At 48.4% G+C, this 72089-nt stretch overlaps 2 protein-coding genes across 2 annotated transcripts; both read right to left on the bottom strand.

The window, feature by feature from the left end:
- Positions 1–12897: 12897 nt before the first annotated feature.
- rps18 (ribosomal protein S18) lies at positions 12898–33177 on the bottom strand. The gene is made up of 6 exons (XM_038815980.1): positions 32957–33177; positions 31152–31250; positions 28221–28307; positions 21574–21675; positions 15028–15119; positions 12898–13018 (listed from the first exon to the last, which is right to left on the bottom strand). The coding sequence occupies exons 1-6, from the start codon at positions 32957–32959 to the stop codon at positions 12943–12945; spliced, it is 459 nt and encodes a 152-aa protein (XP_038671908.1). The 5' UTR covers positions 32960–33177; the 3' UTR covers positions 12898–12942.
- A 5405-nt stretch (positions 33178–38582) lies between these two features.
- LOC119976493 (pyridoxal phosphate phosphatase-like) lies at positions 38583–44439 on the bottom strand. Its single transcript, XM_038817036.1, is given in 3 exon segments — positions 38583–39197; positions 43846–43884; positions 43887–44439. Coding segments are annotated over 3 exon segments (927 nt in total). The 3' UTR covers positions 38583–38862.
- Between the last annotated feature and the right edge of the window lie 27650 nt (positions 44440–72089).

Raw genomic sequence — 72089 nt, forward strand, 5'->3', positions numbered from 1 at the left:
CATATCCCTGCTTTCATTATATTGCAAGCTGTACACTTTATAATCTGAAATTGTGTTTGCAGTCTTATGATGGAGTTCATTTTTAAAAGTGAATTTTGACGTGGTCTTTTGTATTTACATTAAAATGGCTAAATCAATGACCCTTTTACCTATCAGAAATAGCTGGTTCCCTTCGCAGGTCAATTAAACTTCAAAAATGTAACAGCAGCAATAAAATAAAGGGAAAATAAGAGAATAAACAGAAAAAAACAGGAAGGACCTGTACACTGGCACTTGTGTGTTGTGAATGTTGCTTGCCACTTATCAGCCCAAGTCTGTACTGTCTAGGTCTTACTGCATTTATACTTGGACTGTATTGTACCCTGTTCAGTATTACAGCCTGTCCAGTATTACACCCTATCCAGTGTTAGACCCTAACCAGTATTACAGCCTGTCCAGTATTACACACCATCCAGTATTACAGATTGACCAGTATTACACCCAGTCCAGTATTACAGATTGTCCAGTATTACATCCCAGCCAGTATTACAGACTGTCCAGATGGCCGGCATGGTGGCACAGTGGTTAGCACTGTGGGTTCACAGTGCCAGGGTCCCAGGTTTGATTCCCGGCTTGGGTCACTGTCTGTGCGGAGTCGGTAACGTTCTCCCCGTGTCTGCGTGGGTTTCCTCCGGGTGCTCCGGTTTCCTCCCACAAGTCCCGAAAGACGTGCTTGTTAGGTGAATTGGACATTCTGAATTCTCCCTCTGTGTACCCGAACTGGTGCTAGAGAGTGACGACTGGGGGATTTTCACAGTAACTTCATTGCAGTGATAATGTCAGCCTACTTTTGACACTAATAAAAGTCATTATTATTATTGTATTATACCTTGCCCAGTATTACACACCATCCAGTATTACACCCAGTCAAGTAATACACCCTGTACAGTATTACACCCAGCCCAGTATTACATCCCATGCAGTATTAAAACCCTTCCAGTATTACACTCCATCTAGTATTAGGCCCCGCCCAATATTACATCCCATCTGGTATTACTGCCCAGTATCAGTGTTCCATTTTAAGGTATATAAGACCTGTTCGGACAGGTATTTGAGGTATTTTATGGGCAGCACGGTGGCACAGTGGGTTAGCCGTGCAGCCTCACGCCGCCGAGGTCCCAGGTTCGATCCGGCTCTGGGTCACAGTGTGGAATTTTCACATTCTCCCCGTATTTGCGTGGGTTTCGCCCCCACAACCCAAAGATGAGCAGGGTAGGTGGATTGGCCACGCTAAATTGCCCCTTAATTGCAAAATGAATTGGGTACTCTAAATTTTTTTTTAAAGGTATTTTATTACGTTGAAGTTGCTATATAAATGTAGGTTATTGTTGTATGCATTTCAGTGCAGTGACGCTACCCTATATTTTTGTATTATGTCTATATACACTTTTTTTTTACAAAATCAGCTTCTTCAAAGGAAATATTTATTTTCTATATATATTCAAAGTCTTTAATGAGACAATGGTTTGTGTGGATTGCGCATCCTCTCTGTGTCACAGATGTCATCGGTGACCCAGATATTTGACCAGTCTCCAGACTGATAGTCTGCAAGTTCGACTGGACACTCTGCAAACGTTACAACTGCACCCGTCCCAACACAGTGTGAAGCAGAGCCGGCGGAGGGAGAGTGAGGGCTGGGGGATGGTACAGGAATGTTTCCTGGGGCTATTTCCCCATCCATTTGCTTCCTCGCAGGGCTGTGGGGTGAGTTTAAGGTTTGACTCAATATACTTCCTGGAAATGTGTCTGTCAAAGCAGTGGACATACTTGAGTGTGAATGCGTTTGGCTATTGGCAACAAGGAGGTGGGGTGGGAGGGGGGTGGGGGGGACAATCTTCCCACCACATACCCTTGCAGAGTTCTGTATTCGTGTGGTAAATGTGTCATGTGAGAATACCTTTAAGAAATGGGTGTTTAAGAAATGTACCTTTAAGAAATGGGTGTTTACTACTGCAGTGATGTCAGAGAGTGGGTGGAGCTGGGCTGCCTGTCAGATTTTTACTTTCGTGTTAGGCTGTTTGCTGCAGGGTGTGTTTTAGTTTTGTTTTCAGTGTTGGAGCTGAAGCCAGACAGAGTAGGTCATAGATCATAGATCATAGAATTTACAGTGCAGAAGGAGGCCATTCGGTCCATCGAGTCTGCACCGGCTCCTGGAAAGAGCACCCTGCCCAAGGTAAACACCTCTACCCTATCCCCATAACCCAGTAACCCCACCCAACACTAAGGGCAATTTTGGACACTAAGGGCAATTTATCATGTCCAATCCACCTAACTTGCACATCTTTGGACTGTTGTATTGTTGATCTCTCTGCCATGAAAAGACTATCTCTTGATCATTTGGTGAATCCAGAATTATAAATGTTCTCAGTAGTGAATGTAAACCTAATGTGCTTCTGTTAAAATGTGTTTCAAGTCTTATGGATGGTAAAAGGAGAGCTTTAAGAATTACTTAGTGTTGTATTCTTTGGGGGTTGTGTTTGAATTAATGGTTGCTAAGATGTTCACTGTATGTTTTAAAAATGTTAACTTGAGTTCATAGAATAAACATTGTTTTGCTTTAAAAAATACTTTTCCCTTTCTGCTGTACCACACCTGTAGTGCGGGCCGTGTGCTCCCCATACCACAATCTATTCAAAGTTGTGGGTCAGGTGACCTCCATGATACACTTTGGGGCTCTCTAAACCCTGGCCCATAACAAATGCAAGATTATTACTTTAGGTTTAATAGTGTCGTGTACAGAGTATATTGTCAGAATACAGACCTCAAGTGAGGGGAAAGCGTTGCTGACAGTATTTACTGACAATTCCATCCCCCCGACTTGTACTGAACATGTTGATATTCAATGAGGAGGAGTTGGTCTGGTGGTGGTATTGTCACTGGGCTAGTTATCCAGAGACCCACGATCATGCTCTGGAAATGCGGGTTTCGAACCCCATCAACAGCCGATGCTGAAATTTAAATTCAATTTTTAAAAAATTAAGAGTCTAATGACGGCCAGGAAATGATTGTGGTGAAAACCCATCTGGTTGACTTGTGTCCCGTTTACCTCACTGGCCTCCATGTGATTCCCAGCTGACAGAAATGCCCTCTGAAGGGGCTGGTAAGTCTACATCCGAGAATAAAAAAACATGTAGGCAGTAAACTTTGAGAGTCGGGGGGCAGCATGGTGGTGCAGTGGACAGCACTGTTGCCTCACGGCGCCGAGGTCCCAGGTTCGATCCCGGCTCTGGGTCACTGTCCGTGTGGAGTTTGCACATTCTCCCCGTGTCTGCGTGGGTTTCACTCCCACAACCCAAAGATGTGCAGGATAGGGGGATTGGCCAAGCTAAATTGCCCCTTAATTGGAAAAAATGAATTGGGTACTGTAAATTTACTTTTAAAAAACTTTTGAGAGTCGGTTCAGCATTTTTAACAAATCTCTCCCTGCGTAATACTCAGACCATGAGTGACACATAGTGGTGGATTGTACAAGTCCAAAGGCACGATACAAATTATTTCAATTATTGGATTTTAGTTTGCTGCTCTTCTATCAATATGCAAATGTGCTGTTGGTCTGAAACTTTAATATTATTAATGCGGAAATCAGTCGTGTTTGTAGTTCCCTACTGCTTTGTTCAAAAAAAATTGTTCTTGGGATGTGGGCTTCGCTGGTTGGCCAGCATGTGTTACCACCTCGAACTGCCCTTGTGAAGGTGGTGGTCAGCTGCCTTCTCAAACCCCTGCAGTCCGTGTATTTAGGGGGAGAGTTCCAGGATTTTGACCGAGCGACAGTGACGGAACGGCTGATTAAATTTCCAAGACGGGGGTGGCACGGTGGCGCAGTCTTTAGCACTGCTGCCTCACAGCGCTGAGGACCCGAGTTCAATCCCGGCTCCGGGTCACTTTCCGTGTGGAGTTTGCACATTCTCCCCGTGTCTACCTGGGTCTCTCCCCCAGAACCCAAAGATGTGCAGCGTAGGTGGACTGGACTGGCCATGCTAAATTGCCCCTCAATTGGGGGAAAAAAAGAATTGGGTGCTCTAAATTTAAAAAAATATATATTTCCAAGTCTGGGTGGCGAGCAGCTTGGAGGGGAACCTGCAGATGGCTGGTTTAGCTCACAGGGCTAATCGCTGGCTTTTAAAGCAGACCAAGCAGGCCAGCAGCACGGTTCGATTCCCGTACCAGCCTCCCCAGACAGGAATGTGGTGACTAGGGGCTTTTCACAGTAACTTCATTGAAGCCTACTCGTGACAATAAGCGATTTTCATTTCATTTCACATGCGTCTGCTGCCCTTGTCCCCCTCGGTGGTAGGACGTTGCTGCAGAGCATCTTAGTCGGTCAACCTGCCAGTTCTGGGCAACACCTCACCTCACTTTACTTTGTTCTTTGCCTTTAATCACCGCAACTTTGCTGTGTTGACTGTGAAATGTAGAATCTGTGGGCTGTAAAACGATTTTTTTTAGTTGTGTACAGGTTGCCTGAGCTCAGTTGAACTGCTCGTGCATCGGAACCACGTTTTTCCCTGAAAACGCTTCCCTGCTTCTCCTGGATCTTCAGCTGAATGACACTGGCAACTACCGTGTGAAGGTCAAAGGGGATTCGGGGTCAACCATGGGTCAGATCAAACTAAAGGTGTTCCCAGGAACCGGTATGGTTTACTGCAGGGGTGGGCAAACTACGGCCCGCGGGCCGCATGCGGCCCGCCAAAGGTATTTCTGCGGCCCACCAAGTCATTAAAAAAAAAAAAAAAATTTATTTAAAAAAAAAAAATTTTTTTTTAAGGTTAATGGGGGGGGGGGGGGCTGTTGGGTTACTTACTGGTATAGGGTGGATACGTTGACTTGAGTAGGGTGATCATTGCTCGGCACAACGTCGAGGGCCGAAGGGCCTGTTCTGTGCTGTACTGTTCTATGTTCTATATGAGGCGCCCAGAATCATAACCGGGTGAAGTAATTATTTTACTTAATATACTATGCGGCCCTTTGTGAATTGTGAATTTCTGAATGTGGCCCTTGCACGGAAAAGTTTGCCCACCCCTGGTTTACTGCATGTATTTCCCCCGCATGGATTTAAAGCCCTAGTTTGGAGAATGTTTCATACTGCTCGAATAATACGAGGCAAATTAAAGAAAGCCTTGTATTTACAATGCATCTTTCACATGTTGATGGACTACTTTTAGAATTGTGACCATGTTGCTGTTTGGGGGATCTTGCTCTGTGGAAATTGGCTGCCGCCTTTCCTGTTGTCAGGGTTCTGTTCAGTGGGTCTCACAAACGGATTCAGAGGCTTTTAAGGTTGAACAATAACTGTTTGTACCTTTGCTGACTTCCGCATTGTCTGTCTCATGTCTATTGCCATGTGACTCTCTACAGCATACTGTGGGTGGTACTGTTCTCCAGTCTCACATTAACCTTTGTCTGTCTCCCTCATGTCTACTGCCATGTGACTCGCTGCAGCATACGGTAGGGTGATACTGTTCTCCAGTCCCACATTGACCGTTGCCATCCCGAACACCCTTATACTACACTTCCTACAGTAGGGATATACTTTACTGTCTGCAAATCGCTTTGCAATGCCCTGAGGGCATGAAAATTGTTACATAGCCGCAATAATATTTTTTGTTCTCCCTGTGGACAGAATAAGACATAGAAATATGACTTGTTTTTCCTCATTTTCCAGTCACCAAGGAAGAAGCAGATGGAATCCAGGAACTCTATCTGAATACTGGCACAGTCAATCCTACCAGAACAGTAAACATCATCAGGATTGCTCTGGCCTATCTCCTTGCGTGTCTCTGCTTCACCGCAGCGCTTGTTGACATTTTTCTGAAATAATGGCCGATTTGCATGCTTAAGGACATTTTAGAAAATCATGCAGTTAAATACATCTTCCTTCTGTACCTATCTGTACAGTAGTCATTAGACTAATTGTTAGAATTCATTGTCGCATGTGCACTAGGCGGCGGTGGGGCGACCTTGCGGGTGCCTGGTTAAGATTGGAGTATAATTGGAAGAATTGTAGTGTCCATGATTAATGGAGCATTTCTAACCTCAATCCCTTTATGGGAAACCAACATGATCAATGGGAAGGCTGAAATTATGCCCCACCCAACGTGTCTTCTATAAGGACACAAAGGAATCCACAACAAGTAATTTGAACTTACGTTTATTTTCAATAACCATTATATACAACACACGGTAGATCCCAACTGGGCCAGTCTTACCGGTGCATTATGGGCCGGCTCTACAGACCATACAGTTACACATTGTTTAGAAGTCCCCCGCCCCCTTAACAGGGGGGGAGATCATATTCTGCAGGGACCATGGGGAGGTTAATTGCACCCGCCCCGCGGTTTGCGGAATATAACATTGCTGGCTACAGTTTTAACCTCAGTACTTACAGAAGAATATCCTGGAGTGTGACAGAGCTTTACTAAACTGGTTCCCGGGCTGAGTTAATTGTCCCATTGAGGAGAGATCGAGTAGACTGGGCCTATGTTCACTGGAGTTCAGAAGAGCAAGAGGTGATCCAATAGAAGCTGACAAAATTGTCAAGGGACATGACAAGGTAGATGCCGAGAAAGTGTCTCCCCTGGTTGGGGAGTCTCGAATGCCCGCTCGCAGTCTTAGGATAAGGGGGTCTGCCATTTTTACGGATTATGAATCATTAGAAATCTTTGCCCCCAGAGAGCTGTGGATGTTCAATCATTCCATGTATTCAATACGGAGCACTGTAGCTTTTTTGGTTGCTAAGGGAATTTAAGTAGTATGGGGGGGGGGGGGGGGAGGGGGAGGTAGGAAAGTCGAGTTGAGATAGAAGCTCATTCACCATCTAGTTAAATGGCGGAGCAGGCTTGGAGGTCCAAAATGGCCGACTGCAGTCCCTATTGTTTATGTTCTTCTGCCCGTAGGGTTTATTCTCCACACAAATCAAGTGGCTGTGATTACAACCTCGCTCCTGATTCATCGTTTCCCAACTAAACATTACATGTGGTTACTGGGTTATGAGGGTAGGATGGATGGGGGGGGTTTAAGTAGGGTACCTTTCCAAGGGCCAGTGCAGACTTGATGGGCTGAATGGTCTCCTTCTGCTCTGTAAATTCTATGATCTATGAACATGGGAACAGACGGTCATTTTAACAAATGTAAAAAGGTGTTGCTGCTGGCAATCGCACCTTCCCGGAGTCCCTTCTACTTGTGAGATTCGTGTTTCAATACTTCAGGGCTCATTAGATGATTATCTGCTGCTGCAGTCCATCATGGGTGGCACGGTGCCACAGTGGTTAGCACTGTTGCTTCACAGCTCCAGATGTGCCTGTTAGGTGGATTGGCTATGCTAAATTGTCCCTTAGTGTCCAAAAAAGGTTAGATGGGGTTACTGGGAAAGGTTGGAGGTGTGGGGTGCTCTTTCCAAGGGTCGGCGCAGACTCGATGTGCCAAATGGCCTCCTTCTGCAGTGTAAATTCTATGTCTATGTCACTGCAGATACCAAGCCTCAGACACTCACTTCTGTCAACCTGTAGCCCCAAAGTAAGTCACTTCTTGTATTTGTGTAGCTATTTCAGAGAAGTGAACGTCAATGTTTTGCATATCAAGCATGCCGTGGAACAGAATTCTAAATCCAGGATTTGTCCTTTTCAATCTCTTTATTGGGTACATTCCTATCTCAGATATGGTGAGGGACCTTTGTCCATGTAGCATACCACGCCACCTTATGGGCAAGCAATAATTATTGAAATGTAGTTTAGTTATGGACATTAGTCAAGTAATCAAAGTATGTCAACCGAATAGGTTTTTCACCTTGGTCTCAGCATCTCGCTCACAGTTGACAAGGGAGAAATTAAAAGTGTGCCCTTATGCCAGTGATGGAAGATGTCAAGGCTGTATAATTGCTAGTGTGGATCTATCTACCTCCCTCACAACCAAAATGGTCAGCTCCGGTCTCTACATTCAAAATCCTATTGTGCAGAGAAAAGCAAGTGTTCAAACATTCAGCCTCGTGCATTGAATTAGTGAAGTTTAACTTGTGATGGTTAATGGAAGCCGCTTTATTTCAGTGTCACCGTCTTTGATCTTTGTAAGTTTAGAATGAAGTTCTGTGACTGTCGTTCTTTTAAAATGTTAGTTTTTTTTTTAAATTTAGAGTACCCAATTCATTTTTTCCCAATTAAGAGGCAATTTAGCGTGTTCAATCCACCTACTCTGCACATCTTTGGGCTGTGGGGGCGAAACCCACGCAAACACGGGAAGAATGTGCAAACTCCACACGGACAGTGACCCAGAGCCAGGATCGAACCTGAGACCTCGGCGCTGTGAGGCAGCAGTGCTACCACTACGCCACTGTGATGCCCTTTTAACATGTTAGTTGAATGTATTGTTATATTTAGCACACCAATCATTTCAAGCATTGATTTTGTGTGTATTTTAAATGGACATTTTGTAGTTGTTGTAAATTGTAAGTCCTGCAAAGCTAGCCTGTCTGTTTAATTGACTTATACCAAATACTGACAGATACAACAAAAAGACGCTACAGTAAAGCAGCTCACTCAGCAAAAACACATTGATCAGCGCCTGTTTTTATATTATGAACATACTACAGTAGTCCCCCGTTATAACGCGGGTTTTGGGGTCCAAGACAGCCACCCGCGTTACATCCGAGCCGCGGATATCCACGATGTGAAATGTCCAATCAGCCGGCAGTGTCAATTTCAGTGGCCGGCTCACTTTGATCCGGAGAGGGAAGCTGACAGCACCTGGCTGTACAGATTAACATGGTGTTGGTGTGAACAGCATTTGTTATAGTTTCCAGGTGACAAGAAAAATGCTTTTGCTTCTGCTTTTTGGTCAAACTCCCTCCACTTTATTGCAAGCTGCTCCCGTTTTCCAAATTGACGGTGGGAGCCAAGATTTAAAGGTAAGTTGGGAAAAGGTTTTACAAAGTCTACTTTAACGTCCAAAAGAAATTAAAAATACAGTATAGACATAGTTTAAAAGTGCAGTAAAATTAGATGAATAAAAATAGGTACTGCAGGGAAAGAGATTATAAAATATACAAAGTGTTTAAATATGTTATCACCTTATGTTGTACAATACAGGCAGCAAGAGTGCTCGCGCCTGTTTGGCCAAGGCAACTTGGGCTTCACGCCCACACTCCCGGGGTGCAAGGGCTCCACCTTGGCTCCGTGACACCACCCTCCCACCCCAGGCTACATCCACACATATTGGCAGCCTATTCCTCTGCGTTGCTGACGGTGCTAAGGATTCTGGTCTTGAGGAGCTAGATCGCTGCGCGGGACAATCCATGTGCGGGACGATCCAGGGGCTGCGTTTCCCATTCCCTCCTCCTCCCTTGCACTGCCCCACCGCCCGTCCCGGGTCAAGCTGGTGAATTGTTCCGGCAGAGGTGGCGAACTTCAGCGGCCGAGTGAGTTGGGGTCCATAAGTCCCCCCGCCGTATATCGCGAACCGCGGTATTGCGGAGCGCGGTATAACGGGGGACTACTGTATATCAATAGGTCAATTCGACATCTGGACCTACGAATCCATGTTCCCAGTAAGAAGTCTTACAACACCAGGTTAAAGTCCAACAGGTTTGTTTTGAATCACTAGCTTTCAAAGCACTGTTCCTTCCTCAGGTTGCAATCGGCATCTCCATTGGGTATTGCGACCCCGGCCCATTGACTGAGGGCTGAGAAACTTCTGGATGGGCGCAAAGCGGGGGATAAAAAGGAGACACCCAAGGATCCTCCCGAGCGAAGATTCGACATGGAGAAGGCTCAACGGTGAACCAGAGAACGGACAGAAAAGACGGGTGGGACTCACCTTCGCAGAAGAGGGCCCTTAGACGACTGAGACTCAGAGGATTGGACCTGCAGTTCGATCCAGTTCATCAGCACAGATACCATTCAAATCTTAGGCAGATAATATTTGGGAGAATAACTATTGTAATGTGTTTGTGAATAAATTTGGCTGGAATTGTGAATCTGTGTTTGTCTTGCAAAAATAAAAAGGCACCTGGGCAAAACGTTTCCCTAATAAACTGGTAAGTCCGATAATTGAGACAACAGTATTATTTGAACTTAAATTCTAACTGTGTTCAATTGAGACTTTAACCACATAGGCACCGGGAGAGTTTGGTGAAGTAACTCAGGAAATATTTCCAAAGTTGTAGATTAATACTTATTAGAGACAGGGCAGGAATTGACTAATGTGCTAATGCTCTTGCTCTTCGGTTCAGCCTTGGGCTTCGGTTGACATTCGATCTGTTCTCACTCCGTAACATCTGCTTCCCTCTGGACAGCAGTCTCTTGCCACACAACTTGGTCCGTGAAAACTCCTGCTTGCTTAAGCTCATCGTCTCTGACTTTGTTTAATTGGTATTAAATCAGACCCTTATTAGCGAGTATATTTTATGCAGGTTATTTGAAGTTTAGTGTTACTTCTGTCTGCGGTTAATTGCCAATAACGTAGCATTAGGTCACGAATGGTTGTAATCCTTTTGTTGCAGTGAAATCTTGCCCTTTCCACTTTTAACTGGAAGTTCAAATTTATTTTTAAAAGTTATTGGTCTCTAGATCAGAGATTGTATCAACATTTTAGGAGATTCTGGGTGGCGTATAAAAACATTTTGGCTGTTTACAACTTTTGACTATGTAAACTGAACAACAGGCTGCTTAATTGTTTCTAATATTCATAATGTCTGTTGCGCATTAAACGCTATTCCTGTATTACCTGCGGCTAACTTTAGGATACTGATTTATACCACAGAAATAGGCTCAGGGACACAGTTCAACATGCCCGGCCATAGAGGCTGCTCGAGTAGTTCTGCAGCAGCTATAACCAGAAGTTGAGACAGAAAAGACTGAACATTCATGTGCTGCTTGCTTCAAATGGAGCCGATGCAAGTGAAAGCTGTTGCTTTCTTTACTTTGGGGTGAACCACAAGCTGTTTCTTATATCGACCAAATGACCACACAACCAATCTGTTAGCTCAAAAAATACTTTATTAATAACACAAAAGACTCGTATCTCTATGCAACAACACACATGGCTCCATACTAAACTACACCTAACGACCCAGATGACCTTTATTTAACTTAGAGTGACCGGCACCGTGCGAGATAAGGCCTGTATCCGGGTCCACGTGGTCGGTTTGGAAGTTGTTGGGTTCGTCTCAGCTGGGCTCATCCTTCACGAATTATCACGAGTTCTTGAACTTGGTTGTTCTGCTGCAGTTGGTCGCACGCAGGCCAGTCCCAAGAGACAGATCTCTCGTGTGCAGGGCTTTTTATCCTTCATCTCTTTCGCACCCTTTTGGGCAGCCCAGTATATACAACTGCAGACCCCACAGCCCAGTATACAGGGCCGCAGACCCCACAGCCCAGTATACAGGACCGCAGTCTCCACAGCCCAGTATATACGACTGCAGACCCCACAGCCCAGTATACAGGGTTGCGGTCTCCACAGCCCAGTATACAGGGCCGGGGTCTCCACAACCCAGTATACAGGGCCGCGGTCTCCACAACCCAGTATACAGGGCCGCGGTCTCCACAGCCCAGTATACAGGGCCGCGGTCTCCACAGCCCAGTATACAGGGCCGCGGTCTCCACAGCCCAGTATACAGGACTGCAGACCCCACAGCCCAGTATACAGGGCCGCAGACCCCACAGCCCAGTATACAGGGCCGCAGTCTCCACAGCCCAGTATACAGGACCGCAGTCTCCACAGCCCAGTATACAGGGCTGCAGTCTCCACAGCCCAGTATACAGGGCCGCAGTCTCCACAGCCCAGTATACAGGGCCGCAGTCTCCACAGCCCAGTATACAGGACTGCAGACCCCACAGCCCAGTATACAGGGCCGCAGTCTCCACAGCTCAGTATACAGGGCCGCAGACCCCACAGCCCAGTATACAGGGCCGCAGTCTCCACAGCCCAGTATACAGGACTGCAGACCCCACAGCCCGATGAGAATGAAGTTGCTCTATTCATTGGTCTGCACAGAAATACAGAGGGAAGGAAAATCCCCAGCATCAAAGAACACTGGGAACCTTAAGTCCCTCCGTTTGGACAGTCCTTAGAAGTTAACAGGAGATGCCCACGAGAAATAAGTTTATTTAATTGGAAAGTGAAGAGGGGATAGAGTTGAGTTTTACAGGGCGTGAAGAATGGCCCACTTAGATGCAAACAGGCGGGGGACAAAATAAGGCAAGATGCCATCAGTCTCAGCAAAATCCTGCCAGTCAGACAATTTGGCCAGTCAGACAATTTAGAAAATTGTCCTGCCATCAGTAGAGGTTAAGTTGGAAAAAAAAAGAGGAAAATTAAACTAGGGGAAAAAAAAGTACCAATTCCCAAGATAACAAAAAAAGCTCCTGGAGATCGCAGCTATCCGAAATGTCAGTAGACACACTGTACACCCAAATGGCATGCTGCTTCCTCTCAAAGTGATGAATGGGATCCTCCTCTCGGGGTTTCCTCAAATTTGGACTGCACAAGGCAGGAAACGTCCTTTCCAGCAGTCAAAATTTTACCCCCCCACCCTTTCTCCAACAGCTTCGACTGTGACAAGACTTTCTGCCTTTAGCACATTGCGGGAACAAGCGATGATAAATTATGAATTCTCCGGCCCATGACCTTCAAGTAGGAAAATTATACTCCGGGGATCAATGGTCAGGACTGGAATAGAGCATAAACAACCAGCGCAAGTTACGCTGGCTTACCAAGTGGTCACCAGAGTCCCGGGGGGGGGGGGGGGGGGGGGGGGTAGAGAGAGAGAGAGAAAGAGAAAAAGAGAGACGCCAGTGAAATGCCTTACCGAGGACGTGCCTGACTGTAGCAAGCTCGCAAATTAACCAACTCACACACACACACCATGTGTCAGATTAATCGAACATTTATTGACACATTTGACAGTTGAAATATTTACTTCTTCTTGGACACACCAACTGTGCGTCCTCTCCTGCCTGTGGTCTTTGTGTGCTGGCCACGTACACGGAGACTGTAAGGGAAGAAAGAGAAACAAGAAAACAATTAAGAGGGAGGCTTCAGAAATATAGTTACAGGCTCACTAAAATCTGCTTGGAGTTCAGATTGTAGAGCTGATGTATCAAAGCCTGAAAGAACCATTAATTGCAGACTACATGTGCAGCAATTAATTAATTACTTTACAAAGCGTCTTTAATTTGAAAAACATTCAGAACACGTGATCATAAGGCCTCTCAAGCCTTTCCCACCGTTCAATAGATCATGGCTGATCTGAAATCCAACTCCACGTCCCTCTATATTTTTGGCCATGAGGAATCTACCAATGGCAGGTTTAAAATAGCCAGCTGACTGAGCATCAATTGCCACTTGCGAAAGAGTGTTCAGGACTGCCACAGCTCTATGCATGCATAAGTGATTCATTAGAAAAGCAAGGTGATTCCCTAGTAGCCCGGCGGAGGATCTTGCTCGCTCCAATGGAAGGATGCGAGGCCCCCAAGCGTGGAGTCCTGGATCAATGATATGGCGGGGTTCATTTAATTGGAGAGGGTGAAATTTGCCCTGAGGGGATCAGTACAAGGGTTTTTCAGGCGGTGGCAGCCTTTCCTGGACTTCCTGGCGGAACGGTAGGGAAATAGGCCGGCAGCAGCAGCAACCTGGGGTGGAGGGGGGGGGGGGCGGGAGAAGAGGGGGGTTTGGATTGGGGGGAGGAGGAACTGTGTACATTGGATGTGGCGGGTGCTATCTCTTTCCCTTTTGTTGTTTGGGTGCTCTTTTGTTTTTTCTTTCTTTTTCCTTTTGTTTCAAGTTGGGTGGGTATTGTTCTTGGGGTGTTACCGCAGTTGTTTGTTAATAGAGTTAAGATGTTTATATTTTGTAAAAATTTCAATAAAAATTATTTTTAAAAAAAAGCAAGGTGATCACAGGAGCTGCGGGTGAACAAAAGCCAGACCCCGAGCCACAGAAACACCAAGCTCCGCACGATCTCAGTGAGGGGAGGGCGGAGGATACGCAGGAGGGCGTCAAAATTACAGCAAGAATCGTCAACTTTGACAGCGCAGAGGGAAAGGGTCGGGAGAAAAGTTAAATTGTCCCTCTGCCAAGCCGCAACGCATTCAGTTGGTCTGAAGTATTAAATCTGGAAAACTAGCGATATTGAACAGACACCCACCCCCCTTTACTTCTTTCACGGTTAATCTCTTAAGGAAACAAGGTGGAAGACAGGGGGCTATGAATCAGCAGTCCACTCGGCCTCTCACGCCTGCTTCGCCATTCAATAAGGTGACGGCGATCTGACTGCGCCCTCAGCTCCACATTCGGCCTAACTCCCTGGTCAAGAATCTATCTGCCCCTGCAATAACAATAGTCACTGACCCATCCACCGCTCTCCAGGGAAGACAGTTCTAAAGGTTCACCACCCTCAGAAAATTTCTCCTCATCTGTCCGAAGGAGGAGGCCCTTTACTATTTTTAACCTGTGTCCCCTAGTATTACTTGTACGAATCTTCTTTGAAGCAAGAGTATGGTTTGCACATCAGATACTCCCATAGACAAAGACTCAAACATTGAGTCCTATGCTCACCCACCCCACAGACAATGAGGACAACCTTGGGAGCACATTTACTGGTCAACTTGTCAAGTGCACAGTTTAGACAGTATCGACAGGCCCAAACTTCCTCCCATCCAATACCTTTCAGCACTCAAAAGGTTCACCAGATTACAGAAAATCACCCAACTTCCACAAATTTTCCACCAAACAACTTTGAGCGAACGGAACTGAACAAAGTGGATCTGAGCTGCAAAGAAAAGGTGTGTCTGATAGGACCAACATTCCCGCTCCTATCTCATACAGCATTACCCAACCAGAGGGATCATAAAAGCTCAAGGATCAACATTCCCGTCCCAAACCTAAGACAGCACTACCCCACCAGAGGGATGGGTGATAAAACTCAGGAAACTCACACCCCATGAAATTATTTTTAAAAGTCTGGGAACAGTAACACTCCAAGAGCAGTGAGATTCTTACCCCCAGAAGTGCCGCAGACCCCTGTGTGCGCGGATCTTCTTCAATCGCTCCAGATCCTCACGCAGTTTGTTGTCCAGGCCGTTGGCCAAGACCTGAGATCACAGAACAATAAATAAAAAGATAAGTGCCCACGTAAAACCGAAGCTGGCCACAATCCAAGGAGCCTTGCAGAAGCACTGTTAAACAAGCATGGCAGCAAACCATCAGGATATTTAGTCAGTTGAGCAAAATTGCAGCAAAATCGTGAGCTGCTTAAAGGAGGAATGCGAGGGAGAGAGAGAGAAGCGGAGATGTATAGGGAGGGAATTCCAGAACATAGCCAACGGTGGAGGGATTACATCTGGGAATGCACTGTCGAGGCCTGAATTAGGAGGAGTGTAGACATCACAGGTCAGAGGAAGATACAGGGGATTGTGGCAGGTTACACAGAGAGAGGGAGAGATAAAGGGGGTTGTGAGAGGTTACACAGAGAGAGGGAGAGAGAGAGGGGTTGCAGGAGGTTAGAGAGAGAGAATGAGGGGGTTATGGGAGGTTACAGAGAGAGAATGAGGGGGTTATGGGAGGTTACAGAGGGAGATAGAGGGGGTTGTGAGAGGTTACAGAGAGAATGAGGGGGTTATGGGAGGTTACATAGAGGGGGTTGTGAGAGGTTACAGAGAGAATGAGGGGGTTATGGGAGGTTACAGAGGGAGATAGAGGGGGTTGTGAGAGGTTACACAGAGAGAGGGAGAGAGAGATAGAGGGGTTGCAGGAGGTTACAGAGAGAGAATGAGGGGGTTATGGGAGGTTACAGAGAGAGAATGAGGGGGTTATGGGAGGTTACAGAGAGAGAATGAGGGGGTTGTGAGAGGTTACACAGAGAGAGGGAGAGAGAGAGATAGAGGGGTTGCAGGAGGTTACAGAGAGAGAATGAGGGGGTTATGGGAGGTTACAGAGGGGGTTATGGGAGGTTACAGAGGGAGATAAAGGGGGTTGTGAGAGGTTACACAGAGAGAGGGAGAGAGAGATATAGAGGGGTTGCAGGAGGTTACAGAGGGAGATAGAGGGGGTTATGGGAGGTTACAGAGAGAGATAAAGGGGGTTGTGAGAGGTTACACAGAGAGGGAGAGAGATAGAGGGGTTGCAGGAGGTTACAGAGAGAGAATGAGGGGGTTGAGATTACAGAGGGAGATAGAGGAGGTTACAGAGAGAGAATGAGGGGGTTATGGGAGGTTACAGAGAGAGAATGAGGGGGTTATGGGATGTTACAGAGGGAGATAGAGGGGGTTATGGGAGGTTACAGAGGGAGATAGAGGGGTTATGGGAGGTTACAGAGGGAGATAGAGGGGGTTATGGGATGTTACAGAGGGAGATAGAGGGGGTTATGGGAGGTTACAGAGGGAGATAGAGGGGTTATGGGAGGTTACAGAGGGAGATAGAGGGGGTTATGGGAGGTTACAGAGGGAGATAGAGGGGGTTATGGGAGGTTACAGAGGGAGATAGAGGGGGTTATGGGAGGTTACAGAGGGAGATAGAGGGGGTTATGGGAGGTTACAGAGGGAGATAGAGGGGGTTATGGGAGGTTACAGAGGGAGATAGAGGGGGTTATGGGAGGTTACAGAGGGAAATAGAGGGGTTATGGGAGGTTACAGAGGGAGATAGAGGGGGTTATGGGAGGTTACAGAGGGAGATAGAGGGGGTTATGGGAGGTTACAGAGGGAGATAGTGGGGTTATGGGAGGTTACAGAGAGAGAATGAGGGGGTTATGGGAGGTTACAGAGGGGGTTATGGGAGGTTACAGAGGGAGATAAAGGGGGTTGTGAGAGGTTACAGAGAGAGAGGGAGAGAGAGAGGGGTTGCAGGAGGTTAGAGAGGGAGAATGAGGGGATTATGGGAGGTTACAGAGGGGGTAATGGGAGGTTCAGAGGGAGATAAAGGGGGTTGTGAGAGGTTACACAGAGAGAGAGGGAGAGAGAGATAGAGGGGTTGCAGGAGGTTACAGAGGGAGATAGAGGGGGTTATGGGAGGTTACAGAGAGAGAATGAGGGGTTTATGGGAGGTTACAGAGGGAGATAGAGGGGGTTATGGGAGGTTACAGAGGGAGATAGAGGGGGTTATGGGAGGTTACAGAGGGAGATAGAGGGGGTTATGGGAGGTTACAGAGAGATAAAGGGGGTTGTGAGAGGTTACACAGAGAGAGGGAGAGATAGAGGGGTTGCAGGAGGTTACAGAGAGAGAATGAGGGGGTTGAGATTACAGAGGGAGATAGAGGAGGTTACAGAGAGAGAATGAGGGGGTTATGGGAGGTTACAGAGGGAGATAGAGGGGTTATGGGAGGTTACAGAGGGAGATAGAGGGGGTTATGGGAGGTTACAGAGGGAGATAGAGGGGGTTATGGGAGGTTACAGAGGGAGATAGAGGGGGTAATGGGAGGTTACAGAGGGAGATAGAGGGGGTTATGGGAGGTTACAGAGGGAGATAGAGGGGGTTATGGGAGGTTACAGAGGGAGATAGAGGGGTTATGGGAGGTTACAGAGGGAGATAGAGGGGGTTATGGGAGGTTACAGAGGGAGATAGAGGGGGTTATGGGAGGTTACAGAGGGAGATAGAGGGGTTATGGGAGGTTACAGAGGGAGATAGAGGGGGTTATGGGAGGTTACAGAGAGAGAATGAGGGGGTTATGGGAGGTTACAGAGGGAGATAGAGGGGGTTGTGAGAGGTTACACAGAGAGGGAGATAGAGGGGTTGCAGGAGGTTAGAGAGAATGAGGGGGTTATGGGAGGTTACAGAGGGAGATAGAGGGGGTTGTGAGAGGTTACAGAGAGGGAGAGAGATAGAGGGGTTGCAGGAGGTTAGAGAGAGAGAATGAGGGGGTTGAGATTACAGAGGAAGATAGAGGGGGTTATGGGAGGTTACAGAGGGAGATAGAGGGGGTTATGGGAGGTTACAGAGGGAGATAGAGGGGGTTGTGAGAGGTTACCCAGAGAGGAAGAAAGATAGAGGGGTTGCAGGAGGTTACGGAGAGAGAATGAGGGGGTTATGGGAGGTTACAGAGGGAGATAGAGGGGGTTGTGAGAGGTTACAGAGAGAGAATGAGGGGGTTATGGGAGGTTACAGAGAGAGAATGAGGGGGTTATGGGAGGTTACAGAGGGAGATAGAGGGGGTTATGGGAGGTTACAGAGGGAGATAGAGGGGTTATGGGAGGTTACAGAGGGAGATAGAGGGGGTTATGGGAGGTTACAGAGGGAGATAGAGGGGGTTATGGGAGGTTACAGAGGGAGATAGAGGGGTTATGGGAGGTTACAGAGGGAGATAGAGGGGGTTATGGGAGGTTACAGAGAGAGAATGAGGGGGTTATGGGAGGTTACAGAGGGAGATAGAGGGGGTTGTGAGAGGTTACACAGAGAGGGAGATAGAGGGGTTGCAGGAGGTTAGAGAGAATGAGGGGGTTATGGGAGGTTACAGAGGGAGATAGAGGGGGTTGTGAGAGGTTACAGAGAGGGAGAGAGATAGAGAGGGAGAGAGATAGAGGGGTTGCAGGAGGTTAGAGAGAGAGAATGAGGGGGTTGAGATTACAGAGGAAGATAGAGGGGGTTATGGGAGGTTACAGAGAGGGAGAGAGATAGAGGGGTTGCAGGAGGTTAGAGAGAGAGAATGAGGGGGTTGAGATTACAGAGGAAGATAGAGGGGGTTATGGGAGGTTACAGAGGGAGATAGAGGGGGTTATGGGAGGTTACAGAGGGAGATAGAGGGGGTTATGGGAGGTTACAGAGGGAGATAGAGGGGGTTATGGGAGGTTACAGAGGGAGATAGAGGGGGTTATGGGAGGTTACAGAGGGAGATAGAGGGGGTTATGGGAGGTTACAGAGGGAGATAGAGGGGTTATGGGAGGTTACAGAGGGAGATAGAGGGGGTTATGGGAGGTTACAGAGGGAGATAGAGGGGGTTATGGGAGGTTACAGAGGGAGATAGAGGGGGTTATGGGAGGTTAGAGGGAGATAGAGGGGGTTATGGGAGGTTACAGAGGGAGATAGAGGGGGTAATGGGAGGTTACAGAGGGAGATAGAGGGGGTTATGGGAGGTTACAGAGGGAGATAGAGGGGGTTATGGGAGGTTACAGAGGGAGATAGAGGGGTTATGGGAGGTTACAGAGGGAGATAGAGGGGGTTATGGGAGGTTACAGAGGGAGATAGAGGGGGTTATGGGAGGTTACAGAGGGAGATAGAGGGGGTTATCGGAGGTTACAGAGAGAGAATGAGGGGGTTATGGGAGGTTACAGAGGGAGATAGAGGGGGTTGTGAGAGGTTACACAGAGAGGGAGATAGAGGGGTTGCAGGAGGTTAGAGAGAATGAGGGGGTTATGGGAGGTTACAGAGGGAGATAGAGGGGGTTGTGAGAGGTTACAGAGAGGGAGAGAGATAGAGGGGTTGCAGGAGGTTAGAGAGAGAGAATGAGGGGGTTGAGATTACAGAGGAAGATAGAGGGGGTTATGGGAGGTTACAGAGGGAGATAGAGGGGGTTATGGGAGGTTACAGAGGGAGATAGAGGGGGTTGTGAGAGGTTACCCAGAGAGGAAGAAAGATAGAGGGGTTGCAGGAGGTTACGGAGAGAGAATGAGGGGGTTATGGGAGGTTACAGAGGGAGATAGAGGGGGTTGTGAGAGGTTACAGAGAGAGAATGAGGGGGTTATGGGAGGTTACAGAGAGAGAATGAGGGGGTTATGGGAGGTTACAGAGGGAGATAGAGGGGGTTATGGGAGGTTACAGAGGGAGATAGAGGGGTTATGGGAGGTTACAGAGGGAGATAGAGGGGGTTATGGGAGGTTACAGAGGGAGATAGAGGGGGTTATGGGAGGTTACAGAGGGAGATAGAGGGGTTATGGGAGGTTACAGAGGGAGATAGAGGGGGTTATGGGAGGTTACAGAGAGAGAATGAGGGGGTTATGGGAGGTTACAGAGGGAGATAGAGGGGGTTGTGAGAGGTTACACAGAGAGGGAGATAGAGGGGTTGCAGGAGGTTAGAGAGAATGAGGGGGTTATGGGAGGTTACAGAGGGAGATAGAGGGGGTTGTGAGAGGTTACAGAGAGGGAGAGAGATAGAGGGGTTGCAGGAGGTTAGAGAGAGAGAATGAGGGGGTTGAGATTACAGAGGAAGATAGAGGGGGTTATGGGAAGTTACAGAGAGGGAGAGAGATAGAGGGGTTGCAGGAGGTTAGAGAGAGAGAATGAGGGGGTTGAGATTACAGAGGAAGATAGAGGGGGTTATGGGAGGTTACAGAGGGAGATAGAGGGGGTTATGGGAGGTTACAGAGGGAGATAGAGGGGGTTATGGGAGGTTACAGAGGGAGATAGAGGGGGTTGTGAGAGGTTACACAGAGAGGAAGAAAGATAGAGGGGTTGCAGGAGGTTACGGAGAGAGAATGAGGGGGTTATGGGAGGTTACAGAGGGAGATAGAGGGGGTTGTGAGAGGTTACAGAGAGAGAATGAGGGGGTTATGGGAGGTTACAGAGAGAGAATGAGGGGGTTATGGGAGGTTACAGAGAGAGATAGAGGGGGTTGCAGAGATAATGAGGGGTGAGGCTAGGCAGGGATTTGAAAATATGCATGAGAACTTTGAACCACAATGGTACAAATAATGCCACAACATTGCATACCTGGATGGAATTATATAGATATCTGCTTGAGCAGATGGTCAATTTGTGTTGGAGGCTCAGTACAGCATATTCCGGACCATTCCACCAGTGTTCATGGACTATCCGAGCCTCCCCCCACCCAAATACATCTCACCTCATCTGCAGATCTTTCATTCTGGCTAAATGAATTCTGCCCCCTCCCCCAACAGTAACCCCCAGTGGATATAGAGGCCGATCAATATGGACACGGGTGGCATTCATTTCCTTATGATAGACTGGTTGATAAAACAGATTCAGACAATGTAAGCAGAAGCCGCAGCCAGATCTGCAAGGATGCACAATGATCACAAGCTGTCTTTGTGTGAAATTCAGCCCCTGCAAACAATTAAACATTCCTCTGCAAATACTCTGAACATTAAACAGGTTTAGATGCAAAAGCTCCAATTACAATCGCGCCACTATTTGTTGGCAGGGCCACGATATAGACAATGTACTCCCCATCTATCTAGCGAACACCGCGGGGCGGCACGGTGGAGCAGCGGTTAGCACAGCTGCCTCACGGTGCTGAGCACCCGGGTTCGATCCCAGCTCAGGGTCACTGTCCGTGTGGAGTTTGCACATTCTCCCCATGTCTGCGTGGGTTTCACCCCCACAACCCAAAGATGTGCAGGGTAGGTGGATTGGCCATGCAACATTGCCCCTTAATTGGGGAAAAATTGGATATTCTAAATTGATTTTTAAAAATACAGACACATTATCTAATGACCACCTCCCCAAACCTCACCTCACTCAGAGACGTTAGTTGCACAACCAGCCTCCCATTACCACTGCCTAATGTCACATTAGACCAAGACAGATCACCGAGTAGCTCGGCTGGCGAACAGCAACCCCAGTGGGAAGCAACCTGGCTCCAAGTAACGATCTATCCAGTACCTGGCTGTATTTTCCATCCTTTACATCCTTCTGCCTGTTCAGAAACCAGTCGGGGATCTTGTACTGACGTGGGTTCTGCATGATCGTTATAATGCGCTCGACCTGGAGGGAAGGAGGAAGAGAGAGAAAGGAAAGTTATAACCTTGCTGCTCAACCCAACCCAGGCTGACTTTCTCCAAACCGACTCGGCACATTGACCCCCCAATGACTCTCTCCAACCCAATATCAACTCACCTAACTACACAAGCAGATATTAGGATCTGGCCAGCTGAAAGCACGGCCACCAACAGTGCAGCTATTGCCGAGTCTATGGGGCGCAGCAAGGGTGGAGGTGATGGAGAGGGCACGAGGCCATGGGAGGGATTGAAAACCTCGGACGTGGATTTTAAAAACAGGGCACTGATCGACCAGGAGTCAAAAGGATGAATTAGGACAGGTCTGAAAGTCGCATTACTTTTGTGGTTAGTTCAGTTATCTTTCAGCATAAATGAAGAACTCCCCAAACCCTTAGATGAATCAAAATGGACACAGTGATTGTGGTGTTCTGCGAACGTAAAGGGATAGTTAAAAGGTGCTAGTTAATACCATTAACTAGTTAAAAGGGCTAGTTAATACCATTAACACAGCTAAACATCTAAAACCGCTTCAAAGATGATTCCGTGTCAGTTGGGTAACAATTTAATTGCACAGAATTTACAGCAGAGAAACAGGCCAACAAGCCTGCTGCTTGCGTTTAGGCTTCACAGATCTCTGCCTATCAACAATCCCGCTGCCACCCCCATGTTTATCTAGCTGCCCCTCACAGGCATCGTACTATTCCTTGCGGAAGCCTCACAACTCTCTCGGCAGTGGTTTCACCTGGATTCCCCATTGGATTGATTAGAGGCTCCCACATATTCATGGCCCCCAACTTGGCGATGAAAAAAAAAAATCAACTTTACAACTCTATCCTATTGAAGCTCTTCATAATCCCTCAATCCTATCCCCACTAGAAATTATGCAACCCCCCTCCCCCCCTTCCAAATATCTAAATACAATGCTCACCATGACTGGACAGGGCAGAGAAACTATTTCAGAGCAAGCAAACCGAAGGGTAAACATGAAATCTACAATGGACTGGTGGTTGGGAGAGGAATGTAAAGGGTGAAAAAGATGCACCGACAAATATTCTCCTAAAATTTACCGTTTTTACCAAACAATTTCAGCAGCGGACAACTGAGGACATACATGGAGGAACGGGCTTGTTTTGAAGTGTAATAAAATACGATAAACCCGAGTCGCTCAGGGCAGCGTCCCATCTGGTGCACGTGATACCTGGGGCTGACGGACGCAGGAGGGGAAAAAAACAAAAAGCTGAAGTTCACTATTCTGGCGCACCAGCTCTCCCTGTACAGCACACAGTGCATGCTGTCTTGCCTGGTACGCAGCTTACTCCATTCATATTACCAGCTCTCCCTGTGCAGCACACAGTGCATGCTGTCTTGCCTGGTACGCAGCTTACTCCATTCATATTACCAGCTCTCCCTGTGCAGCACGCGGTGCATGCTGTCTTGCCTGGTACGCAGCTTACTCCATTCATATTACCCACAGCAAAGGCACTTTATCTGCTGGCTTTCCACTTGCACCCTCCGTCACAGATCCATGACAGTACAGGACAGTTTGGACCATCATGTCGGCAGTCTCTCCAAATGAGAAATTCACTCAGTGCCATCCGTCCATCTTCTCCCCGTAACCGTGTATATTCTTCTTTTCAGATTAGTCCAATTCCCTTTGGATGCCTCCTTTGAAGCGGCTTCCAGTACACACTCAGGCAGAGTATCCGAGCCACTCACCGTGTGAAAAAGCCCCCCTCCAAGTCGCTTTTGCCAATTACTGGTTATTTTAAACCTGTGTCCTCTCGTTCTCAATCCTTCCACGGGAAGGAAATCTACTCTGTCCAGCTCCCTCATGATTCTGAACCTCTCAAATCTCCTTTCAGGCTTCTTTTTGCCAAAGAAAACAGTCCTAACTTATCCAATTTATCTTTATAACTGAAGTTCCTCATCCCTGGAACTATTCTTGCAAATCTTTTCTGCGCTCGAATACCTCCACATTCTTCACTTGAGGATGCAATATTTCAACTGAGGCCGAACAAGTGTCTTATGTGGGTACTTGTGTCTTGGTGAGAATGAAAGTTGAGCGAGCTAAGTGAATTGGAATACAAGGCTAGAGGATAGATCAATAGACGAGCAGCAGCAGACATTTAAGGGGAGATATCAGAACACCAAGTATATTCCTGCTGTAAAGAAAATTCTACGGTGTAGACCCTCCCTCCATGGTTAACTTAAGCAGCGAAGGAAAGCTTCAAACTTGAGAAAAAAACATATAACTGAGCAAAGTCGAATGGCAGGTCAGATTAGTCAGAATGTAAACAGCAGAGCATGGCTAAAAGGGTTCATTAGGAACAAGAAATTAAGACCTTGAGCAGAAGCTAGCTAGAAACCATCAAACGGATAGTAAGAGCTGAGACAGGCATTTAAACAGGAAAAAAGTAACATGAATGTTGGCCCTCTGGAGAGTGACAATAGGGAGTTAAAGGCAGATGAAGCGAACAAATATTTTGCTTCTGACTGCACGGCAAGATATATTCCAGTAATAGTTGTGAATCAGGGAGAGAGAGGAACCTGGTGAAATTACAATCACGAGGGAAGTGGTACTGAGCAAACTGATTGAGCAGCAGGCCGACTACGTCACTGAGTCCTGCTGGACTTCACCCTACGGTCTGGAAAGAGGCTGACAAGGAGATCGCAGACATGTCAGTGTTAATTTTCCAAAATTTGTTAGCTTCTGCAACAGGTTCATCAGACTGGAAAGTAGCAGATGCAACATCTCTATTGAAGGGAGGGAGGCAGAAAACAGGAAATCATAAGCCAGCCAGTCTGTCATGGGGAAGGTGTTCGAATCAATCATTAAAGGTGGTGAGAACCGGGCGCTTAATCAGGAAGAGTCAGCATGGTCTTTTGAAAGGGAAACCATGAATTTTTTGAAGCAACATGTGCTGTGGATAGAGGGGAACCTGTTGATGTACTGTACTTGGATTTCTAGAAGGCATTTGATAAGGTACCACTTCAAAAGGTTATTGTGGAAAGTAAAAGCCTGGTAGTTAAATTTGCAGATGAAACAAAGTTGTATAGAAGAGTGTGTTGTGAAGAGGACACAAGGAGGTTGCAGATGGACGTGGATAGATTTTTCATGGGCAAAAATCTGGCAGGTAGAGAGTAATGTGGGAAGATGTGAAGTTGCTCACTTTGGCAGGAAGAATAAAAAGGTAGAGCATTACTTAAATGGAGAACGGCTGCCGAATTCAGAGGTGCAGATGGATCCGAGTGTTCTAATCCATGAATCACAAGTTAGTATGCAGGAAGGCTAATGGAATGCTATCCTTTATTACAAGAGGAACAGAATATAAAAGTACGGGTGCTATGATTTAGTTATACAGGACATTGATCAGACCACATCTTGAATACGGTGTGCAGTTTTGGTCCCTTTATCGAAGGAAGGACGTAAGGGCATTGGAGGTGGTTCAGCAATTTACTAGATTGATACCTGGCATGAGAAAAGGTTGGACAGACTGGGGTTGTTTCGACTGGAGTTTAGAAGAGTGAAGGGGTGTCTTGATTGAAGTATACAAGATCCTGAACAGTCTCAACAAGGTGGATGTGAAAAGGATGTTTCCTCTTGTGGTTGAGTACACAACTTAGAGGCACTGTGCTCAAATTAAGAGTTGTCCTCTTGAGGACAGAGATGAGGAGATTTTTTTCTCTTAGGGTTGTGAAACTTTGGAACTCTCCCCCTCAGAATGGGCTGGGGTGTCAGTGAATAGGAGGAGGTAGATGGGAAATGTGGAATCCGAGGCACAAACTGATTAGCCATGATCTGATTGAATGGCAGACCAGGCTCGAGGCTGAATCGCCTACTTCTGCTCCTATTTCTTATGTTATTTAAGCTCAACATAACCTCCTTGCCCTTGCACTCTCCATACCTCTTTTTTAAATTTGATTTGATTTATTATTGTCACATATATTAGTATACAGTGAAAAGTATTGTTTCTTGCATGCTGTACAAACAATGCATACCGTACATAGGGAAGGAAGGAGAGACTGCAGAATATAATGTTACAGTCATAGCAAGGATGTAGAGAAAAGATCAACTTAATACGAGGTAGGTCCATTCAAAAGTCTGTTGGCAGTAGGGAAGAAGCTGTTCTTGAGTCGGTTGAACGTGACCTCAAACTTTGGTATCTTTTTCCCGACAGAAGAAGGTGGAAGAGTGCATGTCCGGGGTGCGTGGGGTCCTTAATTATGCTGGCTGCCTTTCTGAGGCAGCAGGAATTATAGATAAGAGTCAATGGATGGGAGGCTGGTTTGCATGATGGACTGGGCTACATTCATGACCTTTTGTAGTTTCCTGCGGTCTTGGGCAGAGCAGGATCCATACCAAGCTGTGATACAACCAGAAAGAATGCTTTCTATGGTGCATCTGCAGAAGCTGGTGAGAGGCGTAGCTGACATGCCAAATTTCCTCAGTCTTCTGAGAAAGTAGAGTCGTTAGTGGGCTTTCTTAACTATAGTGTCGGCATGGGTGGACCAGGACAGGCTGTTGGTGATCTGTACACCTAAAAACCTGAAGCTCTCGACCCTTTCTACTTCGTTCCCATTGATGTCGACAGGGGGCATGTACTCCACTACGCTTCCTGAAGTCGATGACAGTCTCCTTCGTTTTGTTGACATTGACGGAGAATTATTGCCGTCACACCAGTTTCTCTTATCTCATTCCGGTACTCTGTCTCGTTATTGTTTGAAATTCGACCTACTACGGTAGTGTCATCGGCATATTTGAAAATAGAATTGGAGGGGAATTTGGCCAGTCATAGGTATAAGGAGTATAGTAGGGGGCTGAGGACACAGCCTTGTGGGGCACCGGTGTTGAGGATGATTGTGGAGGAGGTGTTGTTGCCTATCTTTACTGATTGTGGCCTGTGGGTTAGAAAATTCAGGATCCAGTCGCAGAGGGAGGAGCCACGGAGTTTGGAGATGGGTTTCGTAGGAATGATGGTGTTGAAGGCTGAGCTGTAGTCGATAAATAGGAGTCTGACATAGGTGTCTTTGTTATCTAGGTGTTCCAGGGTAGAGTGCAGGGCCATGGAGATGGTGTCTGCTGTGGACCTGTTCCAGCGGTAGGCGAACTGTAGTGGATCAAGGCAATCTGGGAGGCTGGAGTTGGTTTGTGCCATGACTAACCTTTCGAAGCACTTCATAATGATGGATGTTAGAGCCACTGGACGATAGTCATTAAGGCACGCTGCTTGACTTTTATTTGGTACAGGGATGATGGTCATCTGCTTGAAGCAGATAGGGACCACAGATTGTTGTAAAGAGATGTTGAAGATGTCTGCGAATACCCCCGCCAGCTGATCCAGCAAGACCTGAGTGCTCGTCTGGGTACCCCATCCGGGCCAGTGGCTTTCCGTGGGTTGACCTTCGAGAAGGCTGCTCTGACGTCAGCAGTGGTGATCTGATACACCCACTTCTTTGACATCTACCCCTTTCCCACTATGAACAATTCCTTCCTCCATCCAACATAACGAAGGAACTTTGATACTAACCGAAAATAACCTCTCTCAAAATGTTGGAAAGACTAAGGAACTGATCATCAACTTCAGGAAGTGTAGCACGACACACATTCTCGTCTGCATCAATGGCTCGGAAGTGGAGATGGCCAATAGCTCTAAGTTCCTGGGGGTCACCATCACCAACAGTCTGCCTTGGTCCACCACTCACGTTGATGCAACAGTCAGGAAAGCCCAACAACGTCTCTACTTCCTACGGAACCTTACAAGTAACAGATCAGTCCGAGGGAGAGTAGTTGAGGAGTCTTGTAGCTGTGGGGAAGAACCTATGGAACCTAAGGAAGTTTGGCAAGTCTGCATCGACTCTCACAAACATCTGCAGATGTGCGATAGAGAGCATCCTATCCGGCTGCATCACAACTTGGTATGGCAACTGCTCAGTCCAAGATCGCAAGAAACTGCAGAGTGTGGTAAACTCAGCTCAATGCATCATACAAGCTTGCCACCCCCACATCGATTCTGTCTACACCTCCCGCTGCCTCAGGAAGGCAGACAGCATTATCAGAGACCCCTCCCACCCAGGCATTGCCTTCTTCCAGACCCTTCCATCAGGCAACAGGTACAAGTCTGAAGATTCGCACATCCAGACATAGAAACAGCTTCTTCCCCACAGCTACAAGACCCCTCAACTACTCCCCCTCGGACTGATCTGTTACTTGTAAGAACACTATTCACGACGCGCTATGCTGCTTTTGCTCATGTATTTACTTTGTTTGGCCCCTTGTTCCACACTGTAAGCAATCACTTTGTTGATGTACCATTTGTCAATGTGCTCTGTTAATTAGTCTCTTTGTCTACTATGTACGTACTGTGTACGTTCCCTCGGCCGCAGAAAAATACTTTTCAGTGGTACTTCGGTAAATGTGACAATAAATCAAATATTCACTGCTGCATTACAGAAAAATAGATGGCAGTGCATCAATAGTCAAGGCCAGTGGAGAAGCCACAAATTAATTAGCAGAGTCTAGTCTGGCCTTACCTCATCCTCCGAGAGCTCCCCGGCTCTCTTGCTCAGGTCGATATCAGCTTTTCTCAGCACCACGTGAGCGTAGCGCCTCCCGACACCCTGACAACGGGAGCAGACAGTCAGAATCAACAGCAGTCTTCAGAGACCATTGCACATGAAATAAACATTCTCCTGTTACTAGGCTTTAAACTGACCAACACCAGTCCACCATCACATGCACACAGGGAATGGTACATAACCGCACCGGGGGGGGGGGGGGAGGGGGTTTAGGGAGGAGACGATTAATCTCACCAATAACATTTCATTGTCGAAATGAGAGAGGGCATCCAACTGAGCCCAGTGCTATCAGGAACACACTCAGTGGGGTTTTCCAGAGTCTGTTCCCTAATACCCCACAAGCCGGCCATTGGAACAGAGCATCTGTGATCTTATCAAACAGCTGAAGGGCTCATGCCGGGCACATAGCGGCGTGGATACCACAGCACAAGCTGGTAACAGCAGACTAGAACATAGAACAGTACAGCACAGAACAGGCCCTTCAGCCCTCGATGTTGTGCCGAGCATTGTCAGAAACCAAGATCAAAGTTATCTCACTCCCTGTATTCTGGTGTGCTCCATGTGCCTTTCCAATAACTGCTTGAAAGTTTCTAAAGTGTCCGACTCCACTATCACTGCAGGCAGTCCATTCCACACCCTAAACAGTCTCTCACTAAAGAACCTACGTCGGATATCCCTCCTATATCTCCCACCCTGAATCTTATAGTTATGCCCCATTGTAACAGCTACATCCGCCCGAGGAAATAGTCTCTGAACGTCCACTCTATCTATCCCCCTCATCATCTTATATATCTCTATTAAGTCGCCTCTCATCCTCCTCCACTCCAAAGAGAAAAGCCCGAGCACCCTCAACCTTTCCTCATAAGACCTATCCTGCAAACCGGGCAGCATCCTGGTAAATCTCCGTTGCACCCTTTCCAATGCTTCCACATCCTTCCTATAGTGAGGTGACCAGAACTGTACACAATACTCCAAATGTGGTCTCACCAGGGTCATGTATAGTTGCAGCATAACCCCGCGGCTCTTAAACTCAAGCCCCCTGTTAATAAACGCTAACACACTATAAGCCTTCTTCACGGCTCTATCCACTTGAGTGGCAACCTTCAGAGATCTGTGGACATGAACCCAAGATCTCTCTGTTGCTCTACATTCCTCAGAACCCCGCCGTGACCCTGTAATCCGCATTCAAATTTTTCCTCCCAAAATGAATCACCTCGCGCTTATCAGGACAGGGTGACCAAGTGTGCAGGGCACTGCTGAACAGGAATAATTTAAAGGTTTGATGACCTCGGGTGGGAATTTCCGCTCTCAGGGTGGGTGCAGCTGAAAGATCCCACCCATTAAGTCAACCACAAAATAATAGTGGGTGGAGCGTGGGCAGCTTTCACAACATCAGGAATCCCTGCATCGATACGGAAATGAATCAGTTACGACTGTCTGGGACGCGAGGAGTTTTTGCAGCCCTGCAGCATGGTAGAAAAACACAGGCAGTGGCGAGAAGTTTCCGACTGAGACCCACACACAACGATCCATCGATGCTTCAGCCCAGTAATCGAAGAGCAGTCTAGCGACGGGCAATAAATGCTGGGCCTAGCCAGCGACACCCACATCCCGTAAATGCCTTTAAATATTTCATGGGTTCAATCTTGGAGAGAGAGCTGGCTATTGCTGACAATGGCAGCAGTGAGAGCACAGAAAAAGGTATGACCATCCAGAGGAGTGAGAAACGAAGGCCAGTTTTCTCCCACCAGGCCACTCTTAAACTTAAACCCAGCAGTAACCACACTCCCAATACTTGGGGCAAAATGTGTGCTGGACAACCTCAACTGGAATAGATTATAAACCATGTCAGGGCCAAGGCACCAGTGGTTTCTATTTCCAACACCCTCTCAAAAATCAGGGGTGATTCCACAACGGGAAACTGCATGCAGCAGAACAGCGAAGAGTTAAACCACAGCGATCTGCCAGGTGACTCTCAGTATACATCAGCATGAGCACAGGCACTTTGATACAAACGCTCCCCACCACCACACCCCTGTCCAAAGCTGCCATTCTCCCCCCCCCCTTCCCTCAATAATACTTCTTTTGAAGGAAAACTTGGCTGTTGTTTATATTATTTAAACTACATTAGGGGAAACTTGAGGAGGCTATCATCCAGTTTCACAAAAAGAGTTATGGAAGGAAGCCTTGCTAGCAGCAAGGGTGGACAAATCAAATGTGACTTTTTCCAGTCTGTTAACCTGGCTGCCACACCAAGGACACTAAACCCAACTCAATCTGCAGCAGGAACACAAAACAGACCCACACACCACTACCCAACAGGGACTCGAATATCAAAACATCGAGCACCTCTCACAGCCGCCAGTTGCTCCCAAGTGCTCGACAGTCAATGGTGCTTCCGATATGTGGTCACCACTGTAATGCATTAAAGACAGCAGGCAATTTTCCCACAGCAAGCTTCCGCGGCAGCAATGTGGTCATCGCCACATAATTTGACTTCAGAGCTGTTGATCGAGGGAACAAATATTGCCTCGGGCGCTGGGGATAACTCTCCTGTTCCTCTTTTAAAGCAGAGCCATGGGACCTTACATAGCCACCCAAAAGGGCAGACGGGACCTCAGTTTAAGTCTCATCTGAAAAACATGACCTCCAACGGTGCAGCACTCCCTCAACGCTGCATCGGAGCGTCAGCCTGGGTTGCTGAGCTCAACTACTGGAGCGGGACACGACCCAGGAACTTCATAATGCTTAAAGCTCCCAAGCAAGCTGCAGCCAGCGCTCCAGGATAGGTGGAACCCGTTTAACAGTACAGAAGGCGACAATTGGCCAACATTCAGAACGACACCACGCTGAACACAATCGTAACGAGGGACTATTGATTCTCACCTTGATGGCGGTGATAGCAAACGCTATCTTCCTTCGCCCATCAATATTGGTGTTGAGGACTCGAAGAATGTGCTGGAACTTTTCTGGAATAACCAACGACTAAAGGGGGAAAGAAATAAGGGCAAGTTAGCAAAGAATCAGTCAAAGGAAAAAATATTAAATCTTACTGTGCAATAATCCACCAGATGTTCTACATATTCAACACACTTCCCCACAAAACTGCCAACACGTTAAAAGACAGGGCAGCAAAGCTTATTATTGATGCCCCAACATTGGAGAACTGGTCATGTTTTAAAACTGCAAGCCGGTCGTTCTGCACCTTTCAAGAGAATTCCAGTTAGTCCCACTTCCTGCGCTCTTTCCCTGCATATTTTCTCACTCCCAATTTGAAATGATGAAAATGCCGAGAGCTGGTATGCGTGGTATAGGCAGATTCGAATCGTAGCTTTCCAAAGATGGTTGGATAATGATTCCAAGGGCACAGGGAAAAAAGCCAGGGGAGCGGACCCAGGGAAATACCTCGTATAGCGAGCTAGCACAGGAAAAGACAGGCTGTAACCTATTCTATGATTCTTTCAAAGTATCAATCCAATTCCCCTTTGAAGGCTATTTCTGAATCTGCAGTCATTAACTGACCAGCGCAAATCCTAACTGCACATTGCGAGGAAAATCACCCTCCCTGGTTACTGACCCTGCAGCCAGTCACAACATTCATTTTAAACACCTCGATCATATCTTCCCCATCTCTGCTCCAAGGAGAACAATCCCAGCTCCTCCAGTTAATTCAAGCAACTGTAATCCCTCATCCTTAGAGCCATACTTCCACCAGCTAGGAAGAGCCAGTTTGGCATCCTTCACATCCTCAGACTGGTCCAAAGTGCTTCACAGTTGATCAAAGGCTTTCGAACCACAGGCACCTTTACCATCCAGGAAACAAGCCAGACAATTTGTGCACAGCAAGATTCCGCAAACAGCAAAGCCATAATGATGATCTTCAAGGAGAGATAAATATTCAGTAGCTACCAGAGATTACCTATTCCGGCCTTCTTTAAACAGCGAAACTCCCGACAGGACCGTGGGCACGTTTCCTCTGAAATTCAGCACACCTCCCCAACACTGCACCACTCCCATCTAACCCCACCTGAACGACATGCTTGTTATGTTCCATTCTCTGGAGGGGGCTTTAAGTCTTAAACCCACAACCTGCTGACCAACAAGTCAGAGTCTCCATCTACTGAGCCATGGTTGATGGCTTGGGGGTGGGGGGGGGGGGGGGGTGTTGCAAGTCATGTTTGTTTAAAGTTGACCAAAACCTCCAGGTTACATGGCTAGACTCACCACAAGACACAGGATGTTTCCGACACAGACCCTGCCCCGATGTGGAGAGCATGTTTTCTCTTGTGGAACATCTAGACCTTGGGGGTGAGGGGGGGTTAAACAGACAAATCCGAGTCACATTGATGTCTGTGGGATCTTGCTGTGCACGAGTCGGCTGCTAGGTTTTCTACGTTATATCAGTGACTGCATCTTAAAAGAAATAAAACCTTCCAACTGGCTGCAGAGTACTTTTTTACTCGGTAAGTTCAGCTATGCGAATGCGCGCCTCCTCCCCGGGTTCCCGGTTACTCCAGCCCGCTGAAGCCTGAGCCGGAGGCCGCTCCTCCCTCCCGCAAATCATCGTGGCAATGGCGCCCTCTCCCCACTCTCGGGGCCCCGCCGCGGCCAACGGCGCCGCCCCCGGCACCTCCCGCCCGCCCCGAGCCGCAGATGGCGACCGATTGGGCGGCGGGCCTACCTGGACTCACCATGATGGCAGCGGCAGTCGCTCGGCCGGGAAAGAGAAAGAGGAAGTAGGTCCCGCGGTTTTATTCGACCGGGCGGCCGACATCCGGGCGAGTGCCTGTCCTCCTCGTCAAACCGTCCCCGGAGAAGGGGAGGGAGCGAATAGAGTTCCGACTCTCAAAGTCTTCAGCAATCAAAAAAATGTCCAAATAAAAACCTTGGATCACGTTCCTGCCCCAATTGACCAAAAGTACTTTGAAAACCACTGAGCACTGGAGTTGATATGTACTCATAATTATTACGGTAAGAAGTCTTACAACACCAGTTTAAAGTCCAACAGGTTTGTTTCAAATCTAGTACTCAATGTCTCTGTTGGACTTTAACCTGGTGTTGTAAGACTTCTTACTGTGTCCATCCCAGTCCTGTGGTGTTATGCATCACTGTAAATACACAAGGGGTTAATGTAAAAACACTACAACTAAGTAAACACTTGAGGGAGCACTGAAGATGTGATGACATGCAGACATACAGCTAATGAACACTTAGAATAGGAGACAACGCATGAGTAGTCAAGACACCCAGAGGTGACACTACCACAAGGGGGCATTACACAACCCATATATAAAAGGACAGGGCACACATGCTCTGCCTCTTTCCACAGGCGACACTTAGAGAGTAGGACAGGGGCAGATCAGAAGCATCACGCCCACCACGTGGCTTAGAGCAAACTGAGTTACTATAGCAAGATTAGCAGGAGAGTCGAACTCATAGAGAACTGTGCTAATGGTTCAATAAATCACATTGAACTTACTTCAAAGTTTGGAATATCTTTTGGTCAAAGCTGCATCGAGTCGCTGCCTGTTACCCCAGAGTACATAACACAATAAGTCCAACGCCAGTATCTTCACATCATCACTTCAAATAATCATGATATCCTCTCAAACGCCTTGATTGAACCTGCCTCCGCCACATGCCCAGGCAGCACATTCCAGACCCCAACCACTCGCAGTGCGGAAAAGACTTTTCTTACATCACATTGGCATCTGCACCATCTAGTTCTTTTGAGAACGGGAACTGTTTCTCCCCATCTACCCTGTCCAGCAGCCTCATGGTTTTGATTTCAAATCTTCTCTCAGCCTTTTCCTCTCATAGATTATCATAGAATTTACAGTGCAGAAAGAGGCCATTCGGCCCATCGAGTCTGCACCGGCTCTTGGAAAGAGCACCCTACGCAAGGTCAACACCTCCACCCTATCCCCATAACCCAGTAACCCCAGCCAACACTAAGGGCAATTTTGGACACTAAGGGCAATTTATCATGGCCAATCCACCTAACCTGCACATCTTTGGACTGTGGGAGGAAACCGGAGCACCCGGAGGAAACCCACGCACACACGGGGAGGATGTGCAGACTTCGCACAGACAGTGAACCAAGCCGGAATCGAACCTGGGACCCTGGAGCTGTGAAGCATTTGTGCTATCCACAATGCTACCGTGCTGCTCTCCTCAGATCTATCCTCAGAACTGAAATTTCAGGGCAGCACGGTGGCCTAGTGGTTAGCACAGCTGCCTCATGGAACTGAGGTCCCAGGTTCGATCCCGGCTCTGGGTCACTGTCCGTGTGGAGTTTGCAAATTCTCCACGTGTCTGCGTGGGTTTCGCCCCCACAACCCAAAAATGTGCAGAGTAGGTGATTGGCCACGCTAAATTGCCCCTTAATTGGAAAAGATAATTGGGTAATCTAAATTTTTTTAAAAACTGAAATTTCTCATCCCTGAAACCATTCTTGTAAACCTCTTCTGCACTCCAATGTATTCCACCACTTCTTTCCTGTCGTATGGCACCCAATATTCCAGCCGAAGTCTAACTAATGCCTTGTATAAGTTCAGCATAACCTTTTTGCTCTTGTATTCTATACTCCTATTAATAAAGCTCTCTCCACCTGTCCTGCCACCTTCAATGATCTATGCTCATGTACACCCAGATCCCTCAGCTCCTGCAGCCCCTTGACAATTTTACCATTTAATTTATATCATCTCTTCATGTTCCTCCTACCAAAATTCTAAACCTGCAGATTGTTAGTATGGACCAGGTATGCTTCAGCAATTGCCCCATTCATATTTCTTGTTCTCAAGGGAATATTGCAGATTCTGACATACACACCACAACTTGCATTGTCCTTCAATGTGGTTAAACATGCCAAAGAGCTTTAGAGGATCAATTATCCAACAACATTTGACACTGATTTCATTGATGGCACAGCAGCCTCGATGGGCTGAATGGCCTACTTTTGCTCCGATGACCTATGGTCCGATGGACCGCATATTAGGTCAGGTGACCAATAGCTCAAAGGAGTTAGTATTCGATGAGCATTGTCAAGGAAAGGATTACAATAATAACTTGTATTGACATAGTGCTTTTAACATAGTAAAACATCCCCAGCTGCATTCTTCAAGGGGGATTTTTTAACTGAGACACGTCACTGAGCCACACAAGATAACCATAGCAGGTGATCAAAGAGATAGTTTTGTAGGTGGCACCTTACAGAATATAGAAGCTACAGCACAAAAAGGAGGCCATTCAGCCCACGTTGTTTGTGCTGGCTCTCTGTAAGAATAATCCAAATAGCCTCACTCCTCTCTCTGCCTTTTCCCCTGAGCTCTACAATTTATTTTCCAGGTGCTTATCCTCTTAAAGGTTCAATTGAACTTTTCTCCACCACACACTCAGGCAGTGCATTCCAGTTCAAAACCACACACTACGCAAACAACTTTCCCCCATAACGCTATTGCTTTTTTACCATTCATCTTAAATCAGTGTCCTCTGGTTCTAGTGACTGTTCTGCCAGTGGGAGCAATTTCTTGCTATCTACTCAGTCTAGACCTCCCCCCCCCCCCCCCCAAATTATTTTGCGCATCTCTATCACATGTCCCAAGGAGAATAACCCCAGCTTCTCCTATCAATTTGAACTGAAATTGCTGTGGTCTGGAATCAATCTTTTCTGCACCCCCTTTGAGGGTGTCACATCCTTCCTAAAGTGCATAGTCCAGAATCGGACACAGTAGTGGCCGAACAAGTGCTTCATAAAGGTTCATCATAACTTGATTCTATGAACTTCCTTGCTTTAGTACTCATGCCTCTATTCCTAAAGCCCAGAATTCCATTTGCCTTCTTAACCACTTTCTTGATCTGCTCTGCTACCTTGATTGATTTGTTCCTGGGCATCGCATGGCAAGGTCTCAATAGGCTGAATGGCCTCCGGCAGTGCTGAGATGACTCTATATAACATTATGATATATACCCTTGGTCTCTTGTGTTCTTACAACCTCTTTCGAGCTGTAAAATGTTTTAAAAGAGAAAAGGGAAGCAGCCAAGCGGAGAGGAAGTTCTGGAGCTTCGGTATCTTTTAAAACATGAAAATGCAAGTCATCAGATCCAGATTTGTGACCCAGTAGTCCATTTAATTTCTCCACTTGCACTGCGTGCTTTCTTTAAATTCTTTTTTTCTAGCTAGTTCCCTATTATATCTGAAATGTATTTCATCGCACCATCAGAGACACATCCAAAATACCTTTCAACAATTTCTTTGTTCAGCCATTATAATTTCACCTGTCTATGCCTTTAGTGGGGCCAAGGTTAGTTTCACTTATCTCTCCTGATTTACATACCTGTAGAAACATTTAAAATGTTTTTCTGTCTCTCATTAACCTCCACTCCTGTTTTCTTGATTAATTTGTTTGGTCCTTCTTGGTTGAATTTGAAAATCCTCGAGAGTGGCTGATTCAGCTGACCAGCCTGTATTGTGTGCAGCAAGTGCAGCTTGTGTGCTCTGCAAATGTTTGACTTGGCTTTGGCAAGTGCTTTACGGAACCAGGAAGGCCAAAGACAGCGAAGCAGAGGGCCTGAATCGGGACTAATTTGCAAGGGACCCTTCTCAGGCCGTAAGGAATCAGAGACAGCGAGAGTGCGCCGACTAGAACCCGTCAAGCTTTCCTGCATCAAAGGGGCTGATAAAGGTTGCTTATCTAAGCAGAGGAGAAATAGGGTAACACTGTTCATTTTACTATTTAATTGAAAAAAAGTTAGAGGGAAAATTATCCTTAGAACATCAAGGCAGAAGGAGGCCACCTCTCCCCTCAGACCTCTTCTTCCATTCAATGAAATCAGGGTCCAGATGTGAACTAATTCCATTCATCCTCCTTCGCCCAAAATCCCTTCAAATGTTTTAACCTGCGATTGAAATACAATCAACTGCTGATGGCGGAAGAGAAGTCCACACTTGTTGATTGATTGATTGGTCACATGTACCAAAGTACAGTAAAATGTATTTTTCTGCGGCCAAGGAACGTACAGTACGTACATAGACACAAGAATAATCAACAGAGAACATTGGAAAATGGTACATCGACAAAACTGTGATTTGTTACAGTGCGGAACAAGGGGCCAAGCAAAGCAAATACATGGAGCAAGAGCAGCATAGGGCGTCGTGAATAGTGTTCTTACAGGGAACAGATCAGTCCGAGGGGGAGTCGTTGAGGAGACTTGTAGCTGTGAGGAAGAAACTGTTCCTATGTCTGGATGTGCAAATCTTCAGGCTTGTACCTTCTGCCTGATGGAAGGGTCTGGAAGTAGGCAATGCCTGGGTGGGAGGAGTCTCTGATAATGCTGTCTGCCTTCTTGAGGCAGTGGGAGGTGTAGACAGAATCAATGTGGGGGTGGCAAACTTGTGTAATGCATTGAGCTGAGTTTACCACACACTGCAGTTTCTTGTGATCTTGGACCAAGCAGTTGCCATCAGGCTATGATGCAGCCGGATAGGATACTCTCTATCGCACATCTGTAGAAGTTTGAGAGTCGATGCCGCTATGTAGAATTTCTTTAGCTTTACAATTTTTGCGTGTAGAAATGTTTCCCGACTTTGTTTCCGAGACATCTGCCTCTGATATTTCAACTGCATTCTCCAGTCCTAAGGGACAGCAGAAAGAGTTTCTCCCTCTATCTCATTTCACTGAGAATTGCGAGTCAAAAACTTTGTTGAGACGCAATAAAGGGGATTGAGTTGCAAACCACATTTGGGTTCAGAATAGGATTCTCTTATACTGGCCAGAGTTAAAATCCCCCTGCCCCCAGTGCTGCTAATTGCTGGAAGTGATGGCTGACACTGGTGCAGAAAGGCCAACATGGTATTGAGGAGGTAATTCCAGAGCTTAGAGCCCAGGTGGCTGAAGGCATGGGTGCCAATGGTGGAGCACTTAAAATTGAGGGTGCACAAAGGTTGAATTGGAGGAGCACCCCTCCCCCTTCATGGTGGCACAGTGGTTGGCATTGCTCCCTCAGAGCGCCAGAGACCCAAGTTAAATTCTGTATTTGGATGACTGTGTGGAGTTTGAAAGTTCTCCTGTGTCTGGGTGGGTTTCCTCCAGTTGCTCGTTTCCTCCCACAATCTAACGATGTGCAGGTTAGGTGGATTGGCCACAATAAATTGCCTTTTACTGTCTGGGGATGTACGGTGAGATGGGGCTGCAGGGATAGGGCAGGAGCCTGGGTGGAACCCTCTTTCATAGGCTCGGTGCAGACTCAATGGGCCGAATGGCCTCCTTCTGCACTGCAGTGATTCTATGGTTCTAAGATATAAAGTCGGGATTGCAATGAGTCACCAAAGCGATGTTTCGCAGTTTTATTAGATCCGGCATTGATTAGTAAACAGCAGCAGAAAGGAAATACTTGATTATTTTTGGACCTCCTCCTGGTCCTCCATTAGCCGGCCAAAACCTGACTTTTTGATTAACTTCATGGCATTTTCACAGCCTCCGCTAGGGAGGGTTGCGAGGGATGCCAGTCTGTCAGAAGCAGCTCTCAGGTGCTTTAGTAAAACCCCAGGCCTGACTGTAGTCCTGTGAGGGCCGTGGGCACCAAGCCATCTCTTCAGTCAGTCCTCCAGCAGGGGAAGGAAATCAGCAATGCTGTCCACATAGAAATCAGGCACCATCTTTCTGTCGTGCAGGAGGTCGCTGGCCATCTTAGCTTCTACCTCCTGCAGGCTGGAGACGCCGGTCAGGGTCAGCACCGTCCGCATGCCGCAGTTGGCGCCGAAAAGGATGTCCGTATCCAGGCGGTCGCCAATCATCAGTGCCCAGGCGGGATCAATGGCACCGTCGCCTCCTTCACTGGCGATGCAGTCGAACATGAACTGGCTGGGTTTTCCGATCACCACGGCCTTGCGGCAGGATGCCACCTCGAGTGCTGCGGTCAGGCTGCCAGTGCCTGTAAAGGAAAGGATGCACGCTTTGATTCCAGCTGTTTAAATCCTGGCGTTGCACCCCTCCCTAGTGTCCATCTCACTCCTTCTCCCAAGACTATTGCCACAGGCGGTAAGATATGAATTTTGAGCCGCAGTAGGCCCTTCAATCATGCTCCCCAATTGAACAAGATCATGGGCTCATCTTCCAGATCATCTCCACCTTTCCGCACTATCCTCATATCCCTTAATACCCAAAAATCTATTATATACTTGAATATATTTAATGCCTGGGTATCTTTGGGGTACATAGGAAACATGGGCAGTAGTCGTCCATTTGACTGGAGCCTGCTGACATTCAGTCAGAGATAAAGGTGGTGGCACAGTGGTATTATCACTGAACTAATAACCCAAGTTCAAATCCCACAATGGCATTTGAAATTTGAATTCAATAAGCTTCTGGAATTAAAATTCCAATGACGTCAATGAATCCATTGTCGATTGTTGTAAAAACCCATCTTGTATACCAATGTCCCTTCAGGGAAGGTCTGCCATCCTTACCTGGTCTGGCCTACATGTGACTCCAGATCCACAACAAAGAGTAGCTGCATGGGGTGATGAGGCGCATTAAAGGAGCAGTAAACAAAGCCATAGGGTTCATTTCTTGAGGGATGGTGAATATATGCCCAATTTACTCAACCTCTACTCGCAGGGACCAACTTCGTGAACATTCGCTGTGCTGATTCAAGTTAGCTCCTTTCATTAACGAGGCATTGGAGATTATACCAGATGTTACCAGAGTTGAAGGGTTGTAACGCTCAGAAAAGGCACAGGTTGGGATTTATTCTAGAAAGAGATGGGTGGCCTGATACAGCACTTCCAAGATTTTGAAAGGATTTGATCAGTGAAATATTGAGACGTTTCAACTTGTGGGTATGTCTGGAACTGGTGGGTATGTCTGGAACTGGTGGGGGGGGGGGGGGGGGAGAGAGAGAGAGAGAGAGAGGGGGAAAACAAATATAAAATAATCACTAGTAAATTCACATGGTAAGAGGAACTTTGTTACCCAGAGAGCGCTGAGAATACGGAACTGCCTGACACATGGGGCGGTCGACAGGAGTAGAGTGACATTTAATGGGAAGCCAATAAGCATGAGGGAGAAAGGAATAGGATATACAGATGGGGTAGATGAAGATGGGTGTAATTATCTGCAGATGCTGATCCAAGGTCAGCAGGCAGGCACATTTCCAGAAGGATTAGGTTATGTATCTCCCTCTCGGAAGATGTTTGAATTCTTACATTACCATTCCACTTAATTGATCTAAAAAACATTAACGTCATAAATGATAGATGTAACCTTAAATTAGTTAAAAGCAGGAAAAAAATTAACTTTTGCCCATTTCAGCAAACCTGACCATCAACTTTTGATCTGTACAATCGTTTCCCCCCCGTCCCACCCAAACACCAACTGCCAGTTCACAATCTCTCTCTCCCTTCAGAGTGCCCCACTGAACTGAAGCAGTTCAAAGAGGAAACAAATGCCACTTGTATGGAGTCTTTCACAACCTCAGGATGTCCAGGATTACTGAAAATGAGCTAGAATCGCCCCTTAAGAGTCCAAAGATGTGCAGGTTAGGTGGAGTTACGGGGTTAAGGGATGGGGTGGGGGTTGAAAGAGATTGGATCGCTAAAGACCCGATGGACCAAATGGCTTCCTTCTGAACGGCAGTGATTCTAGGAAGCAGTTACTGTTGTCACATATGGAACATTATTTGCGCACAGCAAGCCCTCACAGAGATATAATAATGATCTTTTTATTGTCACAAGTAGGCTTGCAATGAAGTTACTGTGAAAAGCCCCTCGTCGCCACATTCTGGCACCTGTTCGGGTACACTGAGAATTCAGAGGGTCCAATTCACCTCACGGCATGTCTTTCTGGACTTGTGGGAAGAAACCGGAGCACCCGGAGGAAACCCTCGCAGACACGGGGAGGACGTGCAGACTCTGCACAGACAGTGACCCGAGCCGGGATTCGTACCTGGGACACTGGCGCTGGGAAGCATAAGTGCTTCCCACTATGCTGTAATGGCCAGATCATCTGTTTGTGTTATATTAGCCGAGGGATAACTACTGGCCAGGCTGCTGGGGACAATTCCCCTGCCCGGTCCGTTGCAGCAGCGCAATGGGATCTTGGACTTCTAACACACAGGGCCTCGGTCTGACGCTTCACCTGAAGGATAGCAATTCCAGCATTGCAGCACTCCCTCAGTACTGCACTGGGAATTTTAATCTAGATGGCTCAAGTCTCTGGAGTAGGGACCAAACCCACAACCTCCTGACCCACAAACATACGGTGCCACCGAATAAGGTTGACGGTCCGTGGGCCATCAAGGCGGCACTTGGCTGGGAACCGAGACGGATAAAGAAATGGAATTGAAAACCTGGGATTAGCCTGGTTAAAGTTATGAACAGCAAACGAAGAATAACTGCATCAAAACAGCAATGAAGCAAAGGCCCAGGCCCCTCACTCGTAATTGAATACGTTGTCTGTAACTTGCTGTACTTTTCAAGGGCAACTACAGACAAAGCAGAAAATAACATGCAGCTGCTTTGCGGGACTCTGCGAATGAAAGAAAGAAACTCATTTGCCTCACCAGCATGCTTAGAAAATACCCAACACCTCCGCGCCGGACAAGGAATCTGCTATCGTTTCTTAAACTGAAGGCTCCTGACAGCCGGAGATGGGGATACAACCCTCTTGTGCATCTCATGTGGTGCTGCCACCCCTCCCGCCAAATTGGGAGATATATTGCGCCCACACCTACTCCACCCCGCCGCCGCACGATGTGGCATTCTCTCCCCATACATTTCCACCAGCTCTCCCTTAAGTCATTCTTCAAAACACGGTCCGAAGCCACCGTGAGCCCAGCTGCTATTTCAGAGGCCAGCACTGGATTGACATGTAGGCCCGACACACATCCTTCCCTAAAGGACACTTGTGAAGCAGGTGGGCCATGGCAACCTTCAGAGATGCTTTCAGATTTATGAGTCAATTGAATTTAAATTCCACCAGCTGTCGCGGTGGGGATTTGAGCATTCGCCAGGGCCTCGTGATTTCCAGTCTAGTGGCGTTACCGCTTCACCACCGCCGCAAGCTGCCAATTATTTGTTTCACGATATTTTTCTGAGATGTACATGCCTTGGAAACGTTTTTACTCATTTGAAAGGAACTATTTGAGCAACAAGTTGTTGCTGTTCTATATTCAAAGAGTCCGGGATGATTTTAAGATGATTGAAGGCCATTTGGGAAATTAATTGGGCAGAGCGAACCAATCGTTAATTAAACACTGGCCTCTCTGCGACAGCCCCACGGCAGCACCCACTCCTGAATTAGAAACTTCAATCCAGAGACTATGACTGCACTGGCAGAGGTCCCCTCTTTTGGATGAGTTGTTCAATGATGGCTCCAAACTGCTTTCCAGGCGGGATGTAAAATCCCTGTAACACTATCTCATGCAAAAGCAGGAAAGCTCTCACAGGGCAGTACCGGCTGAGGGTAAGGGAGGAAAGAGGGCGGTCCGGCAAAGGGGGTGGGGGGGGGGAGGAGAAAGAGACATAATGGGGGCAGTCCCTGCAACAGGGGGGTAGGAAGAAGGGTGGTCCCAGCAAAGGGGGTTGGGGGTGGGGAAGAAGAGGGCAATCCCGGCAAGGAGGGCGAGGACGGCCCTGGCAAGTGGGGGGGGAAGAGAGGATGGTCCTGGCAGGGGGGGGGGGGGGGGGAGAAAGAGTGGGCGGTCCTGGCAAAGGGGGGGGGGGGGAAAGAGAAGAGGGCGGTCCTGGCAAGGGGAGGGGGGGGAAAGAGGGCGGTCCTGGCAAGGGGAGGGGGGGAAAGAGGGCGGTCCTGGCAAGGGGAGGGGGGGGAAAGAGGGCAGTCCTGGCAAGGTGGGGGGGGGGGGGGGGAAGAGAGAGGAGAGAAAGAGGGCAGTCCTGGCAAAGGGGAGGGGGGAAAGAGGGCAGTCCTGGCCAGGGGGCTGGGGAAAGAGAGGAGGGCGGTCCTGGCCGGGGGGGGGGGGGGGAAGAGGGCGGTCCTGGCCGGGGGTGGGGGGGGAAGAGGGCGGGTCCTGGCCGGGGGTGGGGGGAGAAATAGGGTGGTCCTGGCCGGGGGGGGGGGGGGGGGGGGGGGGGGAGGGAAGAGAGGGCGGTCCTGGCCGGGGGGGGGAGGGGGGGTTTGGAAAGTGGGTGGTGCTGGCAAGGGTGGGTGGGGGGTGGAAAGAGGGCAGTCCTGGCCAGGGGGTGGTTGGAAAGTGGGTGGCCCTGGCGGGGGGAGGAGGAGGAGGAGAAGAGAAGACGGTCCTGTCCGGGGGGGGGGGGGAGAAGACGGTCCTGTCCGGGGGGGGGGGGGGGGGGAGAAGGCGGTCCTGTCCCGGGGGGCGGGGGGGTGGGGAAAGAGAGAAGGCGGTCCTGGGGTGGGGGGGGGGGGGTGGTTGGAAAGTGGGTGGTCCTGGCAGGGGGGGGGGGGGGGGAGGGGAAGGAGAGGGTGGTCCTGTCGCCGGGGGGGGGGGGGGGGGGAGGAGAGAAGAGGGCGGTCCTGGCCGGGGGGGGGGGGGGGGAGGAGAGAAGAGGGCGGTCCTGGCAAAGGGGACAACAGCCATCCCGACAGGCGGTGGCTCTCACCTGGAACCACCCTCCCTCCTGGCCGACGGTGCCAGGGTCAGGGTCAGTGGCCAGCAAGAGGCAGCGGGGGTCCCGCAAGTAGCCGCAGGCCCGGGACAGGCGGCTGAAGCTGAATTGCTCGTCGTAGCCGACCAGGACGGCCTGGACACTGGTGGGTGGCTCCTCGTCCGTCTCCTCCTCCTCCCCGCCGCCCAGCACCCGCAGGCCTTCCGCCTGCAGCTCGCCGCACAGGCCCGGGCCGCCCAGCACGTAGACCGGGCCGCAGGCAGGCGGAGGAGGCAGGGCCCGGCGCAGGTAGAGGGCCGAGCAGCGGGCCGCGCCCAGCAGCTGCCGGGCTCCGACGGGCAGGCCCAGGCCGCGGCACTTGTCCAGCAGGCCGCCGGCTGAGCGGCTGCCGTTGTTGCTCAGCAGGTAGACCCGTTTGCCCAGCGCCCGCAGCCGGCTCAGCAGCTGAGGCCCGCCGCCCAGCGCCCGGGCCCCGTCCCACAGCACGCCGTCACAGTCCAGCACGAAGGTGTCCACGGCGGCCAGCAGCTCCCGGGCCCCGCTCTCACCCAGCAGGCGCCGGCAGCCGCCACTCCCGGCCGCCGCCATCATGCCCGAGGAGGAGGAGGAGGCTCCAGCATCCGATTGGTCCGCCCGGCAGGCGGGAAACGCCCCCAACGCCGATCGACAAGCCCACTCAGCCAATCGGAAGTGGCGGCAGTGAGGTCGCGGCGGCTGACAGGCATTCGATTGGCTGAGTGAATTCCCCGCCCCTGAATCGTCAGCCAATTAGATCGGGTCCCGGGCGGGCTTTAGTTTCCAAGCCGTCAATCGGCCCGTCGCCTTTTCGCCTCAGCCAATCAGAGAGTGCTTCCTCCTTCAGAACAGCGTATGATTGGACAGCCAACAATGGGAGGCGTCTATCCCTCCGCCTCCTTGAATCCTGATTGACAGCGCTGTCGGCCAATCGGTAATAACCACAGCTTCCCCTGGATGGGGGCGGGTACGAAGGGGCTCCAATCCTGGCGCAGCAGGAAGCCGTTCGGCCCGTAAAGCCTGTTCTACCCTCCCACTAAGGAAGCGGTTAACCCGCCCTTCCCCCCCCCCTTCCTAGCCTGTGCACATATTTCTTTTCAGACTGTATCTAGAATGTGGCAGCAAGGTGGCACAGTGGTTAACATTGGTGTCTCAGGGCGCCTAGGACCCGGGTTCGATCCTGGCTCTGGGTCACTGCCCGTGTGGAGTTTGCACATTTCTCTCCGTGTCTGCGTGGGTTTCACTGTCTGTATGAAGTTTGCATATTCTACCCGTGTCTGGGTGGGTCTCACGCCCACAACCCAAAGATGTGCATGGCAGGTGGATTGGCCACGCTAAATTGCCCCTTAATTGGAAAAAAATAATTGGTTACTTAAAATTTATTTTAAAAAGAATAAATCTAGAATTTGAAAGCTGGCTTTAGCCATGGTGACAATGAGACTATCATCATTCACCCAAACCTTTTTACTAATCTCCTTCAGGAAAGGACGTCTTTCATCCTTACCCAGTACAGCCTAAGTGTTATGGAGTCGTAGAATATCATAGAACACCTACAGTGCAGATGGAGGCTGTTCGGTCCATCAAGTCTGCACTGACTCTCTGAAATAGCACCCCACTCAGGACTACTGCTCCATCCTATCCCCGTAGCCACACGTAACCTTCGGACACTAAGGGGTAATTTACCACGGCCAATCCACCTCTTTGGACTGTGGAAGGAAACCAGAGCACCCGGAGTAAAATCATGCAGACACGCGGAGAACGTGCAAACTCCACACAGGCAGTGACTCAATGTCAGAATCATACCCGGGTCCCTGGCGCTTGTGAAGGGCGAGGGGAGTAGTCCTAGGTAGGATTCTCTTTCTGAGGATCGGTGCAGACTCAATGGGCCAAATGGCCTCCTTCTGCACTGTTGGGATTCTGTGGATATGGGTGAGGGGAGCAATGGGTTGGGCGGAGATGGAAATCGGTAGGCAAAGAGGCTGATTTTTTGGGGGGGTTATAGGAAAGAGGAAGGGGCCGAACAGCATACCCCTGCTCCTAATCCCTATGTTCTTGTGAGTGGGAGAGGGAAGGGGAAAAGAGAGAATGGAGAGGGGGAAGGGACAACGGGTGAATGCTTCATAGGATGGGGGGGCGCTTGTGGGGTTAGGTCAGCAACTGGTGGCTCTGTGCCCAGGAGGCAGAAAGTTTGGTAGGACTTTGACCATACCTGTCTCCACCCCCTTTCCTGTAAGTATGTTCCCCGCTATCTGAACTGCACCACAGTCCACTGCATTCTGGCCCGTGATACAAAACACTGTAGAGTGACTATATATATGGATTTTGTAAGGAAAGGATTAAATGGGCTAGCAACAGATCAAGCTGAAGCCATTTAAGGTTGTTATTTTGCTATTAACTGCCCATTTATTGCAGTCATGTGGACTTCAACTTCTGTTCAAGCAGATTCTTCCATTTCTAATATGTTTCAGTAACTCATTAATGCTGCAATTACAGAGTTATGCAACAATTAAAAGATAGCAATGAATGAAGAGAGTTGTTCCTTGCGACACCGCCAGGGTAAGAAACTGGAGTCATCTGATAAACTAAGTGGAAAGACGCCAGGGCTCCCGACCTTGAAGGGGCTGGCACTGGGTGTTTAGGTCTGTAGAGGAGAGAGAAAAAAAACTATGAAAATAAAAACAATGAGGGTACTCACCAAAGAACTTGTTGATACTCTTTTTTTATAATTCAGTGGTCTGGAATGCACTGCCTGAGAATATGGTGGAGGCAGATTCCACTGGGGCACTCAAAAGGAAGTGGAACATAATAGCAAGAATAATCTTTATTATTGTCACAAGTTGGCTTACATTGACACTGCAATGAAGTCACTGTGAAAAGCCCTTAGTCGCCACACTCTGGCCCCTGTTCGGGTACACTGAGGGAGAATTCAGAATGTCCCATTCACCTAACAAGCACGTCTTTCGGGACTTATGGGAGAAAACCGGAGCACCCCGAGGAAACCCACGCAGACATGGGGAGAATGTACAGACTCCGCGCAGACAGTGACCCAAGCGGGGATCAAACCTGGGACCCTGGTACTGTGAAGCAACAGTGCTAACCACTGTGCTCTTGTACTGTGAAAATATCGCAGAGGCTGGGGGGGGGGGGCGGTGGAGACGGGCTAACTGAGTTGCTCTTGCAGAGAGCTAGCAAGAAAACGATGGTCTGAATAGTCCCTTTCTGTGATGCAATCTTTCCAAGCTTCTGAATGCAAGGGCAGGTTTAATTGTGCCTCCAATCGTGGACTGCACAGTTTGCTGTTGCCGGGGACGCAGAACCAAAGTAATATATTGCGTAGTATTAGACATTTGAATTTCAGCTAAATCCAAGGGTATACGTTGGTAAACATTAAAAATAAGGTATAAGTTTTAGTGGGTTTCATTTAGTGTTTCTGCTGGACAAAGATGTTCAGTTCCAACTGTGTTTCTATTGTGCTTAGAGAGGGATATGACATGTAGAATAAATAAGTCAGCAGAGGTATGCGGGCATTGCTTAGCAACTGGAAGTCTTGGTAAAATTAACAAAAAGCTTTTAAGTTTTAGTTTTAGCTCAATATATTGCAGTTCAAGACAGGGCATCGGGGAGTGAACTTCTCTCAAATCTGCCAGGAGAAGTTGAACAGTACAAGGGAGCTAGAAAAGATGCAAGCTTCCTAAGGAACAAAATACAGTCCAGATAACCAGGGAATTGGAACAGTGAGAATATGTAAGATGACTGAAGTGAACAGAGACCAAGGTCTTGTTCAAAATAATTCAATGAAGAGTAAACAAAATGTTCTGAGTTAAACAGACAGTTGCATTAACTAAATTTAAAGTGGGACAGCAGACTTCAGAGGTGCATGAAATGTTTGATAGTATTTTAATGCAGCACGGTATGGGCAGCACGGTAGCACTGTGGATTCACAGCGCCATGTTCCCAAGTTCGATTCCCCGCTGGGTCACTGCCTGTGAGGAGTCTGCACGTTCTCCCCGTGTCTGCGTGGGTTGCCTCTGGGTGCTCCGGTTTCCTCCCACAGTTCAAAGATTGCCCTTTAATTGGGAAAAAAACAACTGGGTACTCTAAATTGAAAAAAAGTTTGGCTTCTTTAGGGATATTCTGAGGACGCCCGTGGTCTTCCTGGGAGTCTCCCGCCACATCCAAGTTCTGGAGTGAGCAGTTACTTTCATTTTAAAAAAATTTAAAAGTATCCAATTTTTCTTTTCCAATTTAGGGGCAATTTAGCGTGGCCAATCCACCTAACCTGCACATCTTTGGGTTGTGGGGTGAGACCCACGCAGGCACGGGGAGAATGTGCAAACTCCACACGGACAGTGACCCAGGGCCGGGATTCGAACCCGGATCCTCAACACCGTAGGCAGCAGTGCTAACCATTGCACCACCGTGCCGCCCCAACGAGGCCAAATGTACCCTCTGACGCACAAGGACACCACAATGGTCAACATGGCTGCCTCACAGAGCCAGAGACCAGGTTTGATTCCGGCCTGGGGTGACTGTCTGTCTGAAGTTTGCACCCGAAAGCAATTACTTTCATAAACTATTTGGTTAGGACTCAGCTGGAGGACCTTTTCTGGGCACCGCACCTCAGGATGGATGGCAAGATCTAGGAGAGGATGCAGAGAATTACCCTTATGGAATCAGGGTTACAGGATTCCGGTTATGTGGAGAGACCTAAAGAATCTGGGATTGTTCCCCTTCGGTGATGGGTAGATTTAACTGGGGTGTTCAAAATTATGAAGTGTTCGATAAAGGTTCCCACCAGCACGAGGGTCATGAACCAGAGGCCAAGAGTTTAAGATTAGCGACAAAAGATTCAGAGGTTGTTGAGAAGTTTTACTTTTCCGCAGTGAGTTGTTGTGATCAGTAACATGCCGCTGTAGCCAGCTGGGATGGCCACTTACACAGGAAACATGGACACTTGCAAAGCCTCAAGGGAAATATGGCCAATAGAGGATTCAGGCAAATTCAGAGCCTAAATGTATATTTGCCAACAGAGAACCAGACAGTATCGAAACCCCAAACCGATTTGCATTCTAATGACCCATGTTCCAGGACAGAGGACTGGTACTCAGGGATCAGATACAATTCCAGATACATCGGCGCCACTCCCTTCACCCAGGAAGCCAAAACAGCCAAGGTCAATGCCCGATCAGGACACGCCCAGCCATCAAGGCACCCCCCCCCCCCCATTTTATTGGCTCAAATTGAATGCAGTGATCGAAGCCTGCCAAATTATTGAGTCCCAAGCTAAGGACTGCCCAAAAGAGCGCAAAACCCCAAAGGTTAAAGAGAGACAATGCCATGTGTCCAATCTCTTTTGGCCCTGGCACACCTGGCAGTCTTCGGCCCGGCCTAAGAAGCAACTGCAGCACCACGACCGGAAGCATGTTGAAGATCAACGATCACTACCAGATGGATGAGCCCAGCAGAACCGAAGTTACTTCTCCAGACCCAGCCACTCCAGATCCGAACAAAGGCCTTGTTCCTCTGCCAAAGCCGGGTGCCTGAAGTTAAGTACCGGTTGTTGTCGTGTTAGGTATAATTTAGCTTGTAGTGTTTTTATGTTGCATATGTGAATTAACCTTGTGTGTAAATAAACTAAGAAGTCTTACAACACCAGGTTAAAGTCCAACACGTTTGTAAATAAACTATTATTGAACTTGAACTAACTGACTGGTTGTTGGGTCTTTGATCGATATCTGGTTGAATCTGTGGTGGTATCATCTGATACCTGGCGACTCTGAAAAACGACATCACTCAATATTAATAGGGGCAACATTATTGGCGTCTCCACTCCAAATGGATCCCCAGGCTAGGTGACCCTTAATCTGCTGTGTTGGCCTCAAACAGGCAATCACCACAGGGGGAGAAAATGGCAGGAAGGTGGGGAGAGTGAGACATTGCATGAACGACGAACAGGATGAAGCAGAACTGAGTCAGAGAATGGCACGGAGGAAAAAAGAATAAAGGGAGAGAGGGTTTAAAGTCGAGCAAGAAAAAAAAAGGAGCAGAAAGGAAGAGAGTGGACGTTGGACAGATATGTAAAGGGGTTAGAAAGTTGATGGGGCATATCGAACGCACAGGAGGAAGGAGGAGGGATAAATGAGTTGAAGGAGAAGAGGAGAGAGAGTGAGTGAAGCAGGTGTGAGAAGAGGAGGAAGGGGAGGCAGAGGAGCTGTCAGGCAAGGGTGAAAAGAATGAGAGGGGACCAGAGGGAATGAGAGATGAAGGGAGAAGCGAAAAGGAAAGCAGACAACCCAGAGAATGGAAAACGAGATGGCAAGGACCAACTGCTTCAGGAAGTATCCGGCTCACTGGCAAAGGGAAAACCAGTATTCTGCATGATCTGCTCCTGATTGGCGGCACAGATTATCCATTGGTTCAGCCTGTACAAGAGCAACAATGTTAGGTGATTGTCGCTTCTATTGTAGGGAACGAACAGGCAACAGGTCTGTTTCCCTGATGGAACTGCCATTCTTGTCCCAATTCTGGACTTCGATTAGCGGTTAATTCTGGGATTGCCCGGTGTCGGCAGTGTGCTGTTCATGAGTGGCTTCTTAACAGGAATAATTCACTTATTTCAGAGACTGGCTCCACAGTGAGCAAGGGAAAGTAACTCAGTGCTGATTCTCAGCACCGAAAGTGGTACAAGTGATTGAGTTTGCATCTGAATGGGTCAAAAACTGATCAATGTTCGATTTAAGCTTAAGAGTTGATACCTGATCAATGGTTAATTTCAAGTCTGAGACTGATAAGATTTTTCATTGTTCAAAAGTATTCTGGGATTTTGAGTCAACGGCAGATATATGGGGCGAAATTCTCCCAAAACGGGAGAAATCGTAAAACTGCCGTAAAACCCGGGCGGGTTTTACGGCAGCGCGCCCCTTCCCAACGGGGGACCGATTCTGGGGCGAAATTCTCCCCCCCCCACGACGGGTGGGAGAATAGCGGGAGGGCCTTCCCGACTTTTTTGACACCCTCCCGCTATTCTCCCCCCCCCCCCCCCCCCCCCGCCGAAATCCCGACAAGAATCGCTGCCGCCGTTTTTTTACGGCCGGCAGCGATTCTCAGCTGTTAGAAGGGCCGAAGTCCCAGCCCTTTACGACCTTTTTACGAACGGCAAACACACCTGGTCCTGCCATTCGTAAAAACGTCGTGACAAACTCGCAAAAAATAACCATGGCATCGATTGGCACGGCAGTACCACGGCCGTGCCAAGGGTGCCATGGGCCCGCGATCGGTGGGCACCGATCGCGGGCAGCGGGCCCGATGCCCGCGCACTATTTGTCCTTCCGCCGCCCCGCAGTATCAATACGCGGGGCGGCTGAGGGGCAACCCGGCCCGCGCATGCGCGGGTTTCGCGCAAAAACGCGATGACGTCGGGAAGGCCCTCCCCCTATTCTCCCACCCGTCGTGGGGGGGGGAGAATTTCGCCCCAGGGGTGAGGTTGCAGGTCAACAATGACCTCATTGAAGGGCGGAATAGAGTCATAGAATCATAGGATCCCTACAGTGCAGACGGAGACCATTTGGCCCATCGGTTCTGCACCAAGCCTCCGAAAGAGCCATCTATCCAGGTCTTCTGCCCCATCCACCCCGCCCTATCCCCGTAACCTAACCACATTCCTGGACAGTTACGGGGCAATTTTAGCATGTCATTTTAACCCGCATTTAGCCTGCGTGTAATTTTAACCCTCACATATTTGGACTGCGGGAGGAAACCGGAGCAACCGGAGGAAACCCACGCAAACACGGGGACAACGTGCAAACTCCACACAGACTGTCACCTGAGGCCGGAATTGAACCCATGTCCCTGGTGCTGTGAGGCAGCCGTGCTAATCACTGGACCACTGTGCCACCCCGAGTCTAGGGGGCGAATGGCCTTCTCCTGGCCCTTTGTTCCTGGAGCAGTCAATTGTCATAATATACACTAGTATATCATAGTGCAGACACACACTGATGGACACACACAGGGACCAATCAACATGTACAAACACCGCAGCCAATCACCAGTTAGAATACACACACTATAAAGGCAGAGGGCACCACGGTTCCCGCTCATTCTGGGTGCTGCCTCTGAGCGTAACAAGAACTCATCCAGCCCAGCACAGACTCACAACATGTGCTGAGAGAATCAACTGGTTCGGACAAGGCTTGGGTCTCTAGTTTAAGTTAGAATCGTTTAGACCCACAGTCATCGTGTGTCATTGAGTTGAATCTTCATCAGTGTTGGAAGTGTCTGTTCATCTCTCAAGTATACACTAGCCAACACTTCATAATACCAGGAGTTGAGGGATGCTTGCACTTCTGAGACCTACCTTTCAGTGACCTTCCACCAGTCTCGCGCCATCCTACAGAATGGACTCCGTTCGCCCGCCACTGCCTCTCCGCATTGCAGGGAATCTGGGCTCAAACTGGAAACTTTTCAAACAGCGCTTCCAGCTGTACCTCGAAGCCAGGGACCTGGAACCTGCCTCGGATGCACGGAAGATTGCTCTCTTCCTCTTCACAGCCGGTGACCACGTTCTGCACATTTACAACTCGCTCACCTTCGATGAGGGGGAGGATAAATCGAAGTTCAAGACCATAATTCTGAAGTTCGACAACCACGGCGCGGTCGAGGTCAACGAGAGCTTCGAGAGATACATGTTTCAGCAGCAAATTCAGGATAAGGACGAGCCTTTCCAGTCCTTCATTACCCACCTCCGCGTCCTTGCGCAGTCCTGCAACTACGGGTCCACCTCTGACTCCATGCTCCGTGACCAGATTGTTTTTGGAACGATTTGGAACAATGGAACGGGCGGATCATAGCCTGTGTTCACTTTATTGGGCAGCCGGTTTTCCTGTAATAAAATATGAAAATGCAATTGTTTCTCCATCTCCTGTTGGACTGCTTTCCTGTTTACTTTGTTTACTCTAAGCACAAGGCACCAGTTGCAACTGCCATGGAATCAGATCATTGCATTCGATGAGCTTGTGTTACACGATTCAGGACAAGCACTCGGTCAAATCATACGACACGTTGTTGGCTGGCCTTTGATTTGAGTATGGCCTCAGGGTCCAGGTTTTCCTGTCATGGGCCTTCGTGTGAGGGAACAGGCCAACTCTTGACCCAGTCAAGGAAGAAGTCAGAGAAAATAGGTGTGCCTCAAAATGTTTTTATAGTACAGAGGTGTGCCATGACGTATAAAACTGCATTTGAGGAATTTTTGACTGAATGCCTGTGGGGTTGGCTTCAAGGAGGACACAAGAATTTGTTCGATGGTCCTCCCATTAGATCTGGGGGATGCGGCAGAGGCATCGCTGATGGAATTTCTCTAACACTCTTATGTGACACACTGGGGGATTGCCGCATTTAGCTAGAGGTCCAAGCTAATGTTCTGGGCTCGTGGGATCAAATCCGACAACGGCAATTGATGGGATTTAAATTCAATTAACAAATCTGAAATATAAAGCAAGTCTCAATAATGGTGACCAAGACAACTATCATCGATTGTTGTGAAAACCCATCTGGTGCACTGCTGTGAAGGAAATCTGTTGTCCTTACTAGGTCGGGCCTACATGGGACTCTAGACCCACAGCAATGTGGTTGATTTTCATTGCCCCCTAAAATGGCCCAGCAAGAGGCTCAGTTCAAGGGCCATTAGGAAGGGGCAACACATGTTGTCCTTGTCCCTGATGCCCAAATCACACAAAAGAATAACAAATAAAATTCAGATCTAGCCAGAGTTCAGGAGGCATGGTGATGAAAACTGCTCCTCACACTAGGAGTTTAGTCGACTTACGAAGGTGTTTGTTGTGTTACAGAACAGAACCCAACACTATTTATTTTAAAGGCAAGAGAATTCACCTCTCAGTTTCAGAGATGTCATAGCTCGTTATGTCTGAGGAGCTTCTAACAGACCACCTGGAAATGCACGCACCGACTTCAAAGGGGGCTACGTGAAGGCCATTCGCATTTGACAAACTAAACCTGTTCACAGAGTCAGCAAGTCTATGGAGACAGTGACTTCCCAAACACCAGGCCCTCAACTAGTGACTCCTTTCGTCAACCCATAATGGCTGAGACATTATCAGTCCTGGACACATAGCCAAATTCCAGACACTGGATAAACACGAAAGAATAACAAATAATTCAAACAGTCAAATGTTATGAGACTCTGGCACGCTGCACAGATCAATATTACTCTCTGAGCTGCATACCCCAGTCTACTGCTTAACGTCCGACTGGCAGGCCACATGGAAGCCAGCTGTGGTCAGGTTGGACAATGTCGTCGTTGCCCCCAATCTAACATGACTCTGCTTGTGAAGATTTTGGACTATCGCCGACAGAAGTGATACATTCTCTCCATGTCTACTTCATGTTGTGACATCAACACCACCAGAAAAACAAATCTGACATCATTGGTCACCGACCTCTGAAAGAGAATCCCTCATTGACCTTTGGTCCTGGCCTCTGGAAATCACACAAACCAATGTTCAATTTATCTGTGGCCCTGGTACAATCTAACCTCCTTTTCTCTCCCCCTCCGTTTACTGCGCGAATACAGAGTGGGAAGTTGTGGGCCCTCCTTTTCACAGGTCTGGATGTATGCAATAAACTAACCTTCTGAGTTAACCCTAACTGGCACTTCCTGTGGGATTATTATAGTAGAAACCAGAACTCACACAAACTGAGGGGTAGGGAAATAGGCCACTGATTATTCTAAAAGACAACAATTCAAAACACCTTCTGTGTATGGATAGATGGCAAAAAGAGTACTCAATGCTGTTTAAACTGTCCTAGTTTGCAGAAAGCCGGACTCAACAAGGCACATGATCCGGTGCTGGATCTCCCTGTCAATGGAGGTCTTTTGAGAGAGGTACCAAGACGTTGGAAGTAATCAACATATTGCAGGAGGCCTTGTGGCGCTGTGCATACCGTCCCTAATGCTGGACCAGAAGCCATGGGTTTGAGTCCAACGCCAGAACCTGTCGGTCATGGAGGGAGCATTCAACGTGGTTCAATGGGCTCACAATCAGCTGGGAAAACCTTCCACCACTGCTCCAGTTTGCTCCCACAGTCCAAGGATATGCAAGTTAAATGGATTGGCCATGTCAAATTGCCCCTTCGTGTTCAAATAGGTTACATGGGTTTGCAGGGATAGAGTTGGGGTAGGGTACTCTTTCAGAGGGTCGGTGAAGACTCGATGGGCTGACTGGCCTCCTTCTGCACTGTCGGGATTCTATGATTGTATGAAGAGATAGGTGATCTGGTGGAGGAGGGTGAGGAGAGAGGGTTTTTGCATTGAGGCAAAAAAATGAACGGGATTTGTTTTTAAAAAGTGAGTAAGATGGAGGAGAAGGCCACAGTCTAAAGTCGCTGAACTCGATGTTGAGTCCTGAGGGCCTGATCGGAAGATGAGATGGTTCTCCTCCAGCTTGCGTTGGGCTTCACTGGAACTGTGCAGCTGGCCAAGGATGGGCATGTGGGCAATGAGAGCAAGGTGCTAAGTGAAAATGGCGAGCAATGGGAAGGTTGGGGGGGGGGTTCATGCTTGTGGGCTGGACGAAGGGGTTCTCGCAAAGCGGTCACTCGATCTGCATTCAAGTGAAATAAAGCTGGACGAGTGGATATTAGTTCCCACACAGCCCCAGCTGCAGCATTTAAACAAGAGCCTGGGAAAACCCCAAACACACCATTGCCACGCGATTGAGAACCTGTAATGCCTGCTTGAAAGAGTTACTGTAAGATTGTGAAACATCAACCAGCTGTAAAGGCTGGGTCAGGAAAATCTGGACTTTTGACTGTAAGACTGAAAATATGTTTTGTATCTGTAGTATCTTAGGATTTGATCCAGTTTTATTTAATTTACGGTTGCTGGTTGTTGTTGAGACATTGCTGAAACTCAGTAGAAATTCAAGTTTAAAAACTTGTCAGGTGCAAATAAGAATTGTTTTATTGAAGTTCATTGGTTACAACTTGAAAATGATTTAAAAGGTAGTTTGTAGACAATTTGATTTTCTTCAAAGAATCACAGGAATTATCTTCTGAGACAATAGCCTGAACACAACTTTAAAAGTCAAAGGCTGAAGTTAAAGTATGAAAATGAAATAGGAATACAGAACTCTTTCCTAATTCTCTTCCTTTACTCTCTCTCTCTTTCTGTCTTGTTCTCTTTGTCTCTTTCCTGTCTCTTTCTCTCTGTGTCTTTCTGTCTGTCTTTCTGACTTTCTGTCTTGTTGTCTTTTCTCTTGTCTCTCTGACTTGTCTGTCTTCTTGCCTCTCGTTTTTTTTTTTCTCTTGTCTTTCTGACTTTCTGTCTTGTTGTCTTTTCTCTTGTCTCTCTGACTTGTCTGTCTTCTTGCCTCTAGTCTTCTTGCCTAAAATGGTGGCCAAATTATCCATGGATATACTCTTTGATATCTGTCTTAAGCGATCCGATCACACCCCAATATAATCCTAATTGGTTTAAGCTATATTCAAAACACATTTGATTTGATAAAAAGCCGTCCATCCTCCCAATGCAACGCCACTTCCAATTGTTGCTTATCTGCAACAATTGAGACGTTAGTCATCTCATCATGCTATTATTTCGAAAATATAAATGAAACTGTATTTTGACACAGTTTAAAATGTTTCAGCTTGCATACGTTATGGAATGTGGTTCAGGCTGTTATCACAAGTGGCCAGAATTCAAAACAATGGGTCCTTTGATTATACCACCTTAAAACCCATGGGATTTTGCTGCTGCCCTTGAAAGAATGTGATGTTTTTATCAGTGGTTCTGTTTTTCCCAAACACATGTCTGAGTTTGGAAGTTGTATATTTCTTTCATTTTAAAACTGGGATTTAATATTTCTGTCTTAAACAGTCTTCTTACCTATATTAAGTGTATTTAAAATACCTGACTTCTACAGTATCTATTCAAATTTGTAATTGGAGACAGCGGTAGTAGTAAGGAATTAGGGTGTGTGACCACTAAGATGCAGCGAGACTGTGTTAAAATTTTGTTTCATTCATTTATGGAATGTGTGCGTCACTGGCTGGTCCTAGCATTTATTGTCCATCCCTAATTTCCCTTGAAAAGGTGCAGCCCATGTGGTTTGATTTGATTTGATTTATTGTCACGTGTACCGAGGTACAGTGACAAGTATTCTGCGTACCGTCCAACCAGATCATTTCAAACATGAAAAAACATTGGACATACATAAATACACAATATAAATAATAATCTTTGGGCGGCACTGTGGCGCGGTGGTTAGCATTGCTGCCTCACGGCGCTGAGGACCCGGGTTCGATCCCAGCCCCTGGTCACTGTCCGTATGAAGTTTCCATATTCTACCCCTGTCTGGGTGGGTCTCACCCCACAACCCAAAGATGTGCATGGTAGGTGGATTGGCCACGCTAAATTGCCCCTTAATTGGAAAAGAAATGGGTGCTCTAAATTTAAAAAAAAGAGAAAAAAAAGTAAATCATAATCTTTATTATTTTCACAAGTAGGCTTACATTAACACTGCAATGAAGTTGCTGTGTAAATCCCTGAGTGGCCACACTCCAGCACCCGTTCAGGTACACTGAGGGAGAATTCAGAATGTCCAATTCACCTAACAAGCACATCTTTTGGGACTTGTGGGAGGAAACCCGGAGCACCCGGAGGAAACCCACGCAGACATGGGGAGAACGTGCAGACTGCGCACAGATAGTGACCCAAGCTGGGAATCGAACCTGAGACCCTGATACATAGACATAGGCATCAGGTAAAGAATAGGGGCAGCACGGTAGCCTTGTGGATAGCACAATTGCTTCACAGCTCCAGGGTCCCAGGTTCGATTCCAGCTTGGGTCACTGTCTGTACGGAGTCTGCACATCCTCCCCGTGTGTGCGTGGGTTTCCTCCGGGTGCTCCGGTTTCCTCCCACAGTCCAAAGATGTGCAGGTTAGGTGGATTGGCCATGATAAATTGCCCTTAGTGTCCAAAATTGCCCTTAGTGTTGGGTGGGGTTACTGGGTTATGGGGATAAGGTGGAGGTGCTGAACTTGGGTAGGGTACTCTTTCCAAGAGCCGGTGCAGACTCGATGGGCCGAATGGCCTCCTTCTGCACTGTAAATTCTATGATAGTACTACTCAGGAGAGTAGATAGGTGCATCCACTGTGCTGTTAGGGAGGAATGTCCAGGGTTTGGACCCAGTGACAGTGAAGGAACGGCGATATACTTCCAAGTCAGGATGATGAGTGACTTGGAGGGATATCTCCAGGTGGTGGAGTTCCCATGTGTCTGCTACCCTTGTCCTTCTAGATGGTAGTGTTTGTGGGTTTGGAAGGTGCTGCCTAAGGAGCCTTAGTGAGTTAATGCAGTGCGTCTTGTAGATGGTACACACGGCTGCCACTGTGCGTTAGTGGTGGAGGGATTGAAAGTTTGAGCAAGAGGCAGCAATCAAGCGGGCTGCTTTGTCCTGGATGGTGTCGAGCTTATTGAGTGTTGTTGGAGCTGCACTCATCCAGGCAGGTGGAGAGTATTCCATTACACTCCTGACTTGTGGACAGGCTTTGGGGTGTCCGAGGTGAGTTACCCCAGGATTCTAAACCTCTGACCTGCTCTTATAGCCACAGTATTTATATGGCTAGTCCAGTTTTCAGTGTCTGGTCAATGGTAACCGTAAGAATGTTGATAGTGGAGGATTCAGTGATGGTAATGCCATTAAATGTCAAGGGGCGATAATTAGATCCTCTCTTGGAAATGGTCATTGCCTGTCACTTGTGTGGCACAAATGTTACTTGCTACTTGTCAGCCCAAGCCTGAATATTGTCCCGGTCTTCTGCATTTAGACATAGACATATGGTGCAGAAGGAGGCCATTCGGCCCATCGAGTCCTCACCGACCCACTTAAGCCCTCACTTCCACCCTATCCCCGTAACCCAATAACCCCTCCTAACCTTTTTGGTCACTGAGGGCAATTTAGCGTGGCCAATCCACCTAACCTGCACGTCTTTGGACTGTGGGAGGAAACCGGAGCACCCGGAGGAAACCCACGCACACACGGGGAGGATGTGCAGACTCCGCACAGACAGTGACCCAGCGGGGAATCGAACCTGGGACCCTGGCGCTGTGAAGCCACAGCGTGATCCACTTGTGCTACGGTGCTGCCCTGGGACGGGCTGCTTCAGTATCTGAGGAGTTGCGAATGGTGCTGAACATTGTGCAGTCATCTGCGAGCATCCTCACTTCTGTCCTTACGATGGAGGGAAGATCATTGATGAAGCAGCTAAAGATGGTTGGGCCTAGGACACTCTCCTGAGGAACTCCTGTAGTGATATCCTGGAGCTGGGATGACTGACATCCAACTGCCACAACCATCTTCCTTTGTACCAGCGATGACTCCAACCAGCGGAGATTCCCACTGACTCTAGTTTTGCTCGGGCTCTTTGATACCACTTTGTCAAATGCTGCCTTGATGTCAGGAGCAGTCACTCTCACCCCATTCCAGAGTTCAGCTTTTTTTGCCATGTTGGAACCAAGGCTCAGGAACTGAGTGACCCTGGCAGAAGCCAGACTGAGCGTCCATGAGCAGGTTATGGCTGAGTAAGTGCCGTTTGATAGCGCTGTTGATGATCCCCTTCCATCACTTTACTGATAGTTGAGAGAAGACTAATGGGCCGGTAATTGGCCGGCTTGGATTTGTCCTGCTTTTGAGGCCACAGGTCGTACAGGTGTCCCCTCAGACCGCCCACCCAAGATGCCCTCTGGCCCCAGCCGACACATCAGCAGGAATGGGCACGCTTCAGTTACAATCAGTACCACCTTGTTGGTTAGGATGAGCGTGTGTGGGGAGTGAAGTGTGTATATGTGGCGGCAACGCGGCAGCAGGGTGGCGCAGTGGTTAGCACTGCTGCCTCAAGGCGCCGAGGTCCCAGGTTCGAATCCCGGCTCTGGGTCACTGTCCATGTGGAGTTTGCAGATTCTCCCCTTGTTTACGTGGGTTTCGCCCCCACAACACAAAGATGTGCAGGGTAGGTGGATCGGCCACGCTAAATTGCCCCTTAATTGGAAAAAACGAATTGGGTACTCTAAATTTTAAAAAAATATATGTGGCTGCAGCTTGTCAGCCTTCTGAGTGCCAATCCCAGACCCGGCGAATCCTGCCCCATTTCTCATTGGAATCGATTGTGTTCCACGTGGTGCCAGTGCTAATCCCTCAATGGTCGCCGAATCGGTCCAGGTGCGACGCCAGTTTTGCTGTCGTGCGAATCCATGAATCCTGCCCTGGCGTCAACACTTAGTCTCAGGAACGGACAATCCCGCTGCTTAGCTCTGGTCCCATTTGCAAGTGGAAAGGTCCGACAGAGTTTCATTCTGTGGCCCCTCAGCTCTCACATTCCTTGCAAAAAAATTGCAGCTTTTTCTGGAGGATGATGTTGGCTCATCAAAGAGCTGCTGTGTGATTTTTTTTTTCTTCTTCTCACTGGGATGTGGACATCGCTGGCTGGGACAGCATTCATTACCCATCCCTAATTGCCCTTGACCTGAGTTAGTTGCTGGGCTCTTTCTGAGCCAACCACCTTGCTGTGGATCTAGACTCCCATGTAGGCCGGACCAGGTAGAGGACAATTAGTGAACCCGGTCGGGATTCTTTTACAACAAATCGTTCCATAGTCACCATGTGACATTTATTAACTTCACACTTCACCTCCTGCCTTGGTGAGCAGCATCATCCTGAGTTACTAGTCCAGTCACTACTATGGCACCACTTCACCCTGTGTGTGTTTCACAGCACTTCACAACGTTTTACACACAGCTGCCTTACTTGGCTCACAGACTGTCGACAATATGAATGCTCCATTAAGTAGAGCTTTGTGCCAGCTGAAAGTGAGTATTGCAGCAATTAAGTCTTCATCAGTAACATAGAACATAGAAAAATACAGCACAGAACAGGCCCTTCGGCCCACGATGTTGTGCCGAACTTTTGTCCTAGATTAAGAACAAATTAATCTACACCCCATCATTCTACCGTAATGAAAATCGCTTATTGTCACGAGTAGGCTTCAATGAAGTTACTGTGAAAAGCCCCTAGTCGCCACATTCCGGCGCCTGTCCGGGGAGGCTGGTACGGGTAGTCCATGGGTAATCCATGTACCTATCCAATAGCCGTTTGAAGGTCCCTAATGTTTCCGACTCAACTACTTCCACAGGCAGTGCATTCCATGCCCCCACTATTCTCTGGGTAAAGAACCTACCACTGACATCCTGTTATATATATATACGCACACACACATACAGAGGGATATATATACGCACACGCACACACTATTGCAGAAAATTGCAAAACACTGACCAGTTTGTGTGCCGGGGTTTACGTTCTGCGCTGCACTCACCTCATTTACCTCATCATATTCCGTTACTCCTTACTGCCTCATGCGTTTATTCAGCTTCCCCTTGAGCCAGAGGGTGGTGATTCTGTGGAACTCTCTGCCGCAGAAGGCTGTGGAGGCCAAATCACCGAGTGTCTTTGAGACAGTGATAGATAGGTTCTTGATTAATAAGGGGATCAGGGGTTATGGGGAGAAGGCAGGAAAATAGGGATGAGAAAAATATCAGCCATGATTGAATGGCAGAACAGACTCGATGGGCCGAGTGACCTAATTCTGCTTCTATGCCTTATGGCCTTATGGAATACAACTGTGCACTATTTGCTTCAATGACTCCATGTAGCACTGGGCTCCACATTCCGAGCACCCCCTGGCTAAAGAGGCTTCTCCATAATGCCCTACCAGATTTATTGGTGACTGTCCCATATTTACATAGAAACGTATATAGAAAATAGAAGCAGGAGGAGGCCATTCAGCCCTTCGAGCCTGCTCCGCCATTCATTATGATCATGGCTGATCATCAAGTTCAATACCCTGATCCCGCCTTCCCTCCCATATCCCTGATTCCTTTAATAGAGACATACATAGAAAATAGAATTGATATTTATGACCCTTACCTTTGGAAGCACCGGCCCCCCATCCCCCACCACCCCTAAAGCGAGCGAAACATCGTCTTAAAGAGAAATCAATATTCAATCGCCCTCAGCCTTCTTTTCTCTGATCATACTTTCCTGATGGTTCTAAACTAGGGGCTGGTTTAGCTCACTGGGCTAAATCGCTGGTTTTTAAAGCAGACTAAGCAGGCCAGCAGCACGGTTCGATTACCATACCAGCCTCCCCGGACAGGCGCTGGAATATGGCGACTAGGGGCTTTTCACAGTAACTTCATTGAAGCCTACTTGTGACAATAAGCGATTTTCATTTTCAATTCTCAGTTCTGGTATTACTCATGTTGAAACTTTTCCTCCATTTCCCTTTTGTAATATGGAGATGAGAACTGTGTACAGCACTCTAACCAAGGTTTGACATGTGTTTGACATAATGTTTTCAATTCTACTTCAATGCTCCGGGTACATTTCTACAGCCCTTGTTCATCTGCATTGCTACTTTCAGTGACCTTTGGGTCTACAAGGCTAAATCTCTTGGCTCCTCTTTGCCTCATTCAGGCTGTTATTTACAAGGAGGAGGTGACCTCCATATTCCGCCCAGCAAAGTACACCAAGTCACGTTTACCTGCGTTGAAATTAATTTGACGTTTACACTCCTTTTCTGTTTTGATCGACGCGGCCTGTACTATGTCGCAGTCTTCCTGTGCATCAACGACCGACAATCGGGTGTGGAGCATGGATTTAGAACAAGTGACCATACCAAAATAGCAGCTGGAGTTGGCGATTCGGCCCCGTGAGCCTGCCCCGCCATTCGATAAGATCACGGCTGACCTGCCTGCGTTTCGGATTCCGCAATCCCATCTCTCTCCCGCCTCCCCCCCCCCCCCCCCCCCCCCCCCCCCATTCCCCATCAGTAAACTTGGATTCCCTCGCCGAACAATAATCTATCTACCTCTGCTTTAAGAATATTTATCCATCTCCCTCGGCCCACCTCCGAGTGGAAATGGTGCCACCTCAGCACCAATCCCAAGCGATTCCACGTAAACTGGGATTGTTCCCTTTAAAGTACAGAAGGGCCAGGGAAGATTTACTAGGTGGGTCTTGGTGGAATCATTGAGCACAGTCACAGAATTGGTTACAAGAGAGGAGGAAGCCATTCGGTCCATCATGTTTGTGCTAGCTCCCTGCAGAAGCAACCCAGCTATTTTCACTCCCTTTTACCCTGTCCCAGTCACCTTGCGTAAGTATATATATTGGGCTAATTCTCCCAAAGGGAGACAAACAGCCGACGCCGGAGTGAAACCCGGAGTGTTTCACTCCGGCATCGGAAACCGCTCCTCGCCCCCTATTCTCCCTTCGCCCCCCCCAAACCGGGGGTTAGGAGTGGCGGCGAGTGAATTGCGCGGCGGGCCTTGACGCGGCCGGCAGTGTTAAAGTGACGTCAGCCGCGCATGCGCGGTAGCCGTCTTCCCCTCCGCTGCCTCGCAAGGCATGGCGGCTTGATCTTGCGGGGCGGCGGAGGGAAAAGAGTGGGACTTTTAGAGACGCCGGCCCGACAATCGGTGGGCACCGATCACGGGCCAGACATCTGCTGAGCACGCCCGTGGTGCTCGATCCTCCCTCCGCCCCCCACAGGCCCCACATTCACCAGTCACGCGCTGTTGACGCCGGCAGCGACCAGGTGTGGTTGGTGCCGGCATGAACCGGTCGGGCTCAGCAGGCCGTTTCTCACGGCGACCGGCGATTCTCCGAGCGGCCTGTTGCAAAACGCGACACGCCATTTTGGGGGGGAGAATCACAGGGGGTGCCAGGGCGTTATGGCATGATTTGCCCGGCCGTCCCGCGATTCTCCCACTTGGCGTGGGGTGCGGAGAATCGCGCCCATTATCTTGGCTGCTGATCCAAATTCCCCTTTGAAATCCAGGATTGGCATGTGTGGGGGAGGGGGAGGGGGGGGGCAGGGGTGGTAAATAAGGGGTGGTAGGTAACAACTCGGGCAGTTGTTGTGATTCAGGATGCTCTCTCTGCCTGCAAGCGTGCTGTCAATAACTATTTGGGGGGGGGGGGGTGGGGGTAAGAAAAAATGTCATTTATTAATTATATCAAAGAAAAATTGCAACGCATTTCAAATTCACAAGGGGAAAATGTCACGATATGCAAATTACCCACACAGACCAATGTTGTGCTCCTGAGGTTCTTCAAGCTGATTACTGTCAGCTTCCTGGGAGAAATGAGAGGGTGGAGGGAAACTAACAGGGGAATTGGGAGCAGTGGGATTGCTGTCTCAGAGATGACCTGTGGACCCAGTGTTTCTCTGGTTCAGTGCCTGCGGGTCTAGCGGATTACAGATACCACTGTGCCTCAGGGCACCAGGATGCAGGAAGTGCCCCGATACGCTGCAGACAGAGTGGAAACCTGCCCAAGGAACTTTTGTTAACATGCTCGACTGCACCTTGCCTCGTCAGGAGAGGGAAATCGAAACTTTGCTCGGGCTCTCTCTGGATTTACCTGTCGTCATGGTTGCAATAAAAACCCAGCTGTGTCTCCACCAGCGCCACACCTACCCCGAGAGGCCCAGAGGTGGAGGGTGGAGAGAGACAGAGAGAGGGACTCGCTTAGTCGGCGCTGCTTCACTGTGGAGTCTGGATTACCTGGGGTTGGGGAGACAGAGAGAGAGATTGAGAGAGGCACAGCACTATGGGCTGCTGCTGGAGCGAGGAGACAGACTCAGAGGACGGGCAAGTGGATGGTTACAGCAGGGTTGACAACAACAACCGCTGGAGCACCACCAACAGCAGCTGTGGCGGCAGCTGGAGAACCATCAGCAGCAGTGGCAGCGATACAGATGTTCGAGACCAGGCTTGGCAACCACTCTGCCACCAGCAGTGGGTTCACAGCAGCAACAGCTGCACACAGCCTGGTGGGGTCCTTGATGGTAACGTTGTGACTCCTGGGTATGCTAGACAGTATTTCGATGAGGAGGAGGAGGAGGAATATGATAATGAGGGGGAGAAGATCAGCCGGAGCTCACACCACAATGAAGAGAGGCAGTTCTTCCACCTCTTCTTCTCAGTGATGGACCATGCCCTGGGGCACCAGGGCATCCTGAGGCGGTGGGAGAGAGAGGACCAGTGGGCTGAGTGTGAGAACGCTGGGCGCGTCCGAATGGGCGAAGTGTGGCTGGTCAAGTGCGGCTATGTGGAGAGCTTGCAGTGGGTGAAGCTGGCCGTCTCCGACAAGAGGTTCGTACGGGCCGACCGTGAGCGGTTGAGTGAGTTGGCGCAGAAAGTGGTGAAGAGGAGGACAGCGCAGTACAATGCAGCAGAGGCGAAAGGCAAGGCCGATTCCAAACACCTCAAGGTGCTGCAGGAATGGCGAGGTGTGAAGAACACGCTGCAAAACCTACTGTAGAGAACGGGATCAGCGAATGGGGAGCCCTCCCTGGCGTCTCCCTTCAGTCAGTAGACACTGTGATGAAAACGTAGTGGTGTTGTCACTGGGCTAGTCAACGTTACATTGGATGTCATTGCTTATGAAGGCTGGTTTAGCTCACTTAGCTGGACAGCTGGTACATGATGCCAACCAAGGCCAGCAGCCCGGGTTCAATTCCCATACCAGCTGAGGTTCTTCATGAAGGCCTCACCTTCTCAAACTTGCCCCTCGCCTGAGCCGTGGTGATTCTCAGGTTAAATCACCACCAGTCAGCTCTCCCCTCAAAAGAGAAAGCACCTATGGTCATCTGGCACTATGGCAACTTTACCTACTTTTACTTTTAGTAATCCAGAGATCCAGGGTATTGCTTCGGGGACCCCGATTCAAATCCCATCACCGTAGAGGAATTTTTTTTAAAATCGGGAACCAAATAGTCTAATGGTGACCATGAAACTATTGTCGGTTGCCACAAAAACTGGTTCACTAATACCCCTTTAGGGAAGGAAATCTGCGATCCTTAACCGGTCTAACTTCCATGTGACTCCAGACCCATAGTAATGTGGTTGGCTCTCAAATGCCCTCTGAAATGGAGGGCAGGTAGGGATGGGCTACAAGTGCTGGCCCAGCCAGCGATGCCCACATCCCATAGATGGATTTTTATAAATCCTTTCCTCTGTTGCTTGGGGTCTGGGATGCACTGTCCAGAGGTGTGGCAGAGGCAGGTACAATCGAGGTATTCAGGAGGCCATTGGGTGATTATTTGAACGGAAGTAATGTGCAGAGTAATGGCACTAAGTCATGATGCTCGGCTGGAGAGCTGGTACAGACATGATGGACGGAATGGCCTCCTTCTGCACCGTATCAATTCTGTGATCCTGACCGGTGCCCTTCATGAAGTTGCCACCAAACAAGGGTCAACAAAAAGCAAAGGTTGCATGTGTAATGTCCACTTTGCTCTTGGCCACTCCATTTGGGTTGCTATTTTCTTGAAAGCCCGAAAGAACATTTCTACCTCCTTCTCTTCACATTTTGGGAGGGCCTGTATAAATTTAAACATATTGCCACTGGGTTCCATTCTAGGACTGAGCACCCCTCTACTTTCTGGCTGCTCACCCACCACTCCTTTCCTGTGCTTTTATACTGGAAGGCACTCTCTATTGCTTTTTCCTCCCTCTCTCTTTCCTCTCTCTTTTCACTTTTCGTCTCTCTCTTTTCCCTTTTCCTCTCTCTCTCTTTTCCCTTTCCTCGCTCTCTTTTTGCTATTCCCCTTTCTCGCTCTCTCATTCCAACCTCCTCATTTCCATCTCCGTTTCTTTCGCTCCACCTTTCTGCCTCATTTACATTTCTTTTCCTTTGCCTCAGCTCCATTTCTCTTTCTTTTTGCTGTGGTTCCATTTGTTTCATTTGTTGTTGGATTTTAGTGAATCGCACCGATTGTTGCCATGACCCAGGCTGTGTTTCTTGCATTTCTTTCAAATTTAAATGTTGAGAAATGGCTTCAATGAGCTCCACCTTCCTCACTCTAGCCGGTACCTCCAGTTCTAATTCACCGACCAATTCGGCTAGCGTGCCTTTGTGAAGCTCTTTTAAATAAACCAGAGATAAGTCGTCCACTTTAAGAAAAATTTTAGCAGCTTCTAGAGCCATCCTGTTAGATCACGACAAACCTGGGGGGCGATTCTCCACGACGCAGTAACGTTTCACGATGGCGCGAACAGGTCCCGGGCACGACCTATTCTGGCCACAACAGCGCTGGAGCGGTTCATGCCAAATAGGCGCAGCGTCACCCCGTGCATGCACGGAGAACTTCTTACGTACGCCGGCCCCTCACCAACATGGTGCCGGTGTTCTGGGGCCGCCCACGGAAGGAAGTAGGCTCGGGGGGGGAAGAGGCCGGCCCGCCAATCGGCGGGCCCCAATCGCGGGCCAGACCCCATCGGAGGACCCCCCTGGTGAAGGAGCCCCCCTCCACAGGCCGCCTCCCCCCCCCAGCGTTCCCGCAGAGTTCCCGCAGGCAGCGACTAGGGGTGGACGGCGCCAGCGGGAACCTGTTGTGTCGTAGCGGCCGCTCGGCCCATCCGGGCCGGAGAATCGCCGCTCACTGTTTGCAGCAATTCTCCGAGCGGCCCCGGTGTGAATCGCGTGGTGCTGGTTTCGGAGGGGGTGGGAGAATCGCGTGCGGGGGCCGGGGTATCGTGGCGCGATTCGCATTCCACAATCCCATCTCTCTCCCACCCACCTCCCCCCCCCCCCCCCCCCCCCCCCCCCGCCCACCCCCCGATTCCCCATCAATAACCTTTGATTCCCTCGCCGAACAAGAATATATTTACCTCTGCTTTAAAAATGTTTAGCAACCCCCTCTCCCCGCCTCTGAGTGGAAATGGTGACCAGCAGCCATGCCAGCACCAATCCCAAGCGATTCAATGTAAACTGGGGTTGTTCTCTTTAAAGTACAGAAGGGCCGGGGAAGATTTACTAGATGGGTCTTGATAGAATCATCGAGCACAGTCACAGCATTGCTTACAACATTGGAGGAGGCCATTCGGTCCATCGTGTTTGTGCCAGCTCCCTGCAGACGCAACCCAGCTATTTTCACTCCCTTTTACCCTTTCCCAGTCTCCCTACCCATACATATATATATATTATGTTGGCTCTGATCAAAGTTCCCCTTTGAAATCCAGGATTGACACCTGCCTTTGCCACAAAAACTCTCAGGCAGTACATTCTAGATCCTAAAATCTCACTACCTAAAAAAGTGTGTTGATGTCAAATAGTAATGATCGGATCCTTTGGTTTATAAATAGAGGCATAGAGTATAAAAGCAAGGAAGAGATGCTACACCTCTACAAATCATTGGTCAGACCACATTTGGAATATCCTGTTCAGTTCTGGGCACCTTATTTCAAGACGTATTTTAAAAAAATTAATTTAAGGGATGTGGGTTTTGCTGGTTAGGCCAGTATTTATTGCCCATCCCTAGTTGCCCTTCAGAAGGTGGTGGTGAGTTGCCTTCTTGAACCGCTGCAGTCCTTGAGGTGTAGGTCCGCCCAGCGTGCTGTTAGGGAGGGAGGTCCAGGATGTTGCCCCGGCGACAGTGAAGGAACGACGATATATTTCCAAGTCAGGTTGGTGAGTGAAATCCAGGTACCGGGGTCCCAGATACCTGCTACTCTTGTCCTTCTAGATGGTAGTGGTCGTGGGTTTGGAAGGTTTTGTCTCAGGTATCTTGGCGAGTTCCTGCAGTGCATCTTGTAGATGGTACACACGGCTTCCACCGTTCATTGGTGGTGGATGGTTTGAATGTTTGTGGAAGGAGGAGCTGCTTTGTTCTGGATGGTGTCGAGCTTCTTGAATTGTTGGAGCTGCACTTGGCCAGGCAAGTGGAGCGTATTTGGGGGGGGGGGTCAGGAGGTGAGTTATTCACCATAGGATTCTTAGCCTTTGACCTGCCCTGGTAGCCACAGTATTAATATGGCTAGTCCAGTTCAGTTTCCGATCAATGGGTTTTTAAAAAATAAATTTAGAGTACCCCATTTTTTTTTTACAAGTAATGGGCAATTTAACATGCCAATCCACCTACTCGGTACATCCTTTTTTTTGGATGGTGGGGGTGAGACCCACATAGGCACGGGGAACAATGTGCAAACTCCACACGGACAGTGACCCGGAGCCAGGATCGAACCCGGGTCCTCGACGCTGTGAGGCAGCAGTGCTAACCGCTCTGCCACCGTGCAACCCCGTACGATGGGGTTTTGGCTTAAAGATGTCCTCACAATATGTAAACTGAATGTTGTTAATAGGATTGGGGAAATTGAAACTAGTAAAAGCCATCAAGATATTTATTTAAACAGAAGTCTTTATAGTGATCGGATGTCAACATTAAGAACAGAGCTCAGGAATAGCTTGTTCATTAAACAAATATATACCATTCCATATCTGGTGCTGTGTAAAAACTTCAAGTTTAAATTTAGAGGACCCAATTATTATTATTTTTCCAATTAAGGGGTAATTATCATGGCCAGTTCACCAACAGGCACATCTTTGGGTTGTGAGGGTGAGACCCACTCAGACCTGGGTGGGGTGTGCAGGCTCCGCACGGACGGTGACCAGGGGCCGGGATTGGACCCAGGTCCTCGGTGCTGTGAGGCAGCAGTGCTAACCAGTGCTCTGCCGTGTTGCCCCGAAAATAAACTTGACGCCCTTGGTGTAAATGTAGAATTTGGTGTGACATTATTGGTGTTTCATTAAGTTTAGTATCTTCAAAGACTCCCATGTCCCGAAGAAGCAATTAATATCAAAAGCAATTGGTGCACGTGGCAGTGGTTAATTGCCTGAAATGGATTGTTTGAATTAAAGGGACAAAGTATTTGGCACACAAGCCTGCAATCTGTTTCATCTTCATTGGATGTAAATTCCCTTTGTCTCCTGCTGAATGTAGACGTTACATAGTTAATAAGAGATGCCAGCGTTGGACTGGGGTGAGCACAGGAAGAAGTCTTACAACACCAGGTTAAAGTCCAACAGGTTTGTTTCGAATCACTAGCTTTCGGAGCACTGCTCCTTCCTTGATGAATGAGGAAGGAGCTGTGTTCTGAAGGCTAGTGATTCGAAACAAACCTGTTGGACTTTAACCTGGTGTTGTAAGACTTCTTACAGTTAATAAGTTACAAACATCACATTTATCCAGAACAAGTACATTGGCTGAATAATTCTTTGGGATGATCAGAGTTCATGAAAGATACTGTATAAAGGAGTCTTTATTTTTATAACTGCAGTAAGATACCTTGCTGCCAACCTGCACCTATGCTGTTTGGAATAGGAATTTACAGGAAGTGCAATGGGCATGCATCTTAGTTTCAGAATGTTTCAAACAAGTTTTCATCCATGTCAGACCCCAAAGCTTTTGTGAACAGTTTTGGACAAAGAACTGCAATATATGTTTGTTCTGAATGTCGAGCTATTTACTGATCTGTTACTGTTTTAAGTCAATAGAAATGGGGCATTTTAGTGGTTGGTGCTGTTGTGTCACAGCGCTGGGGACCCGGATTCGATTCCCAGTTTGGGTTACTGTCTGTGCGGAGTCTGCACGTTCTCCCCGTGTCTGCGTGGGTTTCCTCCGGGTGCTCCGGTGTCCTCCCACAAGTCCAGAAAGACGTGCTGTTAGGTAATTTGGACATTCTGAATTCTCCCTCTGTGTACCCGAACAAGCGCCAGAATGTGGCAACTAGGGGATTTTCGGGGCAGCAGGGTGGCCTAGTGGTTAGCACAACCGCCTCACGGCGCTGAGATCCCAGGTTCGATCCCGGCTCTGGGTCACTGTCCGTGTGGAGTTTGCACATTCTCCCCGTGTCTGCGTGGGTTTCGCCCCCACAACCCAAAAATGTGCAGAGTAGGTGGATTGGCCATGGTAAATTGCCCCTTAATTGGAAAAAATAATTGGGTAATCTAAATTTAAAAAAAACTAGGGGATTTTCACAGTAACTTCATTGCAGCGTTAATGTAAGTCTACTTGTGACAGTAATAAAGATTATTATTATTACCCTAGTTTCTGATTAATGGTCACCCCCATGATGTTGACTGTGCGGGGGGGGGGGGGGGGGGGGGGGGGGGGGGGGAGGGATTCAGCAATGGCAATGCCATTTAATATCAAAGGGCATGCTAAAGCTTGAGCCCAATGGATGTTAAAAGTCCGAGAGAGAATGCAGAGGAGATTTACTAGAATTATACCAGGAATGAGGAATTTTAGATGCAGGGAAAGTTTCGAGAAATGGGGTTTGTTATCCTTGGAGCAGAGAAGATTAAGAGGTGGCCTTACTGAGGTGTTTACGATGATGAACAATTTTGACAGGGTAAAGAAGGATGTTCTGTTTCCACTAGTTGGCATGTCAGTAACTCCGGGGGTCACAATTTTAAGATGGTCAGCAAGAGAGCAAGGAGCGAGATGAAGGGAAACGTCTTTACTCAGAGAGTTGTTGGGGTTTGGAATGCGCTGCCTGGGAGAGTGGTGGAGGCGGATTCCATCGGAGGATAGAGCTGGGTATATATTTGAAAGTGATTAATTTTCAGGGTGATGGAGAAAGGGCTGGGGAATGGGGCTAGCCGGGTCGCTCTGTGGGGAGGCGGGCCGAATGGCCTCCTTCTGTGCTGTAAAATTCGAGTCTCTGATTCTGTGTGGACGATGCTTCTCAGGCTGCAGATTATGATAATTGTCACAAGGTGGGAGGTGGGGGGATCGATAAGAGGAGTCAACACAGCCAGTTGTTGTGATCCACAATGCTCTCACTGCCTGCAACGTTACTGTCAATAACTATTTCTTTTTTTTGCGCGGAGGGAGGGCTTAATTCATTAAATATCTAAAAGAAATATTGGATAACATTTTAAATTTGCATAAGGATATTGGCACAATATTTAAATGATCCCCACATGTTGCTCTGCTGAGGAGCTTGTTCCTGGCTACTGTGTGGAAGGGAATTAACAGGGGAATTGGGAGCAGTGGGATTGCTGTCTCAGAGATGACCTGTGGACCCAGTGCTTTTGGTTTTCTTTCTGTGATTCAGTGTCTGTGGGTCTAGTAGCGGATTGCAGATACCACTGTGTCTCAGGACACCAGGATGCAGGAAGTGCCCCGATAAACTGCAGAGTGGAAACGTGCCCAAAACAAGCTCGACTGCACCTTGCCTCGTCAGGAGAGGGAAATCGAAACTTTGCTCGGTCTCTCTCTGGATTTCCTGTTCAACCTGTCATTGAACCTGCAATAAAAACCCCAGCCCCGCCTCCACCACCACTACACCTACTCCGAGA

The sequence above is a fragment of the Scyliorhinus canicula genome, chromosome 13 (assembly GCF_902713615.1).
Source record: "Scyliorhinus canicula chromosome 13, sScyCan1.1, whole genome shotgun sequence".
NCBI lineage: Eukaryota > Metazoa > Chordata > Chondrichthyes > Carcharhiniformes > Scyliorhinidae > Scyliorhinus > Scyliorhinus canicula.

Coding starts and splice junctions, on each gene's coding strand:
- rps18 (XM_038815980.1), bottom strand. Junction 21,676..28,220: donor GGGAGCTCTCGGAGGATGAG/GTAAGGCCAGAC, acceptor CCTTCCCTCCAG/GTCGAGCGCATTATAACGAT. Junction 13,019..15,027: donor GGTCTGCGGCACTTCTGGGG/GTAAGAATCTCA, acceptor CTTCCCTTACAG/TCTCCGTGTACGTGGCCAGC.